The sequence below is a fragment of the Trachypithecus francoisi genome, unplaced genomic scaffold, assembly GCF_009764315.1.
Source record: "Trachypithecus francoisi isolate TF-2019V2 unplaced genomic scaffold, Tfra_2.0 Lachesis_group5, whole genome shotgun sequence".
NCBI lineage: Eukaryota > Metazoa > Chordata > Mammalia > Primates > Cercopithecidae > Trachypithecus > Trachypithecus francoisi.
Window position 1 is genome coordinate 120,768,943 of NW_022681470.1, and position 72,089 is coordinate 120,841,031.

At 38.8% G+C, this 72,089-nt stretch overlaps 1 long non-coding RNA gene across 1 annotated transcript; it reads right to left on the reverse strand.

Moving 5' to 3' along the window:
- Positions 1 to 5,455: 5,455 nt before the first annotated feature.
- On the reverse strand, positions 5,456 to 45,863 carry LOC117075659. Its single transcript, XR_004434077.1, has 3 exons — positions 45,229 to 45,863; positions 9,673 to 11,729; positions 5,456 to 7,847 (listed from the first exon to the last, which is right to left on the reverse strand). It is a non-coding gene; the product is annotated as an uncharacterized LOC117075659 (long non-coding RNA).
- Positions 45,864 to 72,089: the final 26,226 nt, after the last annotated feature.

The following is a 72,089-nucleotide window of genomic DNA, read 5'->3' on the forward strand; positions in this document are numbered from 1 at the left end:
TCTCTTAAAATAAATATAGTAAAATGCTATATAAATGGTATATAGTAATAATAAGAGTGGGAGGCTGGGGGAGGGATAGCATTAGGAGAAATATCTAATGTAAATGACAAGCTGATGGGTGCAGCAAACCAACATGGCACATGTATACCTATGTAACAAACCTGCACGTTGTACACATGTACCCTAGAACTTAAAGTATAATAATAATAAAAAAGATACAACCATATTAAGTTGATTGTAAAAAGGACTTTCCAGTTAAATATTTTCAATAATGCAATAGATCACCTTCTGAATCCACTAGCTATTAATCACTGGAAGTATTCAAGCAAAGGTTGGAGGACATCTGTGAACAATATGGTAGAAGTCAAGTTTTGCCTTATATGAGACATAGAACTTGATGGCCATTAAGGTGCCCTACAATGCTAATATTCTGTTATCAGGGTCAGCACTATCCATTGTTTCTAATCCCTTCATTATCCACATCAAAATTATAATCATCTTCTGATGCTGCTGCATCAGTTGGTATCTCAGTCAAGCTCTGAGATACTTCAGGCATACTTCTTTCCACTTATTTAACAACTACTGAATGCATAGTAACTCCAAAACTTTCAGGACTTCCAATTACTCAATTTATTAGGAGCCTCCCTGAAGCAGAGATAATTCTTAACCTTTTTTCTTGGGCGGCCTAACACATCTTAGGGAAGTGACATTTTTAACAGTAACTGTGGCTCATTATGGAAGCAATTCTTTGTTATTTTTTTATTTTTTGTTTTTATGCTTGCAAGAATATGGCAGCAATTCTTACCCAGATGAAAGGAATAATTTTTTTTTGGCAGGGCATTATCAGAATGGGGTAGAAAAAGTGAAAAATCATTTCAGTAGATTTTATGATGTCAAATACTTCCCCACTAAGCTAGACATAGTCAAAGGATCTACATCTATGACTCCATTTGCCTTTATGTAACAGAAACCTTTCACAGTGGCTTAATTAAATATAGGTCTAAGGGTACACAGTTCAAGGCTGGACCAACTACCAGAGAGAAACATCAAGGACTGAGATTGATTTCAGATCCAGTTTTATCATCCTTTATATGTAACGAACTCTCATGATTCTAAGACAGCTTTGTCGTCAAACAGTACATCTGCACTTCAGTCAGCAAAGCAAGGAAAAAAGTGAAGTGCAAGAAGTCAAAGTCAGCAGAGTTTGTCTCCTTTTAAATAACCTTCTAAGAAGTCACAGGTAGTGATTTCCACTCATATCTCATTGAAAAAGTAGGAGATTAAGTATTTTAGCTGAATACATGGTGGCCTCCCTATAAATTAGGATTCTGTTTATAACAAAAAAGGAAGAGTGGATGATGAGTAGGCAGGCAATTAGCCGCATCTGTCACAATTTCCTAATTCAGTTCAATTCATAGAATGTTTATTGAGAGACTATTATGCTGACACCTTTCTAGTACTGAAATATGCAGATGAAGACATGGACACAGTTCCTATATCAGAATGGAAAAGATCTGTGTGGTGTTAGTAAAGAACTTTCACATAGTTCAACTCAGAAGAGTTGAACTTTGTGACTCAGAATGGTCACCAGAATATGTGCCATTTATTTTTCTGCAATCAGGAAATAAAATATATTTGAGTAAGTTGACAAAAGTGTGAGATTTTCTGGAAAGTAAACTACAGGAAAGATCATTATCTGGCAAGAATCTTGCTTAACGATGAATTTATTGTGATCTTTTGGAATTTTGAAAAAAAAATGCTGTCTTATTAAGAGTAAAACTTCTATTTAGTAAAACATGAAAACAAGATATGAGAGATTTATTGAATTTTAATATCACACTAAATGATTACATAAAATAATAACAGGAAGAAGACTGCCAATATGAAAATTATTACTCCCTTCCCTTTTCTAAATTTATTTAATGGAATTCAGAATTTGATTATTTATGCTTTTACTATCCCAGGTGCTTAAATTTGGCATTTCAGGTGGACAGAGGTGCCTTTGTGTATTCCAGTTCTCCTGTTTGGGATGACCTTCCCTCTTTGCAAATCTGTCTCTGGCCTTCTTAAAAAGCATTTTGCCTTGTATTTGTTCTACTACTTACTATGTCCAGCTGGGGCTTTATTTTCTCGACATATTTAACCTCTTTAAGTAGAGAAGCCTTGCTCATTTTTACATATTACCTGATCTGATGCTCTGTCTGCCCCAAGTGCCTTTGAAGTTATATGAAATAAATAAACATGTTTTTGAGGCAATAATTAAGTACATTTCTTTCAGTTACTAATAACACTTCTCTGTTGTTTTTTGTTTGCTTGCTTTTTGTTTTGAGACAAAGTCTTGCCCTGTCACCCAGGCTAGAACGCGGTGGCATGATCATGGCTCACTGCAGCCTCGATCTTCTGGGCGTAAGCAATCCTCCCACCTCAGCCTCCTAAGAAGCTTTAGGACTATAGGCACAGGCCACCCTGCCCAGCTTATTTTTATGTGTGCGTGTACAGACAGAGTCTTGCCATGTTACCCAGACTGGTCTCAAATTCCCATCCCAAGAGATCCTCCCACATCAGCCTCTCAAAGCACTGGGATTACAGGCATGAGCCACTGTGCCCAGCCTCTCATTTGTGTAACACTTTGTCTAAAGCAAGCTTTTCAATCGGTGGCCCAGAACAGCTTGGAATGTGGCCCAACACAAATTTGTAAACTTTCTTAAAACATTTTGACATGTTTTGGCAATTTTTTAAAGCTCATCAGCTATCATTAGTGTCAGTGTATTTTATATGTGGCTTAAGACAATTCTTCTTCTTCCAATGTGGCCCAGGGAAGCCAAAAGATTGGACACCCTTGATCTAAAGAGTTGTACAAATGTGTCCAGAATTGGTTCCTTCCAGTAGATTCTTGGTCTCACTGACCTCAAGAATGAAGCCATGGACTCTCACGGTGAATGTTACAGTTCTTAAAGATGGTGTGTCCGGAGTTTCTTCTTTCTGGTGGGTTCGTGGTCTTGCTGACTTCAGGAGTGAAGCTGCAGACCTTCATGGTGAGTGTTACAGCTCTTAAAGGTGGCGCGTCCGGAGTTGTTTTCTCCTCCTGGTGGGTTTGTGATCTCGTTGGCTTCAGGAGTGAAGCTGCAGACCTTTGTGGTGAGTGTTACAGCTCATAAAGGTAATGCGGACCCAAAGAGTAAGCAGCAGCAAGATTTATTGCAAAGAGCAAAAGAACAAAACTTCCACAGGCGGAAGCAGACCCAAGGAGGTTGCTGCTGCTGGCTAGTGGGACCAGCTTTTATTCCCTTATTTGGCCCCACCCACGTCCTGCTGATTGGTCCATTTTACAGAGTGCTGATTGGCCTGTTTTTACAGAGTGTTGATTGGTACATTTACAAACCTTTAGCTAGACACAGAGCACTGATTGTTGTGTTTTTACAGAGTGCTGATTGGTGCATTTACAAACCTTTAGCTAGACACAGAGCACTGATTGTTGTGTTTTTACAGAGTGCTGATTGGTGCATTTACAAACCTTTACCTAGACAAAGAACACTGATTGGCGTGTTTACAATCCTTTAGCTAGACAGAAAAGTTCTCCAAGTCCCCACCCCATCCAGAAGCCCAGCTGGCTTCACCTCTCACAAAGTGCCTCAGGATTATGGCCTGTGAGCCTCACAGAAACCCTATGTGAGAGGTAATGTGGGTGTTTTTATCTTCACAGTGTTGATCAGGAAACAGAGGCCCAGAGAAATGTGGTTACTTGAGCAAGCTCACACAGATAGTAGCAAGAATTGGATCTTTACCCCGGCTCGTCCCATTCTCACTTCTCTACTTGGTGCACTATGCCAAGTCACCTCAGTGTTTGTGGGAGAGATTCACCTTCCCTTCAAGTGTTAATGCTGTCACTTAGAGAACCCAGATGCCCATGAGGTCTCATTCCAATCTGACACTTTGAATATGACAATGACCCAGGAGACTGCATCCACTTCTCCTCAACTTGATGACTATAAGCTTCTTATCACAATTTTCAGGGCCATTTCTGAATATTAAGTACTGGGACATCTTACAATGAGCATTCAGAATCTGCTGTAGGAGTCCAAGAAGGAAAGGGATGAGTAGATAATATGGAAACACCTTGTCCAAATTCACTCTAGGGCCCTGACTAAGACGGTAACTCCAAAAAGGGAATTCCCTGTGCCCCTTGTTGGTGCTTAGAAGGAACATTAATGGAGCCTGATATGGTCTGGCTCTGTGTCCCCACCCAAATCTCATCTTAAATTGTAATCGTAATTGTACTCCCCACGTGTTGGGGGAGGGAACTTGTGGGAGGTGATTAGATCATGGGAGTGGTCCCCCCATGCTGTTCTCATGATACTGAGTTCTTACAAGATCTGATGGTTTTATAAGGAGCTTTTACCCCCTTCACTCTGCACTTCTCCTTCCTGCCATGATGCGAAGAAGGACGTGTTTGCTTTCCCTTCTGCCGTGATTGTAGTTTCCTGAGGCCTCCCCAGCCCTGCGGAACTGTGAGTCAATTAAGCATCTTTTCTTTATAAATTACCCAGTTTCAGGTATTTCTTCATAGCGGTGTGAAAATGGACTGATACAGAGCCCCCGAGTACCAAAATATTCCTCCTCTTCATGTTCTTGTGGCTGCCTTCAGTCAGTCTAAGTGAAATATCCTTGGAAAACAGCCCTATACGCCCATCCTACCATACTTCCTAGCCCCAAATGGATTCAACTCTGTAACTCATTTGCAACACAAAAAAACTGAGGAGGTAAAAAGTATTCAGGCCCCTCCCATTCTAAAAGGATTGCAAAACATCTGTTTACATTTTTGAGAGGAGACTTGGACATTTCATGAGCTTTTGGTAGATAAGGAACAAGTAAATACATGAGGAAGAAAAGGAGCAAATAACATGATAGAAAATTACTCTAAACAAATGTGTTATATTTATTTATAAATGACTCATGTAATTTGGGAATTATCTCATAATGTACAATGCTCAGAGTTTGGGATGTCAAACAAAGAAATACTTTTCCCATTTGACTATAACACAAACATGATTACTTTTTAGTTATATGTTAAATTAAAGTTACAATTTTCATAAGCAACACATAAGATTTCCTTTTGGAACCTAGAAGCCTTTCAAGAATTGTAGGTCAGCATTGTACTATTAAACTGTTTAAGACATTTTGACATTTGTAGGGTACCATTCAGAAAGCAGAAGTAGGCCGGACACAGTGGCTCATGCCTGTAATCCTAGTACTTTGGGGGGCTGAAGCAGGCAGATCACTTGAGGTCAGGAGTTCAAGACCAGCCTGGTGAAACCCTGTCTCTAATATACACACAGACACACAGACACACACACAATTAGCTGAGCATGGTGGTGTGCACCTGTAGTACCAGTTAGTCAGGTGACTGAGTCACGAGAATCACTTGAACCTGAGAGGCGGAGGGCGCAGTGAGCCGAATTCATGCCACTGCACTCCAGCCTGAGTGACAGAGTAAAGCACTGTCTCAAAAAAAAGAAAATAGAAGTAGTCAGAAGTAAAGAAACCTAGGTTCTTATCTCTATTCTGTAAATAAAAGGGTAATCTGAGGTAAAACTCTTCACTTTTAGGGTCTAAGTTTTCTCACCTGCAAAGCAGAAGAAGGCAGGCTAGATGGTCACTAAAGTCCTTCCCTTGCATCAGTATGATTTCTGGGCTAATAATGAGTAACTGAAGAACCATTGACAAATTGGCCAAATATCTGTGAATCCAGGTATTATGACTCCAAGAAAACTAACACAGGTCTTCTAACAAAACATCTGTTCTTAGTAGGAGCTTCATGGAAATCTTATTTCATGTCTTCAGGTCATTGCTATTTGCTTTTTTATGCTGTAGACAGACTTTCTGTTGTTGGCTGCAGGCTCTAGCCTCTTGAGTTGGACAAGAAAATGACAAGCCTATTTCAGAACCTCCCCCTCCTCCGTCTATTAAAAGAAAGAGACGGGGTGTTGTTAGGAGCCTACAATAAAGAATATGGATGGTGTGAAATAAATAGTCATTAAAGAATGATGCAGTGTCACCAGAAGATACCAGGAGGCTAACGGAGATAAGATTTGGACAGCAGTGGAGTGGGAAAATGTTTTGGAAGTGGCCACAAGAAGAAGGATTCCTAATCTGACTTCCAAGCTCTGTGGCATGTAGGGTCACCATTTGACAAGTCTCAGATACAATGTTATTTACCAATCCAGCCTTCCATTAGGATAAAAAGATAAGGGCTTAAAGAAGGTAGACAGTATCAGGGATTTTGCAGATGATTCTAGAGGGCACAATGAAAGTCTTGAGAGACACAGGATTAGCTCAGAATAAGGAATGTGTAGAGATATATTGATAATGAGTCCAGAAGTTTAGACTTATTGAGAGACATGTGAAGAAAGATGGGATTAGTCCTGATCATCTGTTAGAGATTGATCTGAGACCAGATCACCATCTTCTGGGTATGGCTTCATAGGCAAATTCACAGGCAATTTGCAGTGGTAAGACCAGCAGTGGAGGGTGATTTTTCCAGGAGCTCACTGAGCTTTGGAAGAAGAGCAGAAGGAGGGGGATAGTCTTAACAGAAATAATAGGAACTCAGTAAGCTCCTCTTACATCCTATAGTAGAACCTGCTCCAAAAAGCCAGTAAGATAGACTTATTAGGGTACAAACAAATTGTTATGATATAAACACGATGTCCTGACAAAGAAAAATGTCCCAGTTAATTTTGCCATTATATCCAATTTAAACATTGGGTGTTCAAAGATTAACTGAATTATAGAAAGATGTTATAAAGATATCTCACATTAGTAATATGCTTCATAATTTTAAAAATTATGTAATATAGTTTATCTTATGTGAGCCTTTTAACAATCCTACGAAATATGCCAGGTGAGTATTTTTTTTAGTCATCATTAAAAGGATGAGGAAACTGAGGGTCAGAAAGGTTAACTGACCTACTTGAAGGCACACAGCTATGTAATAAGAAAACTAGGACTAGAAGTTAAGTTTCCTGATTCTACGTCGAGTGTTCTTTCCATTCTAGCACACTGACTACTTTCAAAACAGTCTCAACTCAGCTCAACCCCAGACCTTTTTGAATCTTCCTGTACTGGTGGTTGTCCAGGAAAGCTTTGTACTTAACTTAGGCATCGTTATTTCCTTTGATATGGTATCATCAATGTAAACTATTTTTACCAGTTTTTCCTCTGAATTTATAAAAACCAAATTTCCATTCCCAAATCATACTTAAAATTCATTGCCCTGTTAAGCAAATATATCTGCAAAAAAAGTAATGTTGTGAAGTAAGCCAACTAGATTCAAAAATTCCCTGCTATCTATCTCCGTATATTTTTGTTGGCTCAGAACCTAAGCTGTGGAAATTCCAAGACTTCCATATAAAAAATTCTAAAAGCTTGCTTGCAATTTGCCACATTACAGTTAAAATGGGACTTAAGGAAAATATCCTGTTTTTGAAGCCTTTGTGCCAGGATAAATAGGATAAATACTAAGTGATTAAAATGCTCAAAAAGGAAATTGTAACAGAAGTATTGCGTTGTACTTATGGACATTACAAATATTTTCTAAAGTTTCCCCAGGCAGGCTTTTTAAAATCCCAAAGAAAAATAAATAAATAAGAAGTGCTGAATGTTAACATGTAAAGTAGACAGTTTAACTTAAAAGATTTCCCCATTTGACAGATTCAGACATCTACCACTCAGGGGGTTCTATTGTCTTCTCCATCCCAGGGCTGAGGTTATCTTTGTTTGAGATGACAATGATCTTCACAAGTCAGCAGGTACCACACAGCCTGACATTTTCCATATCTCTTGAGATTCTGCAGGAGAAATGACGGAGTCTAGTTATTTGGTTTTCTTCTCAGTGCTGCTCTCAAGTGTTTTCCAAGAATAACCACTGCACCTTTTTTTCAGATTAGCAAACTGGACAAAAGCTGAGAAATAATTGCACCATGTAACTCATCTTCCAAGCAGTGAATCCAGAAAGACTATCATTAAGTCTGCTGGGTAAAAGTCCAAGGCTGTAATTGAGATGTTTGTGTAGGAAGGGATCTGAAAAATCACCGTTTTGTAAGTTCAACCACAGAGTGGTAATCAGGTGTGAGTACTGTCATCAATGACTTCTGGTTAATAATAGTGTGCTGCCTTTTGGAAATGTTCTTGATCCAAAGAATTAGAAAATGAGGGCAATGGGGGTGTCACATTCTAGGGTCTCATTGTAGTTTGTTTATTTCCTCTAGGTTTAATAGGCCAATAGTTTTTGAACTGGGCAATAACTTGGCCTTTGTCTAGTCCATCTAAACCCAGGGTAGTTACCATGTTCCCAAATATGTGAAGCTGTTGCAGCTTTAGCCCAGGCCTCTGGCCTATAATTAGCTCACTGTTTTTCCAGTAAACTAATATACTCTCCTACTTTTTGAAAAATAAAAATATCATGGCAATTGAGGGAACCTACAAGAATTTTTTTTTTCTAAAATCCTAATCTGTCCTCTCAGTTAAGTCAGTTTCCTAATACTTGTTTTACAAAATCTGTAAAGACATTTGCTCAAGTAGCTGGTGACATTGCCATTGTCTGTAAGGCTGATTGTCCTGAAAGTCACAGGATGAGGTGGAGGGCGGATGTATCAAAAATCAATGGGGGAAGGGATCAGCATCTTTTAGGTAAAAGCTTACAGTTTTGAAAATCTCCCACTTCCCAAACACACGTACTTTAAGAAGAGTTTTTTTCTTCTCCCTTTTCCTAAGTTAAGATCAACCATTGCTCTTTATAAAACTAGTTTCCATCCTAATTAACAGGACGCATTCTCCTTTGTAAGCAAATTCTTTGATTCAGCATCAAAGTTCAAGGCTCTTGTAAAAGACAGAAATGTCTGTATGAGAATGTCTGGAATGACTGTATCAGGTTTTCTCAAGGACCGAGAACCTTGTGTTGATAAGAGAGATACCACAATGTGGCCCTGAGGCTGCTGTGTGACAGTATCAGAAGAATGTAGGGGTTTTATCTGGAATACATTAAAAACAAACAAAACAAAGCTTATATGATGATTGTGTGAACTACAAAATATGATTGTTTTAGTACTCATATTGATTATCATTGAGTGTTTCTCAAATATTTTTGAGGAATCATCATAAAGTGCCTTTACCTCATTTTCTTTTCCCAGCAGATTTAAACCTCGTCTCTCTCCCCTTTCACAAGCCCATAGTCATTTTTTCAGGCCTCCATATGTCAAACATACAAGAGATATGAATTAAAAAGCTTTATTGCCCTTGCTGTAGTGGACCTGCAGGAGCCAGTCATCTTGGAAATTTACCTCTATGACCTGTGCCAATAGGTTGCAGGCATTTGCTTGTCCTTGATTTCAATGCAGAGGTACTATTTCTAGTTCACCAGAAAACAGTTAAATGAGGCCACCAGAGTTGCTGTCAGCCAACAGGGAACTTGCATCTCCCACATCATTAGCTTAGCTCTGTAAGTAGCTACTTATACCATATTCCCAAAGGTGAATGCTAGCCCCCGGGGAAAACAATGTAATTAATCTAATCTCAATATTTTTCAATTTCAGGGTAAGACAAGTTTGTGGAGACAATGTGATGTGGTACAAAGAACAGTGAAGAATGCTGTAGTCAGAAAAGCAAAGTATATACCTAGGATCCACTCTGTATTCACTGAGTGACTGTAGGTATCTCACTTAATGTGTGACCCTTCAGTTCATTCACTTGCAAAATGTGACAATAATAATGCCAGCCTCACATATATTTCACCTATAAGAAAAAGTGGAACAAAAACTAGAATAGTTTAAGTGTATTTTAACCTTATTACCAGCAATTTTGCTCTTGCACGTAGAGTTCAAAGTGATTGTCACACAGTTCCTTAAAGGTCATGTACATGTATATTGGTTTCAGCATCATTTGGGGTGCGATAACTAGAGGTAATATTGATCAACATCACTAGGAGAGTATGTAGGTAAAATGCATACATTGTGTAGTGGTTAGAGGCAAGGGATTATAAGCACACACAGCAACATGAATGTTTCTTAAAATATGGTCCAGAGGAAAGTAAAACCTAAAGTGGATTGAATTTATGGTCCAGAGGAAAGTAAAACCTAAAATGGATTGAATTTTATGATGTGATATTATTTATGTAAATTTGATGTACACACAAATATGCATTTTGCAAGAACCCATGCAAACAAAAGGTATACATTTAATACATTAGAAGGGTTACCTTTGGGAAGGTGGAATGGGAATGAGGAATGGAAATAAAATGGAAAAAATTTTAAAAAATAAAGTCTTGCTGTAGCCAGTGATGATAATGACCCATGAATTGAATCATGAACTCAATTATCTGCACCTCATGTCCAGAGGGAAAAAGAATTATAATATAAAAAGTATTTGTTAAGATAATTGTTGCCTCTCACTCCAAATTCTTCAGCTCTTTCAATGCTTCATTGAAGGATTTGCCTTCCTCTGATCCTTAATCAACTATTGTATTTCTTCTAGTAGAGAAACTGATATGAATAATTAATTTGCATTATGTTATTTTGAATCCCACTATCTTATTTACTCTATCTTTTATTATTAGATAAAAAGAAATGCTTAAAATAAAAGACTCCCCCTTCATGGTGGAATGTAAGGCCAAGGCAAATGGGTGGACTATTTGGAAGAATGGAGGGTACTCCACTGGAGCCAGGTCAAAGGCATCAAACATCCTCAGAGGTCAGTGACAGTGGATTGAAAATTTGGATAGGATCTCACATAATTAAACAAAGAAGATCACAAGTGGTTGATTATTTTCTTATCTTCTTGAAAATCGGCTTCCGTTAGAGGGTTTCGGGCCAAGGTGATCCCCCTATTGCTCTTCCTCAGTACATATGAGGAATATGTCTGCCCTAATCAGTAAATATGTCTAATCTATTAACTCCTATGAGATTTTATGAGTGGGACAATCAAAGGAGAGATGAGGTAGAGTCGGAAGACTTCAATAACCAGGATTAAGGGGGTACAAATAAAAGACTGATGAAGGTGAAATACAGCTTGCTGGATGCATTGCCCAGTTAAGTCTTTCACACCAGGCACCATCCCACTTTCTAGCCATCTGATTTCCCTCCACCAAGGAAGTTAAGGAGTTACAGTGAGAGGCCCTCTTTTAGCTATTAACAAAAGGGCAGGTGTTTGTAGGTGTACTGTGGAGGAGGCTTCTGACGTTTCTTATTCCGTGGATTATGTTTAACTTGTCACCCTGTCATCTTTCTTTTGTGTTTTGTGCATTCCCCCTTTAACATTTTCACCTTGCTCTACTGAATTCTTTGTTCTATGAGATGTTAAGGGTCATCAAGACTTCATAGCCATTGTCAAGACACTGTCATTTTGTCAGGAAAATCAGTCACTGCAATTGTCCCCTTCTGCCTGGTAACTTCTTTGTGAAGTTTAAAGTGTTGCAGACACTCTTCTTGTTCTTTGCTCCATCTTGATTACTCAGTCTCTTGGATCATCTAAGGCAATGAAGGAGTATAGTACCTGGCCTTCCCACAAGAGGTTTATCTTCCAAAAAGTAGTTTACAATAAGAGCACTAACAAACAACAGCATTATCAGCTCTTGTTCTTTTCCTTGTTTATTTGATTTAGGAGCATTTTTGCAGTAATTATTTGGCCAGCGTGCTCTGTTACTTCCAAGAAGGATCCACATACTGAATTGTCAGGTGCTGAAAAAATAAATAATTTTAAAACATTATTTCTTGTATACTGAATTAGTGACTGAACTGCAGTTATTTATAGGAGTTTAAGTTCTATTGTGATGTCCAAATAAGAATAAAATTTAGTCTATATCATTTGCCGGGATTTCCTGTGTCTTAGTATTGCAGTATTGCAGGGCCCTGGAATATTTATCTCAGAGACACACAGAAAAGTGTTGGCCAGGCTGGATGCTACCAGTTGCTCTAACCAGGCACAAGTCAGCATTACAAGAAGGATGTTTTTTCCTTTGAGTTTCTAAGGAAACATTGCTGCAATTTATAAAGTCAAAGGAAGAAATGAGCAGATAAATTACGTTCCAAAATAATAAGAGCAGCTGTTAGTCATGGTATGGCCTTCCCTTCTCACCTTTAGAAACAATTGAGACAACCAGCTTTCCGTAAATGCATTCCTATTCTGGTATATGGGTCAAAAATAAACAATTCTTCAGAATCCTGTGTTTCAAAGTATAATCTTGCTTGACCCTTACCCCTCAGACAGATTTGTCAGAAAAGAACTGTGCCAAACAAATCTCCAGAAAAGCGAAGCGACGTAATCGAAAATGTCATTCATTTCTTTTATTATTTTCTTTATATCACTTTAATAATTTCTTACAATGAAATACAAAATCGACGTTTACAATGTTATTACAACTGCCATGACAGCAAGTATGTGGGCTGCTAGCTTTCTCCCACCAACCTTAATGTCACCACACACATGATGGCGAAGAAGATGGAGCCGAAACATCAGCATAAGAATTAGAGGCCCCAATTGAAAGGCGGTTGTGTGGCAGCTAATGGAGATGACTGGGGTAGGGTAAGAGTGGGAAAGCACCAATAAAAGGTTAACGAAAGCTGGAAAATATGGCTGAGAAATAAGCAGAGGAAGAAATTTGGAGTTATTTTCTTTTCCTCTTTATTGCGTTAGAAGAGCTTTCCCTATTTACCATGTTGCCACAGCAGGGCAGAAAAAATAGACCAAGGCAGTGCTGTCCAGAAGCAACAGGATAACAACATTAGTGTTATTATCTAGTGCCAGAACACAGCTGGGGGAGAAGCAGGTAACAACAGATACAGGCAGAACAGCAGCCCCCTAAGAGTTCCTTCTTCCCCTTCTCCCTCGTCTCCTTTTATATGCTGAGGTTGTGGTGGCTTTGCAATGTGTCAACTTGGCTAGGCTGAACTAAATTTCCAAGAATTCCTTTCCTTGTATTTCCAGTTAGGATTACAGACTTTTTGTGTGTAATATTGGAAAGTGAAAGTGAAGCAGCACTCAGGTTGTTTGTTTGTTTGTTTGTTTGTTTGTTTTTTGAGACAGAGTCTTGCTCTGTCACCCAGGCTGGAGTGTAGTGGCATGATCTCGGCTCACTGCAACCTCTGCCTCCTGGATTCATGCTATTCTCCTGCCTCAACCTCCTGAGTAGCTGGGATTACAGGCGTGCACCACTACACCCAGCTAATTTTTTTGTATTTTTAGTAGATACAGGGTTTCACCGTGTTGGCTAGGCTGGTTTTGAACTCCTGACCTCGTGATCCGTCTGCCTCAGCCTCCCAAAGTGCAGGGATTAAAGGCATGAGACACCGTGCCCGGCCCAGATTGGTTTCTTTTTGTTCTGTGTATGTGTGTGTGTATTTTATCCCCAGTAACACAGGGCATGACAACCAGGAACTTCTGGAACTCATGCACATTGTCATTTTGCTGACATTTCATAGAGATGCAAAAGGTCCAACTTGACCTGCACTCTCCTTCATCTTCTCTGACTTATGAGCCAAATGCGTTTAGCTCCATGATGAAGGGTTTCAGCTTCTTCCTACTTCGAGGTTGAAGGCAGTGAGAACTGGTGTGAGTTCTAGTCCATCACTGTGGGTTACAACTCGAGTGCCTTCCCTGCAAACTTCAAACTCTGGCATCAGACATGAACACAGCTGCCCTACAGAGGCTATTTAACCAGCTCATTCAACATGTAGGTTTGAATCCCCTAACAAATCTCTTAATATAAAGAAATAGATGGATTTTTCTTCTAGTGATTCTTCTTAAATACAGAGAATCTAACATTTCACTAAGCGAAAGAAAAAGCTTTTAGAGAGAGCAGTCCCCTAGAGGAAGGCAGGACATTCGCTAGAGAGCAAGATAAACTCTTTTGGGGGAAAGAGGGATAGCAAAGAAGTAATAGAAACATCTCAATTCCCCTCTTGTGCTGACTTCCCCACCCTACCCCTATTCCTTAAACTTACCAAAAAGGTCACAGTTATAGCCTGGAATTTAACCGATACACGCAGGTGAATATGAGCTCATAGACAAACCAGTAAGACATCTGACTTCCATACCAACATTAAAAAACAAACTGGAAAAGCCATACCTGGAAAATCTGGCCTAATAAACCAGAGAGAAAGCGATTTAAAATGATAAAAAATGGGCAAAATATAAGGAACAATGATTTTCAAGACATTGGAATCAGACAATGAGTGGCAGTGACTACTGAGATATGGAAAACAAACTTAGTAAACCCTGAGATTTATAATCACCGAAAAGATGAGGGAGATATTGGTGACATAAAAGGAGAACAAGCAATTCCATGCATAACCAAGCAGCAATACTGTAGTGGAAACATAAAATTTGAAACAAAGAACCCAGTACATTCTATGACAGAAGAATAGATTAATAGCTAAAGAACAATTAGTGAGCTGGAAGATGAGAGTAAAATCTCTCTGTGAAGGCACCAGAAAGATAAAGTTGTGGAAAATGTAAAATGTAAGAGATGTGAAGGATGAAATCAGAAGAAAAACATTCATATGGGAGTCACAATAAAAAATACAAAGTAAAGAAAATTTTGATGGAATAAAAGACCAAGAAGTTCCAAGAATTAGAAAAAGACATACAACCTTGGAATTAACTGGCTCATAAAGTACAAAACGGTACAAATAAGAAAAAACCTTTACTTATATATCCTATGATAAAATATTTTTAAAACTAAAATGCAAACAAAGCATTTAATGTTATCAGGATAAACTGCAGATCACCTCTAAAGAAACAGGTATTAAGCCAACATCAAATTTTACAACAGCAACCTGGACACAAGAAAGCAATAGATATTGATTTGAAGGAAAAGATATTTTACTGCCAACTAAGCTATAATTTAAATGTGATAGAAAAATAAATGCATTTTAGGTGTAAAATGTCTCAGAAGTTGGCTTTACAAGAATCTCTTCAAAAACTTCTTGGAGAAAGTGCTCTACCAAGAAGAGCAAGAAATCCAGAAGATGCTATTAAATACGTGGTGTTTCAGGTATCTAGGACTGCATAATAAATCACCCTAAAACGTAGTGGCTTGAAACAACCACAGCATTTATTTTGCCAACTAATATGCAAATGAGGCAGGGTTAAGAGGATGACTCATCTCTGCTCCCCTTAGCAGTGTGGCTCAAAGGCTTGTATCTAGAATGAACTGAAAGCCCATTTCCTCATGGACTGAGAAGACTCCATCAGCTCGTGATTGGAAGAGCCAGGGCTCCCTAAGTATCCCAAATATACTCTCCATAGGGTCTCTACAATCCAGCAACTTTAAGCTAGCCAAATGTGTAACATACTGGCTTAGTACTGCTTCAAGACAGAAAGCCAGGCGTACGTTGTATTGCTTTTTAATCTATCTTATTCTGTCTTGACTGTTAAGAACTATAAAGGATATGAGATTTTACCCTACTTGCAAGCTAATATGTTAGCCTGTCACAGGTTCATCGATGTTAGCAGAAAACTCAAGGTTCCTGGGTCAGAGACAAAGGATAGTTTATGATTCACAGAAATAGCCATAGAAGAGAAATAAGTATTTTATTTCACCAATTCCTTGAGCCCCAATTCTGACAGGGTGATGCAAAGAGGACCAAGTGATAACTTCCTACACCCTGGGTTGCATTACAGGAGAGGAGCACCGAGCTTAGGAAGCCTAAATATATGATACTGGATGGTAGGCATGTTTGTCCTTTGCTCTGGAGAGAGACACTATATTTTCCAAACTTTAAGCAAGCCTACCCTTTGTTACAGAGCAAAACACTATTGTATGTTTTAAGTCATTGGTTATACAAATATTCTTCAAAAGATAGTCCAAAGCAAAGGTGTTCAGTTTCTCTGCTTGAAAGACATACTGAAATGCAATGAAACCCATGGATAATTAACTCTCAAGAGTCTCATTTCTACTGCATTCTATCTGTCGGAAGTATAAATATTTATTCTTTTAGAAAGGTTGAGTCACTGGGACTTCTATTTCTAACCAAGTTGAAATAACAAGGGCCAGATTTACCTTCCTGTCTTGAAACCAAAATCTGGAAAAAAAAAAAAAAAAAGTATGAAACAATGGTTTTCAGGACATTGGAATCAGATAATGAGTGACAGTGATCCCTAATATATGGGAAACAGACCTGGTAAACCCTGAGATTGCCCCAGCTGCTGAGTTGAAAGAGTTTTCAAGCCTTGGTACAGGGAAAGGGAATCCAAGCAGAGCTCAGAAAATTTCCTAGACAGAGGTGAGAATCCTGGGAGAGCAAGGTGGTTAGAGTTCCTGTAGCGGAGTACCAGAGGAGAGAACTCTGTCCAAAGAAAGGACCTAGATGTTTGAAGAGGGACCCTATTGAGTATTCATCACAGTACTGATCAGTACATGTGTATGAGTAAACTACCTGAGGTGAGAAAGGAACCACCTGAAAAAATTAAAGGGACTAATAACCAGAGATTACACAACTATGGGACAAATGCTGCCATGCTGAAGTCTTTACTTAATGGGACATTAGGAAGAGTATTCAGACATTTCTTGCCTTAGTTGTGATGAGTAATTACTCTAGAAAAAATGTTGCTCTGGTCCTGCCTAGCAAATGTTAAGAAAATTGTTATAATCATATTCCGTATGTTTAAAAGTTAGGAAAAATAATGGACATGTGAAGTAGAGACCTGGAAGGAATAAAAAGGAATGAAAAGAAACTTCTAGAGAGAAAAATTATAACATGTGGGATGCAAAATGCACTGGATGGAATTAATGACAGATTAGACACTGCAGAAGAAAAGGTTAGTAAACTTGAAGACAAATAAGTAGAAGCTTTCCAAAGTGAAACAGGGGGCAGAGGGGACTAAAAAATGAGAATGAGGAACTAGTAGGTAGTAAGGACAACTTCAAGCAGCCTAGTATACATGTTAATGGAATACCTCTCCTTTGGAAAAGGAGACAGAATCATGCAACATAAAAAAATTTGGGAAAAAATGGCTAATTTTTTCCAATTTTGATCAAAACTGTAAAATCACAGATCCAAAGTTAATTTCTTAATTTTAATAAATGATGTATGGTTATATAATATGTTAACATATGGGAAACTGGTGAAGAGTATATTAAAACTCTCTGTATTATTTTTGCAACTCTTGTAGAATTGCTGTAGAAAAAAAAGAAAAATTGCTGTAGAATATTAAAAAAAGACCCAAACATAAGCCACCATTGAGAAATCTATTTTAAATATAAACCCAAAAATAAGTGGAGTAAAATAATACAAAAAAAATTGCAACAAAAATAAAAATTCACGAGTCAGACTTAATTAAACTAAAGATCTTTTTTGTTTGCTTGTTTGTTTTTTGTTTTTTTAAGATGGGGTTTCACCACGTTGTCCAGGCTGGTCTTGAACTCCTGGGGTCAAATGATGCCCCTGCCTGTGCCTCCACCTCCGAAAGTGCTGGAATTACAGGCGTGAGCCACCACATCCAGCATGAATTAAAGATCTTTTGTGCAGTGAAATAAACCATCAATAGACTAAAAAAACAACCTATAGGATGGGAGAAAATATTCACAAGCAATATATCCAACAAAAGTATAATATCCAGAATCTACAAGAAACTTAATTCAACAAGCAAAAAACGAAAAATTCCATTAAAAGTGGGCAAAGGACATGAACAGACACCTCAAAAGAAGACATACAAGTGGCCAAAAAACATGAAAAAAATGCCCATCATCACTGATTGTCAGAGAAATGCATATGAAAAGCACAATGAAATATCATCCTACAGCTGGGTGGCTCACGCCTGTAATCCCAGCACTTTGGGAGGGCAAGGCGGGTGGATCACGAGGTCAGGAGATTGAGATCATCCTGACTAACACAGTGAAACCCCCTCTCTACTACAAATACAAAAAATTAGCCGGGCATGGTGGCGGGCACCTGTAATCCCAGTTACTTGAGAGGCTGAGGCAGGAGAATGGTGTGAACCCAGGAGGCAGAGCTTGCAGTGAGCAGAGATCGTGCCACTGCACTCCAGCCTGGGTGACAGGGCGAGACTCCGTCTCAAAAAAAAAAAAAAAAAAAAAAAAGAAAAAGAAAAAAAAGAAATATCATCTTACACCAATCAGAATGGCTATTATTAAAAAGTCAAAAAATAACTGATGCTGATGAGGCTGTGGAGGAAAAAGAACGCTTGTACACTGTTGATGGGAATGTAAATTAGTTCACCCACTGTGGAAAGCAGTTTGGAGATTTCTCAAGGAACTAAAAAAGAACTACCATTTGACCCACCAATCCCATTACTGGGTATATATCCAAAAGAAAATCATTCTACCATAAAGACACATGTACTCATATATTCATCACAACACTATATACCATAGCAAAAACATGGAACCAGCCTAGGTGCCCATCAATAGTAGACTGATTTTTTTTAATGTGATACATAGACACTAAGGCATATTACATTGTCATAAAAAAGAATGAAATCGTGTCCTTTGCAACTACATGGATACTGCTGGAGGCCATTATCCTAAGTGAGTTAATGAAGGAAAAGAAAACCAAATAACACATGTTATCACCTGTAAGTGGGAGCTAAACATTGGGTAGTTGTGAACATAAAGATGGCAACAATAGACACTGAGGACTACTAGAGTGAGGAGGGAAGAAGGGTGGCAAGGGTTGAAAAACTAACTGTTGGGTACTACGCTTACTACCTGGTTGATGGAATCATTTGTATCTCAAACCTCTACATCATGCAATATGCTACACATGTAACCCCTAAATCTAAAATAAAAGTTGAAATTATGTTATAAAAAGGATATAGAAATGATAGTATGTTAGCATAAATAGAAATTAAGAGTAGCTATACTAAATTAGTCAAAGTAGGTTTCAGAGAAAAGAATATTACAATGAGTAAAGAAATTCATTCCATAATGATAAAAGAGCAATTTATGAAGAGAACATGACATTCCTAAGTGTCTATGCACATAATAACAGAGCTTTAAAATTATATGTAGCAAAATGTGTTAGAACTGCAAGGGAGAAACTATATCCAAGCATTTGATAACATTCAATATCCCTTCGTGATTAAAAAAAATCCTCAAAAAACTGGGTATAGAAGGAACACACCTCAAAACAATAAATGCCATACACACCAGACCCACAGCTAGTATCATACTGAATGGGGAACAACTGATAACCTTCCTGTAGGGAGACCCCCTGATATTATTGCTATGGAGTAAAAGATGAAATGCTCCTGAATATTGTAATCACAAAATTGCATGCAGGATTGTGTAAAGACAATGCCAGCTTGGACTGCCAGAATGAGCCAACAGTGGGTGATGTGCTCCCCCCTGCAAAGAGCCTATGAATGGAGATTTCTATCCCAGAAAAGCAGATGTTCATAGCTCTTTGAATGGAATGTGACCCTTATGGAGAGCCTATAAACAGATGCATGGGGGGCGCTTGTCCATATGGATAAGATAGGGCTATAAATGCCCTCATCTTGCCATGGCTCTTCTAGGCCTCTTTAGGGTTAAAGCATACTCCCTTCTGAAAATTTCTAGTCTAACTGGTTGTCTAACTTCATGTCCTGTTTCTATGGATTGTTTGTAACCAGCTTTTGCTGCAACTGTTGCTGCTGATTAATATCTTGCTAATCATAGGTTATGGAGAGACTGTGTTTCTGTTTTAAGGTTCCTTTAGAAATTACTGATGCACACACTATATTGTAAATTCTTATCTCTGTATACTGTACTTCTGCATACGGATGTTATGATAAAGAATTACTTCATCCCCATGTGACCATCTCACCTCATAATCAAATTGCCCTAAATCCCTCACTAACCTACCCCCACCCTCACTAAACTTAATAATAAATGCTGGCATATCCAGTGCATTGTTGGCACTGCGGGACCAGAAGGCAGTGACCCCCCTGGACCCAGCCTTCACTATCTTGTGTGTGTCTGTTATTTCTCAAAGTGCCAATCTGCGTGGGAACAAAGAGAGAGCCCCGTTGCATTGCGGGCTGCTGGCCAGATCCCGCAATACCTTCCCTCTGAGATCTGGAACATGACAGAAATACCCACTTTCACCACTGTTATTCAACATAGTACTGGAAGTCCTAGCTAAAGCAATTAGACAAGAGAAAAAAATAAAGGGCATCCGAATTGGAAAGGAAAAAAGTTATCCTTGTTTGAAGATGATATGATCTTATATTTGGAAAAACCTAAACCTAAAGACTCCACCAAAAAAACTATGAGAACTGATGAATTCGGTAAAGTTGCAGCATACAAAATCAACAGGTAAAAATCAGTAGCATGTCTATATGCCAACAGTGAATAATCTGAAAAAGAAATTAAGACAGTAATCTCATATACAATAGCTAGAACTATAATAAAATACCTAGGAATCGACTTAACCAAAGTAGTAAAATATCTCTACAGTGAAAACTATAATACACTGCGGAAAGAAATTTAAGAGGACACAAAAAAATGGAAAGATATTCCATGTTCAGGAATTGGAAGAATAAATATTGTTAAAATGTTCATACTACCTAAAGCAATCTACAGATTCAATTCAATCCCTATCAAAATACCAATGACATTCTTCACAGAAATAGAAAAAAAAAATCCTAAAATTTATATGGAAGCAAAAAATGCTCACAATAGCCAAATCTGTCCTAAGCACAAACAACAAAACTGGAGGCATCACATTACCTGACTTCAAATTATACTACAAATCTATAGCAACCAAACTAGCATGGTAGTGGCATAAAAACAGACAAATACACCAATGGAAAAGAATAAACAACCCAGAAACAAATCCATACATGTACAGTGAACTCATTTTTGATAAAGGTACCAAAAACATATTTTGGGGAAAGGGCAGTGTCTTCAATAAATGGTGCTGGGAAAACTGTATGTATATCCATATGCAGAAGAATGAAATTACACCCCTATCTTTCACCATATATAAAAATCAAATAAAAATAGATGAAGTCTTAAATCTTAGACCTCAAACTATGAAACTAATAAAGAAAACACTAGGGAAACTCTTTAGGACACTGGAGTGGGCACAGATTTCTTGAGTAATACCTCACAAGCACAGACAATGAAAGCAAAAATGGACAAATGGAATCACATCAAGTTAAAAAGCTTCTGTATAGGAAAGGAAACAATTAACAAAGTGCAGAGACAACCCACAGAATAGGAGAAAATATTTGCAAACTACCCATCTGACAAGGGACTAATAACCACAATATATAAGGAGCTCAAACAATTCTATAGGGAAATAAATCTGATAATCTGATTTAAAAATGGACAAAGTATCTGAATAGACATTTCCCAAAAGAAGACATACAAATGGCAAACATACATATGGAAAGGTGCTCAACATCCTGATAGATAAATGCAAATCAAAACTACAGTGAGATATCATTTCACCTTCGTTAAAGTGGCTTTTATCCAAAAGACAGGCAGTAGCAAATGCTGAAGAGGATGTGAAGAAAGGAGAACCCTGTTACATTGTTTGTGTGTTGAAGGTCCCAGATACTAAATTTGGCAATAAAAAAAGGGAAGAACGATTCCCATCCAAGACGGCAGATAGAAGGCAGGGATACCATGCATCTTCCACTTAGACAGACAGAACAGCATGAGTAGATTCACACTATCAACTTTTGTTCCAAGAACAACTGCAGAAATGTACCAGGAAAATGAAAGAATTCACAGATCCTTTGAAAGAAGTGGCATGCCACTGCAAACTCCATGAGATAGATGAAAAACTGTGAGTTCAGAGTATGAGGTGGGGGAGAACCTGCCTCAGAACACACATCCCCACTAGGGAATGTGAAAATCCAGTTCCAGGGAGAAGGTTTTACCCTTACCTAGAGCTTGAATGGATTTAGGTGGAATGTGAAATATAAAACTAAAAGCAGCAGCAGGAAGAGGCTCTGTAATTGAGAGCTCCCCGAGCCACCCTCATCAAGGCTAGGACCTCGGCCCACCGTTGGATATTACATCTACCCACCTGCCTTAGCCACAACCAATGTCTACCCAGGGATACCTCCCCTATTGGCCTGAAGCCTGAATCATCAACTTTGTAAATAAAATACTGGGAGAGAATTACATAAATAAAATGTACACCACAAGAGAATGAGATAAGCTTCAAGAGATCTCTGCCATTCCAACTCCATAGGAGGTGATGAACTCACCCTCATATCAAAAAAAATAACTACTACAACCAGCATCAGGGAAAGCTAGTGCACAAAGACTGTCTATAATTAAGAAACTCATACAAAGTCTTCACCCCTACAAGCACTAAGAATCAAATTAGGCTAAAATAAACACTAAAGTCCAGTCCTTAAGGAGGGTGGGGGGGAAGAAACTTAAACTTAAAAAATCACAGTCAAATTAAAAGCAAATTCAAGAACAATTTGAAGAAATAGTCTACCCAAATGAGAAGGAACCGGAAAAGTAATTCTGGTAATATGACAAAACAGGATTCTATAATGCCTGTAAAAGACCACACTAACTCCCCAGCAAAGGATCCAACCAAAGGAGAAATCTCTGATTTGCCAGATAAAGAATTCAGAAGGTTGATCATTAAGCTACTCAAGAAGCCACCAGAGAAAGACGAAAACCAACTTAAGAAATTACAAAAACAATACAGGATATGGATGAAAAATTTCCAGAGAAATAGATATTATTTAAAAAAACAACTTTTGGAAATGAAAGACACACTAAGGAAATAAAAATGCAGTGAAAAATTTCAACAATAGACTAGAACAAGTAGAAGAAAGAACTTCAGAGCTCAAAGACAAGGGTTTTGAATTAACCCAAACAGAGAAAGACAAAGAACAAAGAACTTTTAAAAATGAACAAAGTATCCAAAAAATTGGGGATTATGTTAAATGGCCAAACCTAGTGTTTCTTAGGAAGAAGAGAAATCTAAAAGTTTGGAAAATTTATTTGAGAGAATGATTGAGATGAACTTTCCTGGCCTGCTAGAGATCTAGACATCCAAATACAAGAAGCTCAAAAAACTCCTGAGAAATCCATCATAAAAATGGTTATTACCTAGGCACATAGTTATCAGGTTAGCTAAAGTCAAGATGAAGAAAATAATCTTAAGAGCTGTGAGACAAAAGCATCAAGTAACCTGTAAAAGAAAACCTATCAGATTAACAGCTGATTTCTCAGCAGAGACTTTACCAGCCAGAAGAGTCAGAGTCCTACCTTTAGCCTCCTTAAACAAAATAATTGTCAGCGAAGAATTTTATATTCAGCAAAACTAAGCTTCATAAATGAAGGAGAGATAAAGTCTTTGTTAGACAAACAAATGCTGAGAAAATTTGCCACTACCAAACCAACGCTACAAGAAATGCTACAATAAGTTCTAAATCTTGGAACGAAACCTCAAAATACACCAAAATAGAACCTCCTTAAGCATAAATCTCACAGGGCCTATAAAACAATAATACAATGAAAAAAATGAGGTATTTAGTCAACAACTAACATGATGAATAAAACAATACCTCAAATCGCAATACTAACCTAAATGATCCACTTAAAAGATACAGAATGGCAGAATGAATAAAAGTCCACCAACCAAGTATCTGCTGTCTTCAAGAAACTTACCTAATACATGATTCACATAAACTTAAGGTAAAGGGGTGGACAAATACTCCATGCAAATGGAAACCAAAAGCAAGTAGGGGTAGCTATTCTATTATATCAAACAAAACAGACTTCAAAGCAACAGCAGAAAAGAAAAAAAAAAAAAGACAAAGAAGGACATTATACAATGATAAATGGAGTAGTCCCACAGGAAGATATCACAATCCTAAATATATATGCACCTAACACTGGAGCTCCCAAATTTATAAAACTAGACCTAAGAAATTAGATAGACAACAACACGATAATAGTGGGAGACTTCAATACTCCACTGACAACACTAAATAGGTCATCAAGATAGAAAGTCAACAAAGAAACAATGGATTTAAACTATACTGTAGAACAAACGGACTCCATGGATATTTATAGAACATTCCAGTCAACAACTCCAGAATATACATTCTTCTCATCAGCACATGGAACATTCTTCTCCAAGATAAACACGATGTAATAGGTCACAAGACAAGTCTCAATATATTTAAGAAAATCAAAATTATATCAAATATCTTCTGAAACCACAGTAGAATAAAACTAGAAATTAACTCCAAAGGAAACCATCAAAACTATACAAATACATGGAAATTAAATAATCTGCTCTTGAATGATCTTTTGGATTAACAGTGAAATCAAGATGGAAATTTTAAAATTCTTTGAATGGAACAATAATAGTGACACCAACTAATCAAAGCCTCTGGGATACAGCAAAAGCAGTGCTAAGAGGAAAGTTCATAGCATTAAATGCACACATCAAAAAGTCTGAAAGAACACAAAGAGAAAACCAAATGTCACACTTCAAGGAACTAGAGAAACAAGAACAAACCAAACCAAAATCCAGCAGAAGAAAAGACATAACAAAGATCAGAGCAGTAAAGAGAATTGGGATCATGGAGGACAGGAGACAGAACTAGCCTGTAGCTCTGACTTGGATGGACAGAGCAGCATATGAAGGTTTGCATCATGAATTTTAGCTCCAGATCAACTGCAAGAACAAGCCAGGAACCCCAAGAGAGGATCCACAGACCCTCTTAAGGAAGTAGACTGCTCCTGCAGGAACTGGGAGATACCCCAAATACTATGACTACCACACCTGCTGAAGTGGAAAAGGAACATCCTCCTCTCCCGAGCACACATCCTCACTGGGGAAACTGAAAATCTGTTTGCAGGACAAGTTTCCGACCTTACCTGGAACTGAGTCAATTTAGAGAGTTGAGTGAAATACAGGGATAGAGGAAGCAGCAGAAAAGGCCCTGGGAGCTCACTGGGTCCCCAAGCAGGCCATTCCTGCCTGGCACCACAGGGATTCATCAGGAGGGTGGTCAGAGGAGCAGGGGAAAATGTCACAGGGAGAAGGAAGTCTCTATCTGAACTTTGTAACAATTTGAACCAGGCAAGAAGCCTCTTGGCCAGAACTCAGGGGAGAGCATGAATCCAGTGGGCATACTCCACAAGTGAGGGAAGAACCAAGCCCTTTTCTTCAGCAGCTGGGAGGCAGGTAGCCCAGGGCAAGTTCTCAAGCCCTGTTCACCCACAGCCTGGAAATAAACTTGGTGCTATTATAGGGGACATGGTGGGAGTGAAATAGGCTCTTCAGTTTGTGTGGGAGCTAGGTGAGGCCAGTGACTGCTGACTTTTCTGCACTTCCCTGACAATCTGCATGACTCAGCAGAGGCATCCATAATTCTCCTAGGTACACAACTCCATTGACCTGGGAGCTCACCTCTATCCCCCAAAGCAGCTGCAGCAAGCCCTGCCCAAGGAGAGTCTGAGCTCAGATATGACCAGCCCTGCTCCCACCTGGTGGGCCTTTCCTATCCACCCTGGTAGTTGAAGACAAAGGGCATATAATCTCGGGAGTTCTAGGGCTCCGTCCACCACTGGTTCCTCTCCATACTACCACAGCTGATGTTTTCTGTTAAGCACACCTACTGGCAAGAGGCCAACCAGGACAAAAATAGGGCATTAAACCACCAAAGCTAAGAACCCTCACAGAGTCTCCATTTCACCCCACTGCCACCTCCACCGGAATAGGTGCTGGTATCCATGGCTAAGAGACCCATAGACAGTTCACATTAAAGGACTCTGTGCAGACAACCCCAAGTACCAGCCTGGAGCCAGGTAGACTTGCTAGGTGGCTAGACCCAGAAGAGATATATCACTGCAGCTCAGCTCACAGGAAGCCACAACCATAGGAGAAGCAGGAGAGTACTACATCAAGGGAACACCCCATGAGACAAAAGAATCTGAAAAACAGCCTTCAGCCCTAGACCTTCCCTCTGACAGAGCCTACCCAAATGAAACAAAACTGGAAAAACAACTCTGGTAATATGAAAAAACAAGGCTCTTTAACACCCCAAAAATTCATACTAGTTCACCAGCAATGGATGCTAACCAAGAAGAAATCCCTGGTTTACCAGAAAGAAAATTCAGGGGGTTATTAAGCTAATCAGGGAGGCACCAAAGAAAGGCAAAGCCCAATGCAAGAAAATCCAAAAAACAATGTAAGAAGTGAAGGGAGAAATATTCAAGGAAATAGCATAAAGAAAAACAATCAAAACTTCAGGAAATATTGGACACACTTATAGAAATGCAAAATGCTCTGGAAAGTCTCAGCAATAGAATTGAACAAATGAAAGAAATTCAGAGCTCGAAGACAAGGTCTTTGAATTAACCCAATCCAACAAAGACAAAGAAAAAAGAATAAGAAAAAATGAACAAAGAAGTCTGGGATTATGTTAAATGACCAAACCTAAGAAGAATCAGTGTTCCTGAGGAAGAAGAGAAATCTAAAAGTTTGGAGAATATATTTGCGGGAATAATCAAAGAAAACTTCCCTGGCCTTGCTAGACACCTAGACATCCAAATACAAGACGCACAAAGACCACCTGCGAAATGCATCACAAAAAGGTTTCAATAGGCACATTGTCATCAGGTTATCTAAAGACAAAGGAAAGAATCTTAAGAGCTGTGAGACAAAAGCACTAGGCAACCTATAAAGGAAAACCTATCAGATTAATGGCAGATTTCTCAGCAGAAACCATGAAGGGACTGGGCCCTGTCTTCAGTCTCCTGAAACAAAATAATTATCAGCTGAGAATTTGTATCCAGCAAAACTAAGCATTATATATGAAGGAAAGACACAGTCATTTTCAGACAAACAAATGCTGAGAGAATTCACCACTACCAAACCACCACTACAAGATCTGCTAAAAGGAGCTCTAAATCTTGAAATAAATCCTGGAAATACATCAAACCAGAACCTCTTCGAAGCATAGATCACATATGACCTATAAAACAGAAATACAATTTAAAAAACAAAAACTAAAATAAAAAAAAAAACAAGGTACACAGGCAACAAATAACATGGTGAATGCAACGGTACTTCACATCTCAATACTAACATTGAATATAAATAGCCTAAATGCTCCACCTAAAAGATACAGAACTGTAGGATGGATAAGAACTCATCAACTATCTGCTGCCTTCAGGAGACTCACTTAACATATAAGGACTCACATAAAGTAAAAAGGTGGAAAAAGGCATTTCATGCAAATGGACACCAAAACTGAGCAGGGGTAGCTATTCTTATATCAGACAAAATAAACTTTAAAGCAACAGTGGTTAAAAGAGACAAAGACATTATATAATGGTAAAAGGCCTTGTCCAACAGAAAAATATCACAGTCCTAAACATGTATGTACCTAACACTGGAGCTCCCAAATTTATAAAACAATTAGTAATAGATCTAAGAAATGAAGTAGACAGCAACACAATAGTAGTGGGGGACTTCAATACTCCACTGACAGCACTAGACAAGTCATCAAGACAGAAAGTCAACAAAGAAACAATGGATTTAAACTATACCTTGGAACAATTGGACTTAACAGATATAGAATTCTACCAGACATTCAAAGAAGAATTGCTACCAATCCTTTTGACACTATTTCACAAGATAGAGAAAGCGGAAACCCTCCCTAATTTATTCTATGAAGCCAGCATCACCCTAATACCAAAACCAGGAAAGGACATAACCAAAAAAAAAAAAAAAACTACAGACCAATATCCATGATGAACACAGATGCCAAAATCCTTTAAAAAATACTAGCTAACCAAATCCAACAACATATCAAAAAGATAATCCACCATGATCAAGTGGGTTTTATACCAGGGATGCAGGGATGTTTTAACACATGCAAGTCAGTAAATGTGATACACCACATAAACAGAATTAAAAACAAAAATCACAGGATCATCTCAATAGATGCAGAGAAAGCATTTGACAAAATCCAGAAACATTTTATGATTAAAACTCTCAGAAGAATCAGCATACAAGGGACATACCTCAATATAATAAAAGTCATCTATGACAAATCCACAACCAACATAACACTGAATGGGGAAAAGCTGAAAGCATTCCCTCTGAGAACTGGAACAAGACGAGGGTACCCACTCTCACCATTCCTTTTCGACATAGTACTAGAAGTCCTAGCTAGAGCAATCAGACAGGATAAAGAAATAAAGGGCATCCACATCGGTAAACTCACTGTTGGCTGATGATATGATTGTTTACCTAGAAAACCCTAAAGACTCCTCTGGAAAACTCCTAGAACTGATAAAAGAATTCAGCAAAGTTCCTGGATACAAGATTAACGTACACAAATTAGTAGCCCTTCTATACACCAACAGCGACCGAGTGGAGAATCAAATCAAGAACTCAACCCCTTTTACAAAGTTGCCAAAAAAAAAAAAAAAAGTAGTAATATACCTAACCAAGGAGGTGAAAACATTCTACCAGGAAAACTACAAAACACTGCCAAAAGAAATCATAGATGACACAAAGAAATGGAAACACATTCCATACATCCCATTAATATTTCCAGTTTAAAGATAATGATGCTGTGGTTCATAGAGACCACAGAACTTCACCAGGAGTGCCCAGTTTGAAAATTAGATCTAGTGTTGAACTCATGTATTCTTGACACTGATACTAAAATACATCAACACTATATTCACTAAGTGAAATATATGTAGTAAACATTCTAGCCAAATAGTGAGTAGACACACTGAAAAGAGTTAAAACTAGCAAAGGAAATGGCCCCTTAGTCCTTAAGGAGGAGTGTAGGGTGTAAGGAAGTAATTAGGGAAGCAGTCAGCTTTCATTGCACCTCAGAGCCTGAGAGAAACTGCAGAGTCTTAAACAGTAATGAGGCGTCTGGTTCCCTGAGTCCTCAGCTAGTGGTCACTAAGTATGGCACAGAAAGCCCATATACCGTCAACCATCCCATACAGTGATCTATTTCAGAAGAAATGTATGCAGATAACTTTTTCTTCCTCACATGGAGATTTCTAAGAAAGCACAAAATGAAGCCAGATGCTGAAATGAAGGAACAACCTTTCTCAGCAAGACTGGAACCAGCTGAATCTCTTGGGCCCTGGATTCTCTTCATTAGGTTTATCAAGAGCATCCAGGAACCTGTGCCTTTCTCAGCAGGGAAGAGCAATCAATCCATGTGTAATGGAGACAAGATGATCAGAAGAGTCTCAGTGGTCCCCTTACTTTAAAGATATGCAAGACATCAGTCAAGTACTTTCACTCAGTGTCAGCGAAAGGCAAGACTTAGTTAAAATTGTAGGTAAGCCATGGTAGATCCTCCGCGTGCCCTTTATCCCACGTTTCAGATTCTTCTTGCTGGGAAAGTCCCATTTCCCCTTCCACTTGCTGGCCAGCTTTCTCCAGCTTCCTCTTTGCTCTGGCTACATATATTTTTTAAATCATTTACACCTCAGAGTGAAAACAAAAGCCTTTGTTCTGGGGTACACTTGCTTTTGAAGCATCATCTCTAATTGGTGACTGAGAGACACATGTCACCTCCTCAAGGCAACTATGGGAAGACAGAGGAGGAGATTTGTGCAGAAGAAGCTGAGTGTACTTCTCAGGTCTATGACGTCTCAGGGCTGAGGCCACTTACTCCCAAGCTGCAGGACAAAGTGAGAAATTCCCCTTTCGCTCATCAGCTGTCAGCTCCAAATTGCACCATTTACTAGCTGAGGATTTTAAGGAAGGAAATTTTGTGGCTATCTGGTCAGTGGGGGAAAAAAAAATCCCATTGAAGTAGGTGGGTTGCTTTACTAGCCACAAGAGGAAATTAAAATCTGTTGCCACTGAAACATGAAGCTATGCTATTTTTAGGCCAGAAGTAATTAAAGCAGAAGTAGAAGAAAAACCAACACAAATTATGAGATTTTACAATTAAATAAAGTATTTCAACCTTAGACCTTTCTGCAGAAGGTAAGACTTGAGAATAAAAACAGTCTGTGCCTTTTTTTTTAAACTTTTAACCATAAAAGTAGAAATTATCCGGTTAACGGATTCTTCAAGAACAGAAAGTGCAGTAGGGGTAGGGAGGGAGATAAGGGACTCTTTCTTTTACCTACTAGCATGCAGTGGCCTTGAATGCAAAGATTGTGTATTATTCACCTTTGTATAATCAGTGTTTGGCATATAGGGACCCATGGATAGTGCAAAGGTTTTAACTTGGTTGTCGACTATAGTCTATTCATAGTTACTATGGGGTGTTCTGTGCTGAGGATTCCAAGGCTCAGAGGAAAAGAATGCTGCAATCTATTAGTGCTGTCTTCCATGGAACGGGGGGCAAAGGTTGGAGGATGGGGCTGCAGAATTTACCATCCCTTTAGTGAAGAGTGAATAAATTTGCTTTTGGTAGGGAAGGATGTGAAGAAAATTTTAGCAATGTAAGAATTTATGTTTAGGGGACTTCTCTGAAGAAATAAATAATCATTTGGCAATGCTATCTCCGTGTCTGACCACTTCTTCTCTCCACCTCCAGAAAAGAAAAACCTGAGGCAGGGGAGTCAATGTTTCTGTTCAGTAGTGAGCCACAGGACCAAAGCTAAGTGTCGCCTGCACAGGTGTTTGTTTGATAACCAGGGAGTACTGCTAGAAGACCAAAGCTAGTAGTGGGACCTGAAGTGAGTAAAGACCACAGAGAGGTTTTATTCATGGCTATCTTCTTTTGGTTATAAATCCTCAGGAAGACCATAGTGTTATAATGGAAGTTTAGTGGAATTAAACTCAAGCATCTGAACATTATGCAATAAATTGCATTCACCTTCAATCAAAAGGGCCTGACACCTGAAGGCTGTCAATAAAACAATAGCAATGGCAGCAGATAATTATGCATCTCAAGTGTGTGGACCAAAAATTTTGAATGGCAAAGAGATTTCCAAGACAAGAATAACTTGGTTTATTCTTCCTCTAAGATCACTCCAGTTACAAAGTAAACTCACTGTAAGACATTTAATTTCTTTTTCCTAACAAAAGGATGATTGATAGCACCCAAATGAACAAGGGAATTCAGGAAGAGGAAAAGATAAATGAACCTTCCTCTGCCCAAAGGAGATATTTAAACTCTTGAGTTTAGCCCACAGGATGGGCCTGTTTCCCATCGTCTATACACACACCGCAGTCTTGGAATCCAGTAGGGAGCAGTTGCCAATGCTCTCCATATGTATTAGACATGAAGCACCATGCAGCTGCTAAACACTTTCAGTGTAACAGACATATACACTTTCCTTTAAAATGATGGTGCTATAATAACCATTCTCACACGGTCATGGAGTCTTTATTAAATGCTAGGAAACTGTGAACTTTTCTGCCTCTTGACCACTTTCTAGATTTGGAGAGGAACAAAAAACAAAAAGAAACAGATCATGAGGAGTAGGAAACTTGTCAGCAAAGATTTCATAGAAGGGATAACCTTTGAGCTGAGGCTTGCAAGGTGAGTAAATATTCTTCTGGAAGTTTGGAAGAAAGGACAATCTGAGCAAAGATTCAGAGGTGAGAAACAGCCAGGCATGTAAGATTCACATCTTCCACATTATTCTCATTCTCTGGCATAAGCTTATAATTTGGGATGAAGGCACTATAACCTGCCTTATTTAAATGGTTTTTCTCACCTACTTGCTTCCCAGTGGCTGGTGAGACAGATCCATTCTAAGAATATCCACCCTCAGCAAAGAGCAGCCTCAGAGTTTTAACGGAAGACATAACATGATCAGAGTTGTGCTTTAGAAAGATCACTCGGGCAACAGTGAGGAGGATGAAGGGGAGAACGACAGTTTGGAGTGAAATGAAATAGCCCAAAACTAGCAAGAAAAGTTGGTGGTCTGAACAAAGATTATGTTGGGAACTTGAGTAGGCTGATTATTCCTCTTCCCTGCAAACTGATGTTTTTAAAATATTTGCTCAACATTTGCTCATAGAAGGAGCATGTTGCTAGTCCCCACTCACAAAATCAGAGCCCTGCATTATCCAGAACCCATTTGCTTCCTAATGCAGTTTAATAACTATTGCTTGCAACTGAAGCAGGCCCCATGAAGGTTTCAGCCCTCAGCCAAAGGCTTTTCAGTGTCCTTCTTTCCAGCAATGCAGTATCCTCCTTTGAAGGCTATTGTTATATACAAGATTTACAATGGTCTGTAAGCACCACTTATAGATTAGTATCCCAAGCTCCCAGTTGGCATGGCCTTACCCCTTGGTCTACCTTTGCTTGAACTAAAGCATAAAGAACATTTGGCCAGGCGCAGTGGCTCACACCTGTAATCCTGGCACTTTGAGAGGCCAAGGCGGGTGGATCACAAGGTCAGGAGATTGAGGCCATCCTGGCCAACATGGTGAAACCCTATCTCTACAAAAAATACAAAAATTAGCTGGGCATGGTGGTGCATGCCTATAGTCTCAGCTACTCATGCCTTTAATCCCCGCACTTTGGGAGGCTGAGGCAGACGGATCACGAGGTCAGGAGTTCGAGACCAGCCTGACCAACACGGTGAAACCCTGTCTCTACTAAAAATACAAAAGTTAGCTGGGTGTAGTGGTGCACGCCTGTAATCCCAGCTACTCAGGAGGTTGAGGCAGGAGAATCGCTTGAACCCAGGAGGCGGAGGTTGCAGTGAGCCGAGATCACACCACTGCACTCCAGCCTGGGGACAGAGTGAGATTCTGTCTCAAAACAAAAACAAAAACAAAAACAAACAACAACAACTACAATGGAAAAACACACACACACACACACATTTAGGTAGGAGAGAATTGATACAGGCACTATTTTAAAAAGTGTGATATATATGACCCAGTGACTACAAAGCAGGAGATAGGAGATAGGGCAGAGGAAAGCAAAGTCAACAATGGACACTGAGAAACAAGAATTAGAAAGCAGGAGAAGAAACTTGAAACAGATGGACTTGAAAGTTGCATTAGACGGGGTTGATTAATGGCTCCCAAATCTCAGTGGCTTAACATATAAAATTCTCACTTATGGAAAATCCAATGTAATTCCTAGCAGGAAGGGCTTCTTGAGAGGCTCCTCTCAAAGTGATGGCTCATAGACCAAGACTCCTTCCACCTTGTGGCTCTGCCATCTCATGGTTTCAATGTTGTCCAGGTACCAGCCTGTCAGCAGATGTTTAGAGTATCATGTATACTCAGGTACAATGCACACACTTCCTCTCACATTCCATGGGCAGCTACTTATCATGAAACCCACCTAGACATGCGAGTGAGTCAGAAAGTTAGTCCCTGTCTGGGCACTGCTGTCCAACAACTACACCATGGAGGGGATCACAAATCTGGTCATCACCCAGCTGACTCTGTCACAGAGTCAAGGGAAGAGAAAGTTCCAACACATGAGTGACTGATACATGTAAAATTTTATAATACGACAAATGAATGGATAAACACAATGCAGTGTACACATAATATGCAATATTATTCAGCCTTAAAAAGGAAGGAAATTCTGACACTAAAACATGGATGAATCTTGAAGGATTGTGCTAAATGAAGCAAGCTAGTCACAAAAAGACAAATATTGTATGACTTCACTTATATAAGGTACCTAGAGTAGTCAAATTTAGGGAGACAGAAAGTAAAATGGTGGTCAACAGGGGAAAGGGGGTGAGGGAATAGGGAGTTATTGTTTAATGAGTACAGAGTTTCAGTTGAGGAAGATGAAAAAGTTCTGGAGATGGATGGTGGGGATGGTTGCACAACCAAGTGAATGCACTTAATGTCACAGAACTGTACATTAAGATGGTAAAAATGGTTAACTTCACATGTATATTTATCATAATAAATTTTTTAAAACTTTTTATGAAGATGTTTAGCCCTGTGTTACAATATCTAATGTCTAATATTTATTGGCCATAAATCCTTCCAGGATAAGGTCATACCTAAATAGATGACACCTAACTTTTTAATTTTTTCATATGTTATCTGCTTTAACTAAATGAATAGTCACAGAATAATTTCTCTCCAACTTGATTTTCATCTCTCATGGACACTAAATACCACAGGTTTTCAGGTCTAGATGTAAAAGACAACTGGATTTCTTTAAAGCTTTGCCTTGTTCCTTCATGCCTGGATTAAATACCCCAAATTCTTGACAAGTTGATCCAGCACAAAAAAAAGTAGATCAGAATGTCAGAGGAAGAAAAGCATGAGAACAGATCATATATGCACACTATGACACTTCTTTTTCTCATATATATGATATATATGTACATATTAATAAATGTCACTTAAAAGTTAACAGTAATCTACTGTAAGCAGGGTGATTACAAGAGTTGGTTGCTTTCTTCTGCATATTTGCCTCCTATTTCCAAAATGTAGTTCATATGTATATATTGCCTATCCAATCCACTAGTCTAAGAAGCTGTTAGGTTGGTGCAAAAGTAATTATGGGTTTTGCCATTAAAAGTAATAGTGAAAATCGCAATAACTTTTGCACCAACCTAATATATAGTGCTCAGGCTTTGAGACTGTTGGTATTGTTAATGCTGGGAAAAAACTTTTAACATATACATAAGAGTGGATCTCTGAGGTACATCTTTCCTTCAGAGATTTTCTATCTAAAAAAAAAAAAAATTAAGTATATTTGACACCTTCTAACCAGAGCCTGCTTAATCCTTCTATAGGCTTAGTTGACCACTGTAATTTAACATTTTTCAGAGGAACAGAAGATAAATCTCTTGTTAAGAAATATGCCACATAAACAACTTTTTTAGTGATTTTAACCTTCCTAACAAATATTTCTGTTATAGAGGGGACAGAGGAAGTGACAGGATGTCCAAGTGAAATATGCAACGATGGCAAGAAATACATTTATGAAACTGCCCCCAAAGTCCTGACAAACACAATATTTGTATTCTTCAACTTTTTTGCCCTTCATTCCTCTGACTCTTTTGTTTTGATTTCCTTATTTGTCTGTTCTTCTTTAGCCATCTCTGCAGCATCTTTTCAGACAGTCATTGGGCAAAAGGGAACATGAACTCAGTGCTCCTCTCCTAAACACAAAAGTGCCTGGTATTAAGTAAGCACTTAATAACTCTTTAAAAAAAAAAAAGAAACAGAGCCAAGACTGAAGACTACAAAGGCAGCCATTACAGTAGCAATGTAGAGATTAGGTGTTTTTCAGCAGAGTCCTCTTTCAGAGAGGCTTCAGTGGGGCCAAATTTGTAGACCTTTAAGGAGGAGCTGAAACCGAGTAATTCATTTTTATTACCATCCTTTGAATAAGGGAAAAAAATTATAAATTTAAAAAGGCTCTTTGTTTTACACATTTTTTAAACACTAAAGTTCATATAATTTGAATACAAAATTTCTTTGGGTTCTCGTCGGATTTAATCACACCTTTTTCTTTCATTGATTCTTATATAAGTATGGTAGCTTACATACTCCAACGTGACTTTACAGTCCTGGAGGAGCAGAATCATGTTTTATCACTTTTCTTATATCATGGTCAGAGTTAAACATTTTTCCAGGTACATGGTAGCTGCTTTATACATACATATCAATTCGTTTTTTAATCAAAGAAATAAATGTGCTTGTAAACGAAAAACAAAAATATTTCAAAAGCTTAAAAGACTTTTGTAGGAAAATAACACACTTCCTTGGGAACATCCATCCCCTATTCCCTACCCACCCTTGATTGAGGCAACTGCTTTGAGTTCTTATAGCCATTTCTTCTGGTATTTCTTTCTATATTACTTTCCAATATGTGTGTTATTTCTTGATTTATTAAATGTACATCTTCTCTATTGATATTTTTTGCATTTAATACCCTTACACCATCATTGCTCACACACTCAGTTCCCCCGTCCCCTTATCCCAATAAAGTCATATCACGATTTATGGTAAAGTAAATAATCAATAGTTATACTACAATAATGATGTAAATATTATTCACTGCTGAGCCAAACAGTATGTAAGAATTATGCTTTCCTTTATCAACAACCTGTTTTGCTTTTGTTTTCATTTTCAACATTTTCTCCATGACTAATTATTCCATCACATCTGTGATGTGTTTGTCTATATTATTTTTCAAGAGCCTTTTTCTTTCTTTCCCCTAGAGCTCTCCCTTCTGGGCTTCTGCATGCTGCAGCACAGTTTTCACTGTGGTACTTCCTTTCCTTGGCTGCTGTTCCTTAGCTAGCTGTTTCCCAAGCCTTGTCTTTCTCTTCCTTCTTTCACATATTCCCCAAAAGCTTTCTGTGACAGGATGCATGGGAGTTACATTTTTTTGAGCTATTGTGTGTGCAAAAATGAATTGTTTTTCCACACTTGATACCTGAGTATGAATGAGCCAATGAATGGAAATGGAAATGGGCATAGCATGTGCAAAGGCCCAAAGGAAAGAAGGTGTTGCACATTTGTGGGATGGTGAAAGAGAAGAATAACAGGTTTGATCAACCGAGCAAACAACAAGAAAGTGGACTGCACCATTATTTTCATGAGAAGGCTATTTAAAAATGAGAGCAAATAAATAACTTTGAATATTAATTCAATAAATTACAAAAGGTAAGGATCCTCTAGGAGAGCACAGAGTTGTGTTATCTATATAGTTGTATTGAGTTAGAGACAATATCATCAATGTTATATTCTTTGTTTTAAAATTCTAATAGCAGCAAGATGCTGTGAGGAAAAATGATTCACAGACACATTTTCCTCCTGCCTTCTAGCAATTTATCCTATAATATCTATGTGAGGTCATTGAGGCTGTTAGGTGATATGGTAGTTTCCAAGCTTGACTGGGCAGCAGAATTACCAGAGAGTGCTTTTAAAAAAAAGTCAAGTTCCAGTTCTTATTCCAGATCTACAGACTGAGAAGCTCATTTGGCTAGAGTTTGAGAGTAGGAATGGGGAATAAGTGGGAAAGGATCTGAGATGCTTGTGGGATTGCCAGTGAATGGAAGCTCACCTCTCTTGCACAGTCTCAGAGTCCAGCAGCCCTGAATAGGTTATTCAGGGGCAGAGGCTATGCCTTGTACAGCACTGTATCCAATGCCCAGAACTCTCTCTGGCCAAAGGCACGCACTCTATAAACTTACACTAAATTAAAGAAGGGTTGACACACTTCACCTTAAACTGTAAATGCTGATTATATATCTGCTCCCACATCCTGCCGTCCCTAATGAGCGTGCAAGATGCTTAAGGTCCTGAACGATATCCTTTATATTAGCACACCAAAGTAAAATACAAAAAGTGTAAATACATGAAGCAATAAATATAAGGAAATTATTGAAATACATAAGAAATATAGTATATAAACTTACTACCAACTTTAACTAGCTTTCTTTCTGATATCAAAGCCACAAGCCAAGGCCTGTTGTGTTTTTGTCTGTTTGTTTTAAGAAAATGTAAGAGAAAATAAAATGTCAAGACTGGAGATAAGATTGAGAGGTCGGGAGAAAGAATCAGCCAAAGACTTCCAGAAAACTGCTCCATGCTGAAGCACTATTGCATTGGACAGAGGAAGAGTCCTATTAAAAGGAGATTTTGCAATGTTTTTATTACACAACTGTTCATTAGCAACATATAGTCTCTGTTGGATTTTTGAATAAATAAATGTTTATATGATGTGAAGTGAATCCAACTATTATTTGCAAGAGATAATAAAGAGCTGATTAATACCATCTTTAGCAAGGACATTGAAAACTTCCTCATCCAGGAAGACAACGATTAACAGGGCAAATTTAACCAATGAGGTGCCGTGTATTTTTAAAAAAAGAGTCAAATGATAATAACAATTAATAACAAGCTTCAAAGCAATTTGCCCCAAAATGTAAAATTCGAGAACTAAAATTCAAGAATGTTAAGTTTCCTACGTCTAACAAAATGAAATATTTTACCTGTGCATCATACTATGCAAATATATAAAAGCTCCCACACACATAATTTTTAGTGTGTAAGTCTCATATGAAGGCAGATTTTTGTGGTAATTTCTTTGGTAAGAAATGGAAATTGTCAAAACATCCTATGGTCATTTTTTTCCTTTCAGTTTCTAATTTTTTTTCTGATTATTAAAATAATACGTTTTTTTCATAAAGTACATGCAAGTGTAAAAGAACAGGAATAAAACTACCCATTAATATCTTGCCAAATTTTATTATCTTTTTAAATTATTTATATAACTGAAATCTAGTGTATAAATTTAGTATCTTGACATTTTCCACTTTCCATCTTTGAGAATGTATTTAGACCTGTTTCCGATTGCTTTCTCCTTATACATCCCTAGAAGAATAAATAGGGTGTAAACACTTGAAAGATTTAAAAGTATACAGCCAAATTACTTTCCAGAAACTTTGTACCCATTTGATAAGGGTGCTCATTCTGTTTCACTCTGCTTAGCACTTGATTTTTAAAAAATTGTTCTCTGCTAATCTAAAAGACAAAAATGTAGTTTTCTTTTTGTTTTAATTTGCATTTCTTTGAGTCCTAGTGAGGCCATTAATATTTACTGGATTGTTATATTTTTATTATGTGAATGGAAGATTCACGCCCCTTGCCCGTTTACCTCCCAAGGTCTTGCTGCTTTTAAAAAAATCACTTTGTATGAGTTATTAATAAATTAAAATTATATACCTGTCTATCATGCTTCTTGCAAATACCACTTTCTTCATTCTAAGTTATATTGATGGGAAGTTGAACTGATGAGAAAACATTACTTTTATAGCAACTTTTTTAAAAAAAGAAAATTAAAAAAGAAATATTCATAAGATGTTGATTACAAGACATCGATCTTAGCTATGTTAAAATGCATATAATGCTACAATATTAAAATATGAAGAATGTTAAAATGTAGAGTTGGCTCTGAATAAGTACAGCATGATTTCATTATGGATTCTTATAATTGATTGGATCATGTGATAAGTATTGCTACTAAAGAGAGTAATACGACCCAATATCTTAAAGTGTACGCAGTTTGATAAAATGCATGAATTTTAATATAGCTCATAAGATGCTGAATCAGTTGCAGTTACCTGACTTTGGATCATAAATTACTCTAAGTTATTTAGTTGATAAATGCTGCTTGATGATGTAGTAATTGATGGGCAAGAATTCTGTTGTGAGTGTTAATGCCATGTGTTGAGTTATGTTGTGCTAGTTCATTCTAGTTATTATCAGGAAACTTACACAGATCTATCTGTCTATACCTATGCCCATATATCTATACATGTGTACATCTATCACTCTATCTATCTATCCTAAGTGTGTGTGTTTTTGTGTATGAAATGAGTCATTAATGTTGAATGTTTAACATCTACAAAAGCTGCCACCACAAGGCCACTTTTCCAGAGCTCTTTTCACATTCATTGTCTATCAAGAATCATAGAAAGGCCTAGAAAATGTGATCATTTTGAAACCTGAGGGTTTATTGACCTGGAGCTATGTATATGTAACTTGTTACAGTGGAACAAGCTAAATCGGGTTTCTCTTATCGGATAAAAAAGTATTTCTTGTATCTAAAGCCTGAATGTTGTACTGTAATTATTCCTCCTTACTATTCACTAGTCCAGGGATATTTTGTAACCCCTCACAATAACAATAAATACAGCTATCAACTGAGGGTATTAATGTGCTAATCACTTCAGAAATTTTGTGAAGAAAGAATAGTTCACATGGAACCAATAGATTGACTTCATCTTATTTGTGTATTCATTCCAACATTTTTTTGAGCACCTTCTGTTTGCCAGGCACTGTTCTGTGTAATGGGACAAACAAAAAAGACAAGGTCTCTGATTTCATGGTATTTACAATGCGATGGGTTTGGGGTGAGGAACAGATAATAAACAAGTGAACAAATAAGAAAATGCCAGAATGTGAATAAGAGCCATGAAGAATATAAAAATATAAAAAATAAAGATATGTGGTAGTGACTGGTGGGGATGCTACTTTAGTCAGGATTGCCAGGCAAGGCCTGTCTAAGTAAATGTGTACTGATAGGGTGCCCAGGACGATTCTCTCTTGAGTCCAGAGCTCATCTGCACCTGCCACTATATAATAAAGTTTTCTCTCTATGACCACAAGACAATGGTTTGTATTAATTGAAGTCTGTTGGTGTTGCATTAAAAGTAGCTTTATGCAACTCGTCTGTAATGTAAGAGTTTATAATTAGGTATAAATATGATTCAAAATGTAAGATAACAGTTGGTTTTAGGCAATATAATTTAAAATAGTTACAAGATACCTCATACACAAGCAGTCTGACTGACTTCCATGAGAACAACTATCTCAGGTAGCCCCTTAAAACAAAAGACTGTGGTTATTTTTCCAGGGGAGTCGCTAACTGAGGACTGCTAATGGAATAACTGTTTCTCTATGTCTGAATGAGCAAACTCAGTTCCTTAGGATCCAATGGTTGCCAAAGCAAAGCTAATTCAGTCCCTACATCCTTGTGTTCCTTCTCTTGGAATGATGGGAAAATGTAACATTTGCTCCCCTGCTGGCCTAGGAACCCTCCTTTCCCCTTTATCATGGGTCTAGGAATGGTGGGAGAGGACAATAATTCATGCTTTTGTTTTGCACATTTTCTGAGTACAAGTCATTCTACTTTTAGTCAGGTTTTTAAAATTAGTCTGTAATTAGCCAACACAACTCAGTCTCATCTACCTCACTCTTAATCCAGTCCTGCTGGATCTTGTCTTTGTTTAAAATTTTGATACTTTGTTCAGTATGGATTTTTTGCATTAACTTGAAGTCTCAAAATACTGTATTAAAATATTACTTGTCGGCAGGGCGCGGTGGCTCAGGCCTGTAATCCCAGCACTTTGGGAGGCCGAGGCGGGTGGATCACGAGGTCAGGAAATCGAGACCATCCTGGCTGACATGGTGAAACCCCGTCTCTACTTAAAATATAAAAAATTAGCCAGACGTGGTGGCGGGTGCCTGTGATCCCAGTTACTTGGGAGGCTGAGGCAGGAGAACGGCATGAACCTGGGAGGCGGAGCTTACAGTGAGCCGAGATCGGGCCACTGCACTCCAGCCTGGGAGACAGAGTGAGATTCCGTCTCGAACATACATACATATATACATACATACATACATACATACATAAAATACTATTTGTCTTGATCACTGATATCTTTGGCACCCCCTTAAATTTTGCCTGACTTATGTCACACTAGTTCCACTAGTCTTGAATGGTGTTAGAGCAGAGCCCACCAACTGACCACACTGAACTGTGAGAAATAAATGTTTGTTGTGCTAAGCCACTGAGATATGAGTGCACTTGCTATAGCAGCTGATGTCACTTACCCTAAGGAATGCAACTCATTAATCGCTCCTGAATTATTACTCAGTGGATATTTCTTAAGCTTTTCCTTTATGTTGTAAAGACTTCGATCTATGTATTGTCCAAAACTTTTTTTGTGGATAACTCAGGAGGCAAGCCAACAATTTGCTTCGATTACCATTTTGGAATCCATTAAAAACCTTATATATCTCCCATTCTAATAGCATACATACACAGTTCTTGAGAAGCAGGATCGCGGAGGGATTATATGTGCAGACTATGGAGTCAGATATTCCACATCTGAATTTCAGTTTGGTAGAATGTGAAATCTTAGACTAGATACTAACTTCCCTAAACCTCAATTACTTCTTCTACAAAGATGGGGCACATAATAATACCTACTATTATGTGAGGAATAAATGAGATAAAACTTAGTATAAAGTAAGCACATGATCACTATTAGCAGTTACCATTCTAATTTTCTTTTGGTTGGAGCCACTTCTTACCTCTCTCCCTCTGTTATTTGATGGAAATTTGAATTGGGAGGATAATTTTCAATTTATTGATTTAAAATTATAGAATCAAGAAACTACTAGATTTCTTTTTTCAGAATCATTGATGTTAAATGGAAATTTGAACTGCATATTAAACAAGGTGTACTATGAAGAAGTCCTGTGGCAGTCCTGTAGCTGGAGAAGGAAGTAATACAGACAGGAAAGATGACAGGAGTCTTTTGGACTGCCACATCCAAAAACTTAAGTGCCAAGACTGGCTCCAGAGAGCCCGGTCTCCCACCCGTATGGGAGCTATCAACAGGGGAATTGTAAATAAGGATGGAGTCTCTTCACCCATTGGATTAAATTCAAAATTTGCAATGGCAGCGAGAATTAAGATATCTTTGCCAAAAAGATGTCAAGAGAAACAATAGATGTTGGAATTTTCTTTTGAAGTCAATTTCCCAAGAGGAATTTTTTTTCCTTGTTTGTTACCTGTAAGTGTCTCAATTCACAGAAAGGATTAATAACACAAAGAAAAATGTTACAACATTCCCCAATGTCTTAATGACTATTTATAGGAAAGATTCTCCTTTGGCTGATGAGAGAAGATGAGACTGGATAAGAGAATTACTTTTTGTTTCAATTTACAGAAAAATATTTGCTTCCTGGATATAGACTCATGTAAGCTTAAAGCCAAGAAGGACCCTAGAAATCACAAAATCACTCAAACATTAATTTATTCCTTTTTTGTTGTTGCAAAACTGAAGGCCTCAAAAGGAAGTAGAAGCCAGGTCCCCTGGTTCTTGTCTAATGTTTATTCATTATAATATGATTTTTTGTCTGATGTGTTAGTCAGTTGTTTTTAAAGTTCTACAGTTATACAAAAGCCTTCCAATGACCTTCATGCCATCCAGACTTTGTAGCAGGACATTGATATAATCATCTCAGTTGTAAGTTCTAATTCTTCTTATACTTAAAATATTTAAAGTGGAGGGGATCAAGCAAGGGTTTCAAAATTAATACCAATATATATTCAAAAGGACGAGCAATAAATGTTAGTTGCTTAGGGCTGGGACTCAGACATTGATCTGCTTTTGTTATTTAGAGTCTCAAATAAAATGGTCTGTGCTTTTGTAGAATACAGAAGGAAGGAGGAGCAGCTGTGGAAGAGCTAATGGCCAAAGAGAATATCTTTGGAGGCACTTACAAAAGTCTAAGTGGCACAAAATCAAGATAAATTATGGTGTTACACTATTTTACACATTAATTCAACAAATATAAATATGTGCCACATGCTGCATGGGAAACAGTGAACCAAAGGCTGGGCTTTAAAGGGAGGCAAACATGTCAGGATAAGTAATGCACAGTAACTAACTTGGATCTGAAGGGTCAGGCAGGGCTAGAGGGATGAAGACTGGCTTTGCAGGGTGAGTAATCACAGGTGGACAAGATAGAAGGGGCGTTCTTAGCAGAGGAAACACTAAATTGTAAATGTCTTTCATAGGAGATGGTGCCTCATGAGCTAAATTCTGAAGGATGAATAAGACTAGGTGGACAAGATAGGAAAGAACAATTCCGGCAGAGGAAGCAAAGCAAACTGCTAAGCTTCACTCCAGATTTCATAAGCTCCAGAAGGTCAGGGGCTGTGTGCTGCTCAACTTGGTAATCCTGACTCTAGCATAAAGCCTGGCCAAGGGTATGTTATTGGAATGGATGATGGGTGAGTAAATCAATGGATGCATCTGGGAGGCAGGTATTCTCATTTTCAGTCCTCAGACTTTGGCACCGTGCCTCCAGATAGTGCCTGAGAATTTCCGTATTTTTCCAAACTCCCCTAACTTCTAGCATGAGGCATCCGTCATGCCTTTGTGACCAAGGGTAACATTTGGCAACAACTGCAGCTGCCCAAGACTCATCATTTGAAGTGGAGGAAGACACTGTTTTCTTAGCTTTGAGCTCTACTGGGAAATGGAGTGAACCTTAATACAGAGATAAAAACATTCCTGCAGGATAAATCAAGTTGTCCCTTTATAAAAACATGGACTAGGGGCCATGGGTGTGAATGGTAAGCATATTAAACTCTCCCTTACAGAGTGGGCAATCTGCCTTTGAAGTTGCTCTTTAAGTATTGTTGATTGTAGCTGGATAAGGTTCGCTGTCCCTCTAGCTACACAGGTGACATGAGTTCAAGAGCAAAGTGGCTAACACTCTCCAGACCCCTCATCCCTGAAGCTTCCTCCTGCTTGTGGGCACTAAAGGTTAAGCTAGCAAACTGTGGTTGTAAGGGCATGAGGGAATTTTACTTTCATTATGTCGGGTTTTTTTAAAGTATAAAAATAAAACATATAAGTGGTAAATGTTTTTTCAAACAGAATGAAAGGATAGCATAATCAAGTAATATTAGTTACTGTTGAACTTAAGTGGTAAGTAAATGGGAGAAAGGTCAATATATCAATCTTTTCACCTTGTGTATGTTTGTAATTTTCCATAATAAAGCATTTAAAAAAGACTTACCATTCCTCCTCATGATCTGTATTCCCTTAGACTCCCTATCCTACTCTCCAGTTAGATATGATAGTGATTCCTTCTATATTCTTCCCCAAATTTTCTGACCATTTACAAGCTCACTTATGCATATACGGAGCCCATACTTTTTGTAAATAGTATTTTACAAAGTATATTATTCTGTACCTTGAGTTTTTTCTTCTTTACAATATAATGAGATTTTCCATGGCAGAATATGTAGTTCTACTTCATTCCTTTAATGGCTGAAGTAGTATTCCATCAGAAGTAGATAACAGTCTGTAGTATTAACTTTTATTTACATCTTTGCAAATATAATAGGTGAAGAAGTATTTCATTAACTCTAAGTGAGGTTCAGTCTTTTTTTCATATGTTTATTGGTCATTCACATTTCTTTTTCTGTTAATTGTCCATTTGGGTCTTTTGCTCATTTCTCTTTTAGGGATTTTTGGGGGATTTTTTTCCTTTTTTTGTAATATGTCTCTAATAACAAGGCAATTTTTCTTTTGTCTGATGTGTGCTGCAGATATGTGGGGTGCAGTATAGTGGTGTGGTTGAGAGTGACCCTCTGGAGCCAGATGACCAGCTGCCTGAACACTTGTAACTTTGTCTTGGTCTCAATTATGACAATATGGCCACCCTACTCCATTGAAATATACTATTGGTAGATAATGTAATAAGACTTGTCATAATTGAGACCAAGAACGCCAGAGGGGAAAAACTTTTCTCAGCCCACAAAGAATTATAAACCTTCCTACAAGCCTTTCCCGAGAGCTTTCACAGATGGATCCAGAACACAGTGACTGCTGTCAGAGGCTGAAGACTTCCCATTTTGCAGACTGATGGCTCATTTGGAAGTGCAATCCCTCCAGGAGGCCCTGACTACTGAACCACCCCCACCTCCCACCACTTCCTCGTCTTCTCTCCTCACCCACTTACTTACCTGCTCCCCCACCAGGAGATCAACTTCTTGGTATACTCTCAGCCAGGGAAACTCACCAAGCACCGTAGAAACAACCTTGTTATCCTTGATCCCCACCCCAAGACATAAGCCCAACTGGTATCCCATTCTCTTCCTTCTCAACCCAATCCCCATTCCTCACCTCCCTTCCAGATCTTCCCTCTGAGCCCTCCGTAACTCTCATCCCATGATTCAGCCCCCTACAGCCTGGACCTCTTCATTGAGCCTTCCCTCCTTGACTTGATTGAAATCTGGCTCCGCCAGAAACACTCAGCAGCCCTGTCTCAAGTGAAAGTTGCTCTCTTTCCCACATTCCATATAAAACCTTTGGATCAAAAGGTTAGATCGTGATCTTCTTTACTCCCTACTTCTGCTTCCAGGCCATTTCTCCCTTACCACTTGTGAAATATTTTCCTATTTCTTGCCACTAAACTTACAAATTTACCTACAGTTCGACCTTTTCTTTCAATCCTCTTTTCCTCCCATTTCAATATTCCTCCCTGTCTAGGGTTAACCTCTCCACCTGTTCTCTTGATCTTATTCCCCTCCCACCACATGAGGGAAATTATCCTACTGGTTTTTCTCCCCCTCTTGTACCTTCAACCTCTACTTCTCCATGGATGACCCCTTCCCATCAGCATAGTTGGCAGAACAATATGAGTGGACCCAGTGGGTAATGGTTAACAGCACAGACTCTGGAGCCAGGTAGCCTAGGGACAGATGCTGACACCACTCTTTCCCAGCTGCGTGGCTATAGGCTACTTTTTTTATCTGTAAAATGGAGACAATAAGAATACCTCTCCTTATAAGGATTAAATCAGTGAACATGTGCAAAGCTTTTAGAACAGTAGCAGCCCATTCGCAGGTATTATGCAAGCATTTGTTAAGTAATTCAGCATTTTAAGATGTCTCTCCCTTTAACACATGAATCAAACACACAAACAATATTCTCTTCCTAGTTCCCCGTGTCTTCTGCACTCACCAGCCTATTGTCTTTCCTTGCCTGGACCAGCCAGCTGTACTTTTGGAGTCACCTACATTTATTTCACCACTTTGTCACTTTATGTTTATAACCCAACTTCCAATTGACCTCCTGCAATTGGAATTCACTAAATCTGATCTTACCAAGGGCACGACTTGCAACCTCCTACTTGAATCCATAGTCACTTTTTAGTCTTCATTCACTTGTCATAGGTGTTTAGTGTCACCAATTATTCCCTCCTTTAAAGGCTCACTAGAGCTAGAAGACTAGCTCCACGCCACCATCTCTTCTATTTCTCAACCCAGCAATACAGCCACTCCTCTTCCTCCCTTTTGTGTTCCTTTTGTTGGCTAGATCCCTTAAACAAGAGTGTACTTAGGCTTCTCTTCTAGGTTCTTCCTGTGATCTCAGGCTTACCATCTATATGCAGTTGATTTTCAAATCTCTGTATCTATCCAGCCAGCTGCCTCTTGGAGATCAGCACTTGGATGAGGCACTAAACTCAGTAAGTTCAAATGTGTAAATTAGTGTGCCTCCTTCCAAACATTTCCTACTGTCTGAATTCCTGCTCTTAGAGAATGGTGCCAGCATCCATCCTGTTGCCCAGGTTTGAAACCCAGACTCACTTATTGGATGTGCCGCCTACCTAAGTCTCTGCAGCTTACCAACCATCTATTGGCTCTAATATCTTCTAAATCGAATTTCTTCTCCAACAACTGCCACTACCTTCGCTATGTTTATTTTAATTTCTGGCCTAGATCACTGTCTCCAGACTTGCCCTGTCTCCTCCTCCCTAAAGCCAGAGTGATCCTTCTAAAATTGATTGGATTCCCTGTCTCCCTGGCTGAAAGCATGTTAATGACTATCCATTGCCGCAGTCTATCCAAATTCTTAACCCAGTAACTAGGGTATCTTGGAGGTCACTTGCACTTGCCACAGAGGTGATTTTTAAAAATTGAGGAATTTTGTGAGCCACTTGTTAAATTGCTGGTAGCTGAAATTCGTACCACGGAAATCAGCAGATATCCCCGGTGCTAGTTAACTAGCATACTTCATCTACCCAGCCTCACCTCTTAACGCTCCCCTGCTGGAATTCTGCTGTTCAGCCAGACAGAACTACTGTCAATCGTCTCTCACTTCTGCACCCTTATACCACCACTTTCTTTGGAGGGAATCTTCTCCGCTCTCTCCTGGCTGTTTCCCAGTCATCATTTAGGTCTTACATTAGCAGCCACCTCCTCACAGAGGACTTTTCTGAGGCTCTGCCCTCAAGTGGACCAATGCAACCCTTCTATGTACTCTCACAACATCGTGTGCTACATTAGCCTTTGTCTACATCTGTGACTACTTACAAAATGAGGGCTTGCTACTTTCTACACAATCCTCACAGCAATCATATGAGATGGTTATTATCTTAGATGAAGACACTTAGGCTAAGATCAGTTGTCGTTTGTGCACAGTAACACACCATTTATCAAATGCCTGGTACTTATCTTAGTACATAATACTTACCCATTCATTTGTCTGAATCACTCACTAGCCTGTAAGCTCCATGAGGGTAGGGTCTGCCTTTTATACCCAATACTGGCACTTGGCAGATGTTCAACATATGTAGATATTAAATAAATTAATTGTAAAATACCAAAATAACTGCTTGCTATATTCTTATTTTTATTTCCAATTTTTATTTTAAGTTTAGGAATACATGTGCAGGATGTGCAGGTTTTTTACGTAGGTAAATAGGTGCCATGATGGTTTACTGCACAGATCATCCCATCACCCAATTATTAAGCCCAGCATCCATTAACTATTCTTCCTGATCCGCTCCCCTTTCACTCCCCAACGGAGGTCCCTCCAGTAGACTCCAGTGTGTGTTGTTCTCTGCCATGTATCCATGTGTTCTCATCATTTAGCTCCCACTTATAAGTGAGAACATGTCATATTTGGTTTTTTCTTCCTGTGTTAGTTTGCTAAGGATAATGGCCTCCAGCTCCATCCATGTCCCTGCAAAGGACATGATGTTGTTCCTTTTTCTGGCTGCATAGTATTCCATGGTGTATATGCATCACATTCTCTGTGTCCAGCCTGTCACTGATGAACATTTAAGTTGATTCCATGTATTTGCTGTTGTGAATGATGCTGCAGCGAACATACATGTACATGTGTCTTTATAATAGAATGATTTATATTCCTTTGGGTATATACCCAGTAATGGGATTGCTGGGTCAAATGGTATTTCTGCCTCTATGTCTTTGAGGAATTGCCACACTGTCTTCCACAATGGCTGAACTAATTTGCACCCTCATCAACAATCTGAAAGCATTCATTTTTCTCCCAACCTCCCCAGCACTTGTTGTTTTTTGACTTTTAACAGTAACCATTCTGACTGGTGTAAAATGATGTCTCATTGTGGTTTTGATTTGTATTTCTTTCATGATCAATGATGTTGAGCCTTTTCTTATATGTTTGTTGGCCGCATGTATGTCTTCTTTGGAGAAGTATCTGTTCATGTCCTTTGTCCACTTTCTAATGGAGTTGTTTGGTTTTTTCTTGTAAATTTGTTTAAGTTCCTTATGGATGCTCGATATTAGACGTTTGTCAGATGAATAGACTGCAAAAATGTTCTCCCATTCTGTAGGTTGTCTGTTTACTCTGTTGATAGTTTATTTTGCTGTGCAGAAGCTCTTTAGTTTATTTATTTATTTATTTAGATGTAGTCTTGCTCTGTTGCCCAGGCTGAAGTGTAGTAGCACAATCTTGGCTCACTGCAACTTCTGCCTCCTGTGTTCAAGCAGTTCTCATGTCTGAGCCTCCCAAGTATCTGGGACTACAGGCGCATGCCACCATGCCTGTCTAATTTTTGTATTTTTAGTAGAGATGGGGTTTCACCATGCTGGCCAGGCTGATCTTGAACTCACATGATCTTGAACTCAGACCTCAGATGATCTGCCTGCCTTGTGCTGGGATTACAGGTGTCAATCACCACACCTGGCCTCTTTAGTTTAATTAGATCCCATTTGTCAATGTTTACTTTTGTTGCGATTGCTTTTGGCATCTTTATCATGAAATCTTTGCCCATGCCTAAGTCCTGAAGGGTATTGCCTAGGTTTTCTTCTAGAGTTGTTATTGTCTGAGGTTTTACATGTAAGTCTCTAATTCATCTTGACTTGATTTTTGTCATGGATGATGTTAGGAAGGGGTCCAGCTCAAATTTTCTTCATATGACTAGCCAGTTGTTCCAGCATCATTTATTAAATAGGGAATCATTTCCCCATTGCTTGTTCCGTCAGGTTTGTCAAAGATCAGATGGTTATAAGTGTGTAGTCCTATATTTCAGTTCTCTATTCTGTTCCATTGGTCTATGTGTCTGTTCTTGTACCAGTATTCCGCTGTTTTGGCTACTGTAGCACAGTAGTATAGGTTTTTTTTTTTTTTCTTTTTAACATAAACTTAAGATTTTATTGTCTTCGTAATAAAGCAAAAAATGATACTTACAACTGGATCACTTGGTCCTTTCTCTTTTTATCTCCTCATAGTTCAAAATGTTTGCATCTTTTATTAGCCAGTATTCTCTTAGATCTGCAGTTGGGCTGAACACATTGAAGCCTTAGCACAATCTTTGTAGTTTTAGCCTTTTCCTGGAAAATCAGCTTAGTCTGCCCACCATGGCCACTCTGCTTCCTATCATAATACCACTTTTACTGGGCATACTGAGAGTCCTTGCCCTTCTTACACTGTGTCACTTTATGGGATTGGTGCTTGCCACAGTTTTTACAGGAAGTCCGGTGGGTCTTAGAAATGTTCACCATGTTTGCACGAGCACTATCACCACAGAGACAAAGAGGATGGGCCAGAAGTGGAAGTATATAGGTGTAGTATAATTTGAAGCCAGGTAATGTAATGCCTCCAGCCTTGGTCTTTTTACTTAGGATTGCCTTGGCTATCGATATGGTTCCATGTGAATTTTGAAACAGTTTTTTTTTTTTAATTCTGTGAAGAATGTTAATGGTAGTTTAATGGGGATAGCATTGAATCTATAAATTGCTTTGGGCAGTATGACCATTTTCACAATACTGATTCTTTCCATCCATGAGCATGGAATGTTTTTCCAGTTTTTTGTGTGTCTTCTGATTTCTTTGAGCACTGGTTTGTAGTTCTCCTTATAGAGATCCATCACTTCCCTGGTTAGCTGTATTCCTGGGTATTTTATTCTTTTTTGTGGCAATTGTGAATGGGAGTTCATTCATAATTTGGTTCTTGGCTTACCTGTTGTTGTTGTGTAGGAATGCTAATAATTTTCACACATTGATCTTATATCTGGATACTGCTGAAGTTGCTTATCAGCTTAAGAAACTTTTAGGCTGAGATGATGTGATTTTCTAGATACAGGATGTCATCTGCAAACAAAGATAGTTTGACTTCCTCTCTTCCTGTTTTAATACCCTTTATTTATTTCTCTTGCCTGCTTTCCCTGACCAGAACTTCCAATACTATGTTGAATAGGTGAGAGAGGGCAAACTTATCTTGTGCCAGTTTTCAAGGGGAATGCCTCCAGCTTTTGCCCATTTGGTATGATATTGGCTGTGGGGTTGTCATAGATGGCTCTTATTAATTTGGGGTATGTTCCTTAAATTTTTGAGAGCTTTTAAGATGAAGGATGTTGAATTTTATTGAAGGCCTTTACTGCATCTATTGAGATAATCAAGTGGTTTTTGTCTTTAGCACTGTTTCTTTGAGGAACCGCATTTATTGAATTGCACGTATTAAACCTGTCTTGCATCCTGGGGATGAAGCCTACTTGATTCTGGTAGATAAGCTTTTTGATATGCTATTGAATTCAATTTGCCAATATTTTGTTCAGGATTTTTGCACTGATGTTAATTAAGGATATTGGCCTGAAATTTTGTTGTTGTTGTATCTCTGCCAGGTTTTGGTATCAGGGTGATGCTGGTCTCATAGAATGAGTTAGGGAGGAGTCCCTCCTTTTCAATCTTTAGGAAAAGGTTTAGTAGAAATGGGACCAGGTCTCCTCTTTACCTCTAGTAAAATTCAGTTGTGAATCTATCTGGTCCTTGGCTTTTTTGATTGATAGGCTATTTACTACTGCCTCAGTTTCAAAACTTATTATTGGTCCATTCAGGGGTTCAATTTCTTCCTAGTTCAGTCTTGGAAGGTTGTATGTGTCCAGGAATTCATTCTTTTTTTCTAGATTTTCTAGTTTATGTGCATAGAGGTGTTTACAGTATTCTCTGATGGTTGTTTGTATTTCTGCAGAGTCAGTAGTAATATCCCCCTTATCATTTCTGATTGTGTTTATTTGAATTTTCTCTTTTTTTTCTTTATTTTTCTACCTAGCAGTCTATTTATTTTATTAATTTTTTCAAAAAAACACCTCCTGTATTCATTGATCTTTGGACAGATTTTTCATGTCTCTATCTCCTTCAATTTAGTTCTGGTCTTGGTTATTTCTTGCCTTCTGCTAGCTTTGGGGTTTGTTTGCTCTTGATTCTCTAGGTCTCTTAGTTGTAATATTAGGTTGTTAACTTGACATCTTTCTAGCTTTTTGCTGTGGGCATTTAGTGCTATAAATTTCTGTCTTAACACTGCTTTAGCTGCATCCCAGAGATTCTGGTATGTTGTGTTTTCATTCTCATTAGTTTCAAAGAACTTCTTGATTTTTGCCTTAATTTCATTATTTACCCAAAAGTCATTCAGGATCAGGTTGTTCAATTTCCATGTAGTTGTGTGGTTTTGAGTGAATTTCTTAATATTGAGTTCTAATTTGATTGTGCTGTGGTCCAAGAGATTGTTTGTTATGATTTCAGTTATTTTGCATTTGCTAAGGAGTATTTTACTTCTGATTATGCAATCAATTCTAGACTAAGGGTCACATGGCAATGAGAATGTATATTCTGTAGTGATTTGGTGGAGAGTTCTGTAGATATCTCTTAGGTCCACTTGATCCAGAGCGGAGTTCAGGTCCTAAATATCTTTGTTAATTTTCTGTCTTTATGATCTGTCTACTATTGTCAGTGGGGTGTTAAAGTTTCCCACTATTATTGTGTGGGAGTCTGTCTCTTTGAAGGTCTCTAAGAACTTGCTTTATGAATCTGGGTGCCTCTGTATTTAGTGCTTATATTTATATTTAGGTATATTTAGGATAGTTAGCTCTTCTTGTTGAACTGAACCCTTTACCATCAGGTAATGCCCTTTTTGTCTTTTTTTGATTTAAAGTCTGTTTTGTCAGAAACTAAGATTGCAACCCCTGCTTTTTTCTGTTTTCCATTTGTTGGATAAATTTTCGTCCATCCTTCTATTTTGAGCCTATGCTTGTCTTTGCATATGAGATGGCTCTCTTAAAGACAGCATATCAGTGGGTCTTGGTTCTTAATCCAGTTTGCCATTCTGTGTCTTTTAATTGGTGCATTTAGCCCATTTACATTTAAGGTTAATATTGTTATGTGTCAATTTGATTCTGTCATCATGATATTAGCTAGTTATTTTACAGACTAACTTAAGCAGTTGCTTTGTATTGTCACTGGTCTGTGTACTTTTTGTATAGACCAGGGTGCATATCATCACTGGTCTGTGTGTCTACTAATGGTTTTTCCTTTCCATATTTAGTGCTTCCTTCAGGAGCTCTTGTAAGGCAGGTCTAGTGGTAGCAAATTCCTCAGCAGTTGCTTGTCTGAAAAGGGACTTATTTCTCCATGGCTTATGAACTAGTTCAGCCAGATATGAAGTTCCAGGTTAGAAATTCTTTCTCTTTAAGAATTTTGAATATTGGCCCCCAATGTCTTCAGGCTTGTAGGGTTTCCACTATTAGTCTGATGGGCTTCCCTTTGTAGGTGACCTTGCCTTTCTCTCTGGCTGCCCTTAACATTTTTTTTTTTCATTTTGACCTCGGAGAATCTAAAGATTAAGTGTCTTGGGGATGATCTTGTGGAGTATCTTACTGGGGTTCCCTGCATTTCCTGAGTTTGAATGTTGGCCTCTCTTGCTAAGTTGGGGAAGTTCTCCCAGATGATATCCTGAAATATGTTTTCCAAATTGGTTCCATTCTCCCCATCTCTTTCAGGTAGCCCAATCAGTCATAGATTTGGTCTCTTCATATAATCCCATATTTCTTGGAGGTTTTATTCATTCCTTTTTATTCTTTTCTCTCTATTCTTATCTGCCTGTCGTATTTCAGAAAGATTGTCTTCAAGCTCTGAGATTCTTTCCTCTGCTTGGTCTGTTCTGCTATTAATACTCATGATTGCATTGTAAAGTTCTTGTAGCGTGTTTTTCAGCTCTGTCATGTCAGTTATGTTCCTTACTATACTGACTATTTTGGCTGTCAGCTCCTGCATTGTTTTATCATGTTTCTTAGCTTCTTTGCATTGGGTTACAACATGCTCTTTAGCTCAGCAAAGTTTGTTTTTATCCACATTCTGAAACTTACCTCTGTCATTTCAGCCATCTCAGCCTCACCCAGTTCTGAGCCCCTGCTGGAGAACTGTTGCGATCATTTGGAGGAAAGGGGGAACTCTGGTTTTTTGAGTTTTCAGTGGTTTTATGCTGACTTTTTCTCATCTGTGTGGGTTTATCTACCTTCAATTTTTGAGGCTGCTGACTTAGGATGGGCTTTTTGTGGGGTTTGTTATTGTTTTGGCTTTTTTCTTTTAACAGTCTGGCCACTCTTCTGTAGGAATGCTGCGATTTTGCTAAGTGTCTGCTCCAGACCCTAATTGTTTCAGTTTTTCCAGTACCTGGAGGTATCACCAGTGAATACTGTGAAACAGTAAAAATAGTAACCTGCCCCTTCCTCTGAATGCTCCGTCCCAAGAGGGTACTGACTTGTTGCCTACCTGAATGTACCTGTAGGAGGTGGCTGGAGACCCCAGTTGGAAGGTCTCACCCCATCAAGGGGAACAGGACCAGGAAAAGCAGTCTCAGTCTGGCTGCATTTTGGTAGAGCAGCTATGCTGTGTTGAGGATCTCTTCAGCCCCTGACTCGTTTGTGCTCTCCAAGGTCTGCAGGCTGGACTGGCTGAGATGCCCAAACAGCCAAGGTGGTGGCCTGCCCCACCCCCCAGGCCCTTCATCCCAGGGGGAAATTAGAACTCTGTCAGTGGTAGAACACAGGCAGTGGTTGCTGGGGGTCCCCTGACTGGGAGGACCCACCGAGTGAGAAGGAATGAATCCAGATCCTGTTTATAGATTCTGTTTGGCCATGCCTTGGCAACATAGCCATGCTGTGCTGGGGAACTGCCTCTGCCCCATTGTTGGCTTGAACTAAGCCCAGGCTGAAATGACTGAGTCATCCAAACAAACAAGGGTGCAGCTCCCCACCCTAGCACTCCATCCCAGGGAGACAGAAGAGCTCTGTCCACAGAATAAGGGCAGACAGGGGTAGTTAAAGGTCCCAAATGGGAAGTCCCACCCAGTGAGGAGGAACAAATCAGGGTTCCAATCAAAGAAACAGTCTTGTCACATTCTCTGCTACACTGGGACCCTTCCTCATCATGACCACTTGGACTATCTAAAGCCTGCAGCCTGGAATGGCTGAGTCTATCAAACAGCAGAGATGGTGGCCCACCTCTACCCCCAGGGCCTCCATTCTGTCTCAGGCAGGCTCCACCCTGTTGCCGGTGGCTAGCTGGAATTCCAAGCCAGTGGGTCTTATCTTGTGAGGTGCCATGGAAATGAGGCCCATAGACCGATGCTTCTCAGCCCCCTGGATTCAGCCCCCTTCCTGGGGTATGTACGGACCTCCCATCTTGCTGAGGATCCCAAGCCAAAGTATGTAAAACTCCTGGGTCTCTGTCTGTGCCTGGGCAGCTACTCTGCTAAAATTTCACACAGTTCTGTGTGTTGGACCCAAGGCCCTGGTGGTGTGGGCTCACGAGGGGATCCTGATTGGAGGGTTGCAAAGATCTGTGGGAGGAGCGTGGTTCCCTCGGGCCACACATTTACTCACTGCTTCTCTCGGCTAGGGGTAGGGATTCCCTTGGCTCTATGTCACTCCCAGGTGGGTCATCATCCCACCCTGCTTTTCTTTCTTCTCAGTAAGTTGAGTTGTTTTCCTCATCAGTACCATTGTGAGTACCTGGATATTTCAATCAAAGGTGCTATATTCACTCGGCCCTTTCATTCCTGTCCTTGAGAGCCACACACCACAGCTGCTTCTACTCAGCCATCCTGGACCCCTCCCCACCCCCAATTTTACATTATAACATTCACAACTTTTTCCCAACATCATATTAATATTCATAAATTCTCCAGAAGCTTATAAATAATGCTGACTAGAAAATTTACCCACTAATCTCCATAAGTAGCTGGTACAAGACTCCTTTTTCAGGAAACAGCAATCAAGAGTACACACTAAATAGCTGTTAGACAGATCTCCCTTGATGACTTCCATCCACCCCCATCAAGCCTTAGGAGCTGGGACTTCTAAAAGCTTTGGCTTTTTGGGGTCCCTTAAGATATTGAAGCTCCTTTTCAGTGTTTTGGGTTAAGTTGTGATTTCTCCATGACAACTGCTGAGACAATTGACGTTTTCTCATAGTTCCAAACAGCAGCCAAGAAATGGTTTTGAAACTAAATCAGGGACAAGGGTTATGAACTTGAGGCCTTTCACTTTGCTGTTCCAGTCTTTGGGTTGCACTGTGGATTAACAGGGTACAGCTTTAAAGAAGTCGAGTTTTATCCTATGAAGAATCTTCCCCCAACGAAATGATATTCATTTGAAAATGAAATTGCCCCCAACAGACTTTACCTCTTGAATTTCTTCAGCATTCATGATTAATGTCTACAATACTCCAGTGACACATTCCCTATCAGTAGCCTCCTCAGTGCTATTGTTTCACTATCTTGGTTCCCTAAACAGATCTGAAACTCCCTAGATGGCAAGAGAGTTTATCCTTTTGGGAATGGGTCTGTTTGTTTTCTGTAGGCATAGAAATGGTTTATTTAATTCATTAAGAAAAACCTGCCAGTATAAGATAAAAGATTGTTTTCAAGTTAGTCCATTAAAAATTGCTTCTTTATAAATGACATCTCAAACTAATTACTCCTGAAGACTGGTTACCAGAAACAAAGACGCAATAATGGGAAACTACTCTATTTTTTAAAAATTGAAGTAAAACTGTTATAGTAGAAAGGCTTATTCTCCCTTTTCTTTAATCTCCCTTGGTAATGCACTTGGAATATCCAGACTGAAATAAACTTTGTTATGACAGTCTCATAATGGGCTATTTGCCTTGTTCAGGTTACTGTACTTGAAGGACATTCTTTAACTCAGGACAACAAGAAAAGACAAAAATATTTGTTGAAAGTAAATGAAACCATATTGTATACTGTATATCATATATATGATGAAGAGTAGCTTATATTATTACTATTGATACCAATAAGTATGGAAAAGTTGTTTTGATTAGAATTTCCTGTTATGCTCATTTTTCTAAAATTGTGTACCAAAAACTATATTTGCAGGGAATTATTGGCTACAGCTATTATCAGATCACTAATGTATTACCAATGAAGAGCTGGCATCTTGGGCATAAGCTTAAATTTTGAATTTCCAAATATAAACTTCTTAACAGGATTTTTTCTTCTTGTTTTAAAAAATTGGGATATAATATACATTCAGTAAAGTGCTCAAATCTTAAGTGCACAGCTTAATCACTCTTTACATGTATATACACCCATAGAACTACCACACAGATAAAACAGTGGGTACTTCTAGCCTCCCAGAAGGCTTCCTGATGACCATCCTGAGTTAGTATCCTCTGAAGATAGCCACTATTCTGCTATCACCATAGATTAGTTTTAATTATCCTTGAACTTCATATAAATGGATTCATAGTGGTATTCTTTTGTGTCTAGCTTCTTTTCACTCAACATTATGTCTGTGACATGTATCTTGTTGTACGTAGCAATAGCTTGCTCTTTTTCACTGTTGTGAAATATTCTACTGCTTCTGATGAATATTGATTCATCAGAATCAGTTGATTTTAGTCTTTGGTTATTATGAACAAAGCAACTATGAACATTCCTATACATGTTTGACGATGACATATTTCTCCTGGGTATATACCTAAAAGTGGAATTTATGGATTATAGAGGAGGCTATGTTTGGAATCTTTATCTATAGCTAATTTTTTTTAAGTAGTGGTGGGAAGAAGGAAAATTATCTTCTGCTGATGTCTATTGTATACTTGATATTCTGAGAGAGTAGTTATAGCTGAAGTTGGTGAAGTTGAACAGAAACGTTTCTAGGTAAAATCTCAAGGAGTGAGTGTATAAGGTCAGAGGGCATCTGAACTACATCACTAATATATTGAATTTGGGCCAATGATAATTTTTCGTATCCTATTTGAGCCTCTGGGGAAATGCTAAAGTTCCAAAGATTATGGTCACTAGGAATTCTTGGAAAGATGGGAGGGCTTTAATTACAGTCAACTTCAAGACCTGTGAAACAACACAAAGCCACCTGTGAATCCTGAGTAATTACTGAGGGATACTTTTTCACAAAGAAGTAAATGATGCTCTCATCTAACTTTACCTTTTCCATTGGCCACTGTAGGATTTGAAACTTCCACATGGAACTAATCAGTGAGAATAAGCAGATTTCCACTTACTATTTCATCTACAGCACCCACCTTCAAATAAAATGTCTCCTCTTCTCTCTTAGAGTTATTCCTAGGTTTGATTTAAAGTCTTTGTGTGGGGAATAAATCTGGTGCCAAGAACAAGTTAATAATTAAATTTTGCTTATCCTCTAGGGAAGCTGAAGTCTGATCAACTTCCTTCACATTGTAGAACTGTTGCTTCTTTCCCTGGAATGCTCCCCTGCCCTCCCCACTCTCCTCCAATCACCACACACAAATGATATGTGTTTACCTTTTCTACCTTAGTCTCATTTTGCAAATCACTTTATTTTTTGCAAAACCCCTTTGATAATGCAAACCTATAACTACCTTCTCACATCCCATTGATGTTAGATCAATTTTACAAGGGTTATCTTGAGGATTTTTTTCTAGATCTAAAAAAAAAAAAAAATCCTGGGAATAGTTCCAGACTTTTTGATTAACTGGGCAGTTCTGGAAAGTAAGGCTGTTCCTCACTTGAATTACAGTATTTGTTATTGGCCCTTCGTACTAGGGTGTGCTGCTGAAAGTTTCTGCTAATACCGGATGTAACAGCTTGGATTCTCATGACATTGTTCATTCTGAGGTCATTTTACCTTCGTTTATATATCTTTATTTAGAATTCTTATAAATGAGTCAATCATTAGACTTTTTCTGCAAAACTCTATCAAGTCCTTATCATAGTGACCAGTGTAGCCCTCAGATCTTTTCCTTTCTAATGAACTTAACTTCTGTTGCACCAATTTAACTTTGTTTCAAAGGAACTTGAATCAGAGCAGACTATTTTATATACACTATGTAGGCAACTACTCTTCAGTGACTATCAACTTTGTTCCTAAGTTGGAATATACATGCACAATTTAGAAAACAGTGATGACTATTAATTTTCTTCAAATTAATTAGTAGCATGTGGCTACATGAGGAACCCAAATGAGTTGAGAGTCATCACATGTTGATGACAAAGCCAGGTCAGCTCCACCTTCACGAGATGGGGGCAGGAGTCACTTCTTGCTAAATGGCTTTTTGCGTACCTTGAAACTAGAAGGGAAGGAACTAATGTTCACTGAGAATGCCACATGCCAAACACTCTGCAGACACATTACATGGGTTAACTGAAAATTTATGACCACAGGAGAGTAATGATATAACTTTTCCTACCAAGAATGGGGAATTCCTTAACCCATGTGTGTTATGAATTTGACAGATCTTTGTCCAAGCTGAAGGAGGTTTCTTTAGGGATGACTAGAAGGAGCTGAGCAGTTAAATTTAAAGACTTTCCTGTCTTGAATAATTATTGGCTCAATTCATGAATGTATTTTCTCAATTGCTGCTTTCTGCACACTTTGGCCTTGCATATCTCTGGCTCATTAAGTATTTAAAGCCACGTATTAGTAATGTGCTTATCTGCTTTCATATTGCCGTTTATTTGCTATTCTCTGGATGGGGTTTCTCCTGGGTTATTGATCAGTTCTTATATCCTGCTTGGACTGCCTAACCTTCCCATTTTTCAAGAAACTCCTAGCAATATGCTTGGTTGCCTCCAGATTTTATATCTGCCAACTTTTTTGCTGATTCTTCCCATATGTCACTTGACTCTCAGTCAGTTCTGGACTTGTACCACCTTATTTGGCTTGCACTCTTGTGTAACCTCACTCTGCATCTGATACATAGGACATGATCAATTAGGGCTCATAGGATTGTCCATACCTACTACACTTGTGTTCAGTTAAATGAAATGGGTCGTGTTGACCAAAAGTTATCACCAAAGTGATTCCGCAATTATTTTTTCCATTAGCTTATAGATCTAGGCTTAAAAACAAAATCAAATGGTATTCAAATAGCTCATCCTGAAAACCAACAAAAAGTTGCAGAAGAATCCAGATCTGCTTATCTATTTTTTTGAAGAACAGCATCCAATGATTTGTTAACATCTATGAAATAATGATCTACATGCCAGCATCTTTTTCTGATGTTGGATAAGTTTTGTAAGATACAAAACAATTGTAAGCCTCTGATTTTATAAATACAGAATGAACTTAATATAGTGCCAGTTATCAGATATTTAGTTTATATTTATTTAATTATTTAAAAGATGAAATAAGACACACATAGCATAAAATTTACCATTTTAACCATTTTTGTCTCCAGTTCAGTTGTTAAATACATCCATAGTGTTGTACAACCATCACCACCATCCATATTCAGAACTCTTTTCATCTTCCCCAAGTAAAACTCTATACCCACTAAACAATAACTCCCCATTTCTCCCAAAGCCCTTTCAACTACCATTCTACTTCCTGTCTCTATGAATTTGGCTACTCTAAGTAGTCATATTAAGTGAACTCATACAATATGTGTCTTTTTGTGCCTGGCTTATTTCACTTAGCATAGTATCCTCACAGTTCATCCATGTTATAACATTTGTTAGAATCTTCTTCCTTTTCAGGGCTGAATAATATTCCATGTAATTTATATACCACATTTTGTGTATTATTCATCCATCAATGGACACTTGGGTTGCTTTCATATTTTAACTATTATGCATAATCGAACAGGGCTGCTATGAACTTGGGTATACAAATATCTCCTTGAAACCCAAATTCAATTCTTTCGGGCATATACTCAGTAGTGGAATTGTTGAATCATATGATAATTTTTAATCTTTTTGTGGGCCACTATACTGTTTTCCACGGTGACTGTCCATTGAACATTCCCACCAACTGGGTACCACAAGGGTTCCAATTACTCCACATCCTCATGAACAGTTGTTATTTTCTGTTGTTTCTTTCTTACTTTTTTGACAATAACCATCCTAATAGGTGATCAGAAGATTCATGTTTAAAAAATAGTTTTTTGTAAAAGGCATGGTAATTTCTGTGTGAGATGAGAATGGTTACATGCTTATTAAATGTAGTTCATCTTTCAAATGACTGTGATTAATTCCTTCCCTCCTTCTATGTACATGCCACACCCCCATCTGGAGCTGGATTTTATTCCTCCACCAACTGTGAATCTAGGTTGACCTCTGAAGACTTCAACCAATAGAATATGGTGAAAGTAACATTGTGTCAGTTCCAGGCCTTGCATTTGTGAGTATAGGAAGTTCCTGCTTCCATGTCAGAAGTCCAGGCTACTTTTTCTTGGAAGAAAGACCACGTGAAAAAGCATGATGTCAGATGTGATGAAGAAGCCATTGTGGATACTCAGCCCTGTTGAGACTTCACATGGCTCCAGCCTCAGGAGCTATATGACCACAACTGCATGAGAGACCCCAAATGAAGACTGCCCAGATGAGTTCATTTACCCTGCAAAACTAGGAGAGATAATAATAATGAAGTGTTGCCTCAAGCCACTAAGGATTGGCATGGTCAGTTACACAGCAGTAGATAACTCAGACAAATGAGTCCCAAGGTTCAGAATAAGGCAAGAATCCAGACCAAGTACTTCCCATTGGTAAATATTGTCTCTGGATTTCCCTGTCCATGTTCAACTTACTTGGCTTTTCTCCAGTTGTTTTATCTGTAGCTTTAGTAATGAATATGAAATATTACTGTTAAGCATGAGTCTTATATATGTGAGTGTCTGTATATATAAATCATAAAGTTTGTTTGTAAGTTTACTATACAAATACACACAATTCAGAAAAGCAATTGGCACATAACATCAGGCTTGTGAAATTAATGGTGGGGAATCCCAACGGAGATCACCAAATTTTACATATCAATGATTTATTGGGCAAGAAGGATCACCATCTGGTATATACTCATTCTTTTTCCATAAGAGCACACTAACAGAGGTCATTCTATGGCCCACTAAAAATATTCAACATGATAATCTGTTCTCTGGCTTCCTAGAGAAAATACCTTGCATGGCAATTTGCTATATGCCTTACAGGAGAAATTTATCTTTGGCCATAAATGAGACAGAGTCAGCACCAAGGAAGGAGAGATAGAAAACTTCCTAGATCCATAGCATGGTTTCTGAACATCAAATCAAATCCAGACATTAACCCCTCTGACTGTATATCCTGATTTCAATAACTGTACCTCTGACTTACTCATTGTGTATAAAAATAGAAGGGAAGTGTAATATAGGGAAAAGAATAGCCAGAAATATATTTTATATTTACAACACACTAGACATCTTCCTGTGTGCTTACAGGTCATCTCCTAGTCAAGTGTTATAGGTGCTTTTCTTCTCCCCAGTGCTCTACAGCTCAGCAAATGCCACTCAGTTTCTTTTTTTTTTTTTTTTTTTTGAGACGGAGTCTCGCTCTGTCGCCCAGGCTGGAGTGCTGTGGCCGGATCTCGGCTCACTGCAAGCTCCGACTCCCGGGTTCACGCCATTCTCCTGCCTCAGCCTCCCGAGCAGCTGGGACTACAGGCGCCCACCACCTCGCCCGGCTAGTTTTTTGTATTTTTTAGTAGAGACGGGGTTTCACCGTGTTAGCCAGGATGGTCTCGATCTCCTGACCTCGTGATCCATAATCCAGGTGACAACCTTGATGCCTCTCTCTTCCTCTCATACTTTGTATCTACCCTATCATGGAGTCCTGTCATATTCCTAAAGCCACTTAATTGTGTACTTTTAATGAAAACACTTAAATAAAATGTTATTCTATGTAAATTATATCTCAATAAAACTGCTATTAAAAACGTTTAAATATATCTAGAATCTTTCCACCTCTCATCACCATTGCTGCATCCTCATTCAAACTTCTGTTATTTTCTTGCCTGGATTACTGCACCAGCTTCCTAACTGGTCTCCCTGCCTCAGGTCCTGTCCTCTTATGGTCCATTTCCACGTAGTAGTCAGAGTGATCTTCTAAAAACATAATCCCTAGCATGTTCTTCCCTTCCTCAAAACCCACCCAAAGAGTTTCCACCACAGTGAAAATAAAAGCCTTCAAGGTCCCACATGATCTGGCCTCTCTTTCTGAGTTCATATCTACCTCCATATCTCTCCATTTGCTCCTTTTATTCCCACCACACTGACCTTCTTGCACTTCTTAAAATGTGTCAAGTTCATTCCTGCCTTGGTAATGAATATGCTTAGCATTGACTGTTCTCTCTGTCTGGGCCATGCTTCCTCCAGATCATTCAGACCTCTGTTTAGTGTTTTTTTCATCAGAGACTTTTCAAGGCCATTCTATATGAAAGAGAAGTCCACCCCCTCATTTGTTCTTGATTCCTTTAATCTGCTTTCTTTTTTCTTCATAGCACTCATTACTATATGACCTCCCATTCTTATTTGTTCATCTCAATGTGATCTCCATGAGTAGAGAGGCTCTGTCTGTCTCCATTGCTTAGAATAGTAGCTGGCATGTACTCAGTAAATGTGCAGAATGTTGAATGAATGTGAATGATTAATGAAGAAATAAATGAATAAATATCAGTAAACATCAGCTTTTTGCTAAGTTCACCAGTTCTTCCTGTCCCAGGATACTCTCCTCATATAACAGAGAGCAACCTAACATAACATAATTATACTATGGTTGGGTCTTATTTCCCCACAGAGTTTTGTGGGTTGCACACTTTGAAGAGACTCCAGCAACCTCAATCTTATGGAAAGAAAAGGTCTTCACTACTCCCCAAAAAAGGCCTAAACTGCCCTCCTCTTACTGAAGTGACACTTTGATTAACAAGCTCCAGGTCACAAACAAATTTTTCTTTTCTTTTCTTTTCTTTTTTTTTTTTTTTTTTGAGACAGAGTCTCGTGCTGTTGCCAGTCTAGAGTGCGGTGGCATGATCTCAGCTCACCGCAACCTCCAACTCCCAGGTTCAAGCGATTTTCCTGCCTCAGCCTCCCTAGTAGCTGAGATTACAGGTGTGTGCCACCACACCCGGCTAATTTTTGTATTTTTAATAGAGATGGGGTTTCACTATGTTAGCCAGGATGGTCTCGATCTCTTGACCTTGTGATCCACCCGCCTTGGCCTCCCAAAGTGCTGGGATTACAGGAGTGAGCCACCACGCCCAGCCACAAAAACATTTTTCTAAAATTATCAGTCCTAAGGCCCAATAATGCATTCTCTAATATCTATTTATTACCTATGAATATTTGACTGCCCAGTGCCAGACATGGAATATATGTAAATGAATACAATACAGTTGTTTGGAAGGTCTCCTCAGCTTCCCCTGACTGGTTGTATGTGCATGTTTTTTTTTTTCTCTTCTTCTTTTGTCTTATTTTTCTCTCTCTTTTTTTTAATAGCTGACCTGAGTTTTCAATAATAAGCAATTTCTTTTTAATTTCAAAGAGTGAATACATTCCATAAACTCTACTTTGTTAAGAAGCACCTTAAAAATCACTCCTTCTCACGGACAAGTTCTCTCTTAGTGCATAGTTTTCTCCTGCCTTTCCCGAATGGAATAGGTCCCTCTTCTTTTCAGAGGTTACCGCACTAACCGTACACTCAGTTTCACCGCTTCCAACTACTCCTCCATTATGCAGTCTCTGTAATTTTTGTTATCAAATATCTCACAAGAACATCTCCAGTCCTCACTGAAGTTGTTTCCTTACTCATCGCCAATGATCTCCTACTGTAACCTCAATATCACTTTCTACATTCTCATCCTCTTAGCACTTTCTAAAGCATTTAACACCGCTGACCTCTCCCTGCTCCTCGGCCTCTCGCCTGCCTCAGCTCACGCGATCCCACACTATACTGTTCTCTTCTCTGCCCTGTCAGTGTTCTTCAGCCTCCCTCCCTGGTTTGTCTTCATCTTCCCACATCCTACATGTTGGCAACCCTCCAAGATTCTGCCTTATGGCCACTAGTTTCCTTTGGGATTCTCATCTGCATTCACGGCTTCAACTGTCAGCTCTTAAGAGTCCCCCAGGACTACATCTTCAGTCGCAACCACAATCCTAACTCTGTTCCCAGAGTTCCATACGCCTACTAAACATTTCTATCTGAAATTCCTCGAAGTCAGAATACCTCAAATTAAACTTATTTTCTCCTCCGATGAGTCAGTCCTCTTCTTATTTTTTGAATTCCATTAATGGCACCACCATTAATGGAATCATCTGCAACTTCTTTCACTGTCTCTGTCCTTTGCTTTCCAAACGAATCCGTTTTCAACCTTTGTACATTTCCTTTGCATCTTGCCTCTGTATGTTCTGTCCTGTTGATACTTTTCACTGTTCTGGTTCTGTCTTTATCTCTCCTTCCTCGACGCTTTGTGTAGCCTCAAAAATGTCTTCAGCTTCTCTCCAATCCATCCTTTATTTAGCTTTCCAAAACTCTAGTGGCTTATAATTTCCTTCTTTTTTTTTTTTTTTTTTTTTTTTTTTTTTTTGAGGCGGAGTCTCGCTCTGTCGCCCGGACTGGAGTGCAGTGGCCGGATCTCAGCTCACTGCAAGCTCCGCCTCCCGGGTTCATGCCATTCTCCTGCCTCAGCCTCCCGAGTAGCTGGGACTACAGGCGCCCACCACCTCGCCCGGCTAGTTTTTTGTATTTTTTAGTAGAGACGGGGTTTCACCGTGTTAGCCAGGATGGTCTCGATCTCCTGACCTCGTGATCCACCCGACTCGGCCTCCCAAAGTGCTGGGATTACAGGCTTGAGCCACCGCGCCCGGCCATAATTTCCTTCTTAATAGACTCTAAATTCCCGACTTTGAAATGTGGTACTTAATTCTCCACCAAAAGTGGACTTTTCACTTTTTTTTTTTTAGTACATCTTTTGTTTGAGTACCTTCACATATTTTTAAATACTCTTCTATTCACCTTTTGTCCAGTTCCACCTGGCAAAATCTTACTTTTTATGCCCAATTTAAAGAACACGTCTTCTAGTAGGTCCTCTATGACTAATCTCAGTCCAAAGAAATCTCTCCTCCTCTCACCCCTCTAACACCTCTATAACATGTTGCTTGCACCTTTTTTTTTAATTGTATTTCTTTGTGTATAGCTTACTTCCTCAAATAAATTTTAAGTTCTTTAAAAAATAAGGATGACTTCTCTGGTAAATTATATTATTCCCAAATATTCATGGCTTTCCTCATGAGAAAATTATCCTTGTCTGCCCTCCAAGGCAGGCATGGCTACATGACTAGCTTGTGACAATGAAATATGAGCAGAAGTGATGGATGCCTTTTTTTTTTTTTTTTTGTCGGAGTCTCACTTTGTCGCCCAGGCTAGAGGGTAGTAGCATGATCTCAGCTCACTGCAACCTCCGCCTCCTGGATTCAAGCAATTCTCCTGCCTCAAGCTCCCAAGAAGCTGAGATACAGGCACCTGCTACCATGCCTGGCTAATTTTTGTATTTTTAGTAGAGACAGGGTTTCACCATGTTGGCCAGGATGGTCTCGGGTTCCTGAGCTCAGGTGATCCGCCTGCCTATGCCTCCCAAAGTGTTGGGATTACAGAAGTGAGCCACCGTGCCCAGCCAATGAATGCCACTTCTGATCTGTCATGTGTATCTGCCATCTCTCTTGTCCCCCAACACAATAAAATTCCAACTAATGGCTATTTCTACCCAAATCCCCAAATCCAGAAGATGGGGAGCAGCTAACTCACAATAGACATTAACATAGATGAGACATTAACATAGATGAGAAATAAATCATTGTGTTCTGAGCTACTGAAATTTGGGAGTTGTTTGTTACAGCAGCATAACAGCCAAAGCTGAAGAAACTTCTTACCTAATTCAACAAATATTCATTCAGTCATTTGTTCCACAACATTGACAACATACTCTATACCAGCACTGCTTTAAATACCATGGAACAGACAAATATTTGTAAAGCAATTTCTTAGTTCTGGAAAGTAAGACATGTTCTCAAGCTGCTGCAATACGCAACATGGCATAAATCTATTGGAGAACTATAAACAAAGAACTACTAAGTTTCAGGAAAGGGAGAGAGAATTTACACTGGAGGGATTAGAAAAAGTGTTGTGGAGGAAGTGTTACTTGTTTCTTCCTCCACACCTAGCACACAGTAGGCTTTAAAGATTTGTTGAATAGGTAAATAAATTATTAATAAAGCAGAAATAAATGAACACCTAATTGTCATCAATAAAGGCTGACATTTCTGTATTAATTCAATCACTTAGTTTGCCACATCAGGACAGGTGAAATGTTCCAGGACAAAAAGAAAATGGGACTTAAGAACTAGTGAGTGAGTGAGTTTGCCTTACCTAGATCCCATGGTGAAAGAAATCTTACTCATAGACCCTAGCATCTTTTAAGTTCCAATTATTTCGCGTTAGTCATGTGGCTTTTCATAGGACCCACTGCTTTTGACAGACTGTTGAAACAAATTTATCTTACAATCAGCAACCAACGGCTTCCTATTTTCAGTTTTACCCTTGATGGGAACCATCAAGCTGAACCTTCTGGATCTGTACTTCCGAGTTCACTAGGGCTGGGAGAACTCAGCCCAGGGATCAGCAACGCATGTACAAGTCTCTACAAAGCAGGCAAGCAGAGTGACCTTAAATAGCCTAGAACAGAATTTTTAGAAAAAAAAAAAAACTCTCTCCTTAACTCTGACACAGACTGCTGGGGTGATTCAAGTGATAAATGCCCTTTTCCTGGCTTCATAAATTACAAATTCAGAAACTAGTTAAATAGCTTAATCATATACCCAATGTTTCAGACAGGAAAATACTGAATACAGGAAGATGGGAGGGCCATAAGTGAACTCTCGCCCTTTCCGCTAACCTAGACTGAGCAGTGGGGCAAAATGTGTATCTGAAACTCTATCTGAAAGATATCTATCTGAAGGTCTCTTCAGCTCTGAAGTTCTGTGAGTCTGTGAGACTATGTAGATTCAGAAAGATTTGCCTTTAGGAAGTGGATAGTCTACTCCCATCTGGACATTTTTCCAAATGACAGTGGAATTGGGGTCCCTCACTCCTACTCCCCCACCTCTAGGGTTTTCCTAACTAAAAAGGGTAAGTAAGTTTTTGTGAAAGGCTGACCCCAGTAGTTACCACAGGGTGACTACAGAAACATATACCTTGGCCTAAGTTCAAGTGCCTTTGCTTTGGTAACGTCGACTGACAATTCTAACAGTGCCAAGTGTCTTGAAGCAGGTTCTCTCCTTTGCAAATAGAGACTGTTCTTTAAAGATAAAGTGAGTTTGCCCAGCATGTTGAGTCTGTGATGGAGTTTCCAAGAGGAAATAACTTCATACCTCCACAGCTCAAACCTGAGCTCAACAACATAGTCATTTCCAGAAGCTGCTTACTGTCTCTGGGCCTTAGGTTTCAGATCTATGTAAGAACAGCTTTTCAAGACAATAATAAGGTTATTTCATGGATATGACAGTGCCCAGGGCCAAGAAAAAATTCACATGAACTCAATGAATGTGAATGAATGTGAATTCTCTTTCTCTCAGGACTCCCCTAAAGCCCATTTCCATCCTGTCTTGGATACTGTTTGATTAACTTTCTGTTGCTTCATCTTTTAGTTAAACATTCCTTTTATCTATGTTTAGTATATCTCACAGTCCACTAAGAAACCATACAGACACACACACACACACACACACACACACACAATATGAACATTCTAGGGTGAAGAAAAGTGGCAAATCTTTCAGTGTAGAACCATCACCTACATGTAGGCTCATCCACAAAATTTGACATCTCTCATCATCCCCCCAAAATTCCTTTGGCCTATGACAACATTAGCTTTAAAATTTCCTAACTATTTACACAGAACTATTTCCTGACTCATGCCTCATAACTACCCCAGAAGCTCCCAGTCTGGAAGCTGGCAGTCTTTGCTTGCCCCAACTCCCTTCTCCACTTCCCAGCCCACACAAATTCCATATCCACCCAATGCTCAGCGTGGCATCCTCAAACAAACCACTGTCTCCACTGCCCACTCTCAGAACTCCCAAGAGTAACAATCATCATCTCTCTTACGGTTGAGTGGAAAGGGGTTTCATACCCTTCTTTTTCACTTTGTCTCTGTATTTCAGTATTTTCAGACATAACACTGACTGTATGCTCTACAACTAACTAACCTTCAGTTTACAGAAGAGGAAACTAAAGGACAGGAAGTTGGCTGATTCCTACAATGCCCAGAAATTACAGCAAAGGTCAATCTCAGGACTGAGTTCCCTGTTTTTTCTCACTCATATTCTTTAAGTTAATACCTGGGCCCCTGGTGCAGGGGGGGCTCTTCATAAACCTTTGTTGAATAAGTGTTCAATAAATCAATACTTAGTTTTCTCCACTGTAAAGCAAGGGTGACACTACTTGTTTCTGATATAGGTCCAACCTTAGAGAATTATCTTTTCTTCTCTAACAATGTTGTCTTCAGGATTAAGTGGTGGACTTTTAGGAGTACGGATGTCTGCATTTAGTTCTGCTGCTTTGGCTTGATAAGACTTGATAATGTGCACACAATACACACACACACACAATGATATAACTTGCAGATATTTCATAAGCAGAGACAGAAAATAACAAAGAAAAAGTTTGTGAGAGTCTCAGTCTATGAGGAGACAGAGGAAGGAAAATGATCACACTGAGGAACAGTACCGAAGTGCTGTGATTTATTATGTGCTTTCGTAAACCTTAGCTCATTCAAACCTCACAGCCACCTTATGGGAATGGTAGGGCAAATATTGTCATCTCCGTTTCCTTTGAAAAACTGAAAGTTCTAAGGATTTAAGTGAATTTCCCCAGGTTACAAACTTGACAAGTGGTGGGACCAAAACTAGAGCCCAGGTCTTCTCTTTCTAGATGAGAATTAGTCACTCTTCTGCTTTCAATCATCAGTTAGTTATAAGGCATTTAACTTTCCATGCCAAGGATGGCTTTTTTTTTAATGGCATATTCTATCTTCCCACTTAAAACCCCTGAGGGCAGAACTATGTCACATTCCTATTTGATTCCCTGTATCTAAGCACAGTTTCTATCACAGGATTGAACCTCAATGATACTTAATAACAATAATATTATTTTGATAGATAAAAATAACATTTTTAAGAAACGGTAGCTGCATTTAGCAAGCTGGCTTTCCCAGGATATTTACTGGTTCCCTGGTTGCATTATCCAAGTGAGGATGAAAAGTTGATTTCTTAATGAATGTCCCATCACCTTGGTCTAAGCAAAAATTCTATGAGGGAGATTTGTTTATTTTAAGGAAAACATTTTAACTCTTTCATAAAGTACCTTCTTCTGGTGTCCCTAAAAGATCTCTAATTTGCCAAGTGAATTAAAAAATGTATTTTCTCTTAAACTCTAACATTAGAAACATTATCCCCCAGCTTTTTTTTTTCAACCCTGTTGAAACAGGTTTCTCTGTTACCGTTCAGGGGCTGGTTTCAGTCAGAAAGTTACTTCTCATTTTTAGAATGCAGGGCACGTTTAAATAAGGATCTTCATCATTAATATTTATGAAGTGCTCAAAATGTGCCAGGATTTTTATCCATTATCTCATTTAACTCTTAAATAATTTAACTCAATTAAGATGTTATTATCTCACAGGATCCCTTTGGCATAGGGAATGTTATTATTCTTATAATATAGTTAAGGAGACTGAGTCTTAAAGGCACCATGTGGCTTGCCCAAGGTTACATAGCTAGAAAGTAGCAGAATGAGATTTGATCCTAGGTCTCTCTGAATTTGAGACTTAGCAACTACACCATAAAGTTTCACTCACTATAGATGGTGGCAAATGAACGTCATCGTCAGTGAGGTCATCAGTGGAAGACAGTCCCAGTTTCCCTTTGAATACCTGAAGGATCAAGCTATGGACTGAGAGGACAAAAGGCCAAACTCATCCACTTGCTCATCCATACACCCAATCTGTGACTATGGAAATGTTTTTAACTTCAACATTTTCTGTCTATAGTATGTACAATTAGATTAAAGTTGAGTGTTTGGCAATTTATGCTCAATGTGAACAACCAATCCAAATGCACTAGGCTAAGAAACAGTATCACATTAGCACGATACAATGGAAACAAGAAACACAAGAGAGTCAGAGAGTCATATTCAAAGAGGGTGGGCTTGTTTTTGTTTTTTGTTTGTTTGTTTGTTCTAGAACCTGCTGATTAAAAACAGACCCAGATGCACAGGATCTCTGACTAAACAACTGCTGTGTGGTAGCGGGAGGTCCGGGTGGCTCATTCATCACAGCACGGAAGGCACCCTCTCAAGAACATGTAAACGGGATGAAGAGCTCTCCCAGAATGTTACAGCAAACATGTGCCAGCCGTCTTTGTTCTCTGGCTAGGGTCATTTCACTTACAATGACTCATCTTAACCTTTAAGGTTCTGGGAAGCGTATGATACATCAGGCAGGAGGTACCCCATTTCTAAGCCTCGAGCCTTCAGTGAGGAGAAGAAATCCTTTCTGGATGACCACACCATGAGGTTGAGAAAGCAGGGCAGAGTCCACAGTTCTGTGTAGATTATTTATTCAAAAAATCCCCAATAACTAACAGAGCAGAAACTGGATTTAGGAATCTAAATTAAAACCCATTTCGATGACCTTTGAGAAAGATACTTCAAAACAAAGATTTATTGCAAATGTTAGCTACTTTGCTCCTTGAAATAACATTCATTTACTTCAGATTAAACACTGCTTGCTATTTAGTCTTCACATCTACAGCCATATTTCTGGAATACATTCTCTGTTTTTGCCACAGATTTTGGTCTGGTTTTCAATGGAAAAGGAATTTAATGGGTCATGTGTCTTTAGAATTCTTTTTGTAGTTTATTCTAAGTTGCTCATATCCCATCTCCTAGTCTGTCTGAACTATTTGCCCACCATAGTGAGTGGTACACAGTTTCAAAATATCTAATCTAGATACTGCTCAATTTAAGGCAGAGATTTCCAGATAAGAAGCCATTTGGTCCCGATATAGGGATCAAGACTATGACTTTCCTATCAATAACATTATACCCTTCTGCAACAAGCACTAAATCTAACAAGTGACTGAGGCATTTAATAAACAATATAATACTGCAACAAATTTATGCTATCTATAACCCCACAGAAACAAGATCCGTAAAATACCTAGGAAGCTATAGCACAACGTAAACAATACATGAAAATTTTACTTGAATGTTGGTTCTGCCATTCATCCGTTCATTCATGCATTCAGCAAGTATTTATTGAATAGCTGCTACATGCCAGCCAATATAATGGTGAACAAAACAGATATATCCCTGCAGTCACAGAAGTTACAATGTAGCAGTCAGAAGGGATACAGAGAAGTTGAGCAGAAATCATAATACCTTATAATAAATGCTATCA